This window comes from Podarcis muralis, chromosome 8 (genome assembly GCF_964188315.1).
Source record: "Podarcis muralis chromosome 8, rPodMur119.hap1.1, whole genome shotgun sequence".
NCBI lineage: Eukaryota > Metazoa > Chordata > Lepidosauria > Squamata > Lacertidae > Podarcis > Podarcis muralis.
Window position 1 is genome coordinate 52,197,369 of NC_135662.1, and position 72,089 is coordinate 52,269,457.

Here is a 72,089-nt window from a genome sequence, read left to right on the forward strand (position 1 = left end):
CAGTCACAAGGAGAGATTAAAATAATTACAGTGTAAGTGCTTTTATATTATAATAAATAACCCACCTTGAAAAGGAGTAAAGTAGATTATAACAACTATACGTATAAATTCACTTCAAATTTATAATCTGAGAGTGTAAAAGATGCACCAATATTTCATCCCTAGTCTTTGGCTGATGAAATACTCACACAATCGATAACCCTGTCTTGAAGAGTCTATTCAACAGGAACGGTGAATGAGGAAATAGAGACTATTCTCAATCTTCATGGTGCTAAAAGAGTTTCCTAGGCTTACTAGGTGACGTGTTCTGCCTAGCTTTCCATCTAGCTAGAAGTCACCTCTTTACATTTGTCGATACAAATGTAAGGATCATGGGTACCTAGTACTGTGTTTTTTGCGTATGTTGTTTTATTTATATCTCACTTCATTCCAAAGGCTCAGAGCATCTTACATCAACTTTCTCTAAATGTAAACAGCTCTGTGGTTCACAACCCCAAAATGACGTCCACCAAATTTCCCTAGGATCCACATGTTTTATTTCCATTTTTGCCACTTCTCCAGCATGCATTCCATCTTGGAAGGATCTCTGTGGAATAGCACAAATAAAATTAGCTGAAGAAAGAGCCTTCAAATGTTTAATGGCTTTGTAGTAAGCAGATGACGCTGAAGCTGCCTGCCTGTGCTTGGCCACCTCCACAGAGAGAAGACCAGCAAGGTCAGGATGAGCTACAGGACTCGCATGGCTACCCAAGTGGAGCATGGCTCTCTCCTTCCCACCAAGCTACCTGTGCCCTTCTCTGCTTCTGGGATCAAGCTCTGACCCCACAGGGACCTTTCCAGGAGTCCTAGCAATGTATTTGCTATAAAAAAGGTAAAGGTACCCCTGCCCGTATGGGCCAGTCTTGCCAGACTCTGGGGTTGTGCGCCCATCTCACTCAAGAGGCCGGGGGCCAGCGCTGTCCGGAGACACTTCCGGGTCACGTGGCCAGCGTGACATCGCTGCTCTGGCGAGCCAGAGCCGCACACGGAAACGCCGTTTACCTTCCCACTATAAAGCGGTCCCTATTTATCTACTTGCACCTGGGGGTGCTTTCGAACTGCTAGGTTGGCAGGCGCTGGGACCGAGCAGCGGGAGCGCACCCCGCCGCGGGGATTCGAACCGCCGACCTTTCGATCAGCAAGCCCTAGGCGCTGAGGCTTTTACCCACAGCGCCACCCGCGTCCCATTTATTTGCTATATGACAGCTCAAATGTTGCAACTCCATCAAGCCCTGCTTTCAGAGATGCTGGGCTTCAGTGTCTACAGCAACAGCTAGTTGGTTAATTGGTAGATTTGGTGTTGGATTTAGAGTCCATCTAAAGCAGTGGTTCCTAACCTTTTTTTGGGCCATACCCCACCTAAGCATCTCTAAAATCCTGATGCCCTCCCCATGACATATAATTCTTACTATTCAAAAAATGAACTATTCACGTGGAGGAAGCCTAAAACGCCATTAACTGTTAATAACTCATTCTCAAATTGCCCTCCTTAAAAATCAAATTCCCCCCGTGAAGCGTGTGCCCCACATTGGGAACCATGGATCTAGAGGTAATTTTTTTAAAATGTCATTCCCCCCCCCCCCCCCAGATCTGCAGCCACTTGCTCCACAATAATTCTTCTGCTGGTTGCAAAGCTAGAAATAGCTCATCATTAGAGATGTGAAACACTATTTACCCTGGACTAAAGTGTAGAATCTGGCATTGAGGAGCCAGCAGAATAGACTGTGCTGGGCTTTGGTAAAGTCTGATACTTTTGTGGGTATGTTGCTATTTGTATTCATTAACAGGACACCCAACTGCCTTTGTGGACTTATGTCGTAAATCATAGGTGAACATAACTGAGTCCTCCACTGAGGTGGGATTGTACCATAGTGGAGATTTCATGAGACATTGCAGCACTGGATGTTTTGATCCCATCTTCTTTTGCAATGTTTGAGTTTACTATGGGTTTTATTTTACTGTATTGTGATTTTAAAACAAACAAACACACACACCACCAAAACAAAACAGAGATGGAGAGATGTAAATATATATCACTAGTGACTACAGAAGAATCAGAACCAGAGGCACTTTGAATACACATTTGATGGGTCCCGGGCAATAAATAAGCTTAAACTAGCTGTGATAGCAGTTTGTCCTGTTTTTCATTAGATGAATATCTCAGTGCAGCAAGGCAAATGGCTGACGCTCATATCAGATTGATACTGAGAAGACCTCCTTGTCAAACTTTATTGGTGAGTCAAGTGTACATGTAACCCTCTCATCTCTTCTACTGGATTCCCACCCCCCCACCCACCCACCCAATGGCCATTGCACACAGCTTAAGGTGCCACTTTGTGGTTCAACATTTGCGAGCCACTAATTCAGACTAAAAACAAAAGTTAGTTGTAGCTGAATTTTGATAAGTAGAGTCCACCTACTATAGAGTAATAGCTTTAATGAGTTCATTGTGAAATGTTAGATCATTTCCTGTTAACTTGAAATTGATGGGAAATCATTAATAAGATAAAATGACTTTTCAGGGTTGGTCCAAAACATTTTGCTGTCTGAGGGATGACAGCAGGTGCCCCTGATCCCCCAAATGAATATGCATAGCATCCAAGCCTAGTCAAGGTATTTGGCACTTGAGGCAGGAAATCTCACAAGCATCTCTTCCTGGGAGCAAAAATACAATAAGGATAAATTAAGAAGTAACAGCCAGCTGCTAGAAATGGCTGCCACACAGTGCCTAGTGGTGGGTCTGCCCTGGAAAAGGGAAAACAGAACATGGCAAGAAGAAGAAAAAGCATCTGTGTCTTTCTGAGCCTCCAATGCCTCCTCATTTCACTGGAAACTCTCTATGGGGGGAAGAGGAAGGAATGCTGAAGAGGAAGAACATACTAATCATGCCAGTCTTTTTATTTTGGTTTTTTTATGTTCGTTAACAAATACTTTGACATTTTGGCCTTTTATTCTAATGGGAAGCGTATCACTAATGAATGTGCACTTGAGGCACCAGATGTGAAGGGAACAAACAATTTGTACAGCAATGTTTAAAAGACAGGCGACAGTTCTAATATACAAAGAATTCTTTTGAAATGGGGAAGTACTGATTATTTTAATTTGTAGCGATGCCAGGTCACGCAGCTTTCTAAGGCTTTTGCTTTCCCTTCCTCTCATTTTGATTCTTCACCATGTTGAAAATACTCTGAGGCTTTTACATTTGCAAAAGGAAATTTGGCAGGTGCAGTCTCTTTGATGGCGTAATTTTTAATCTGTTTCTCCAACCTCAGAGAATCTATTAATAAAGAGATTAAAGTCTTGTGGGTTTTTTACTTTTGTTTTACTCTTTGCACTAGAGAGGGCAGTGCTTGACCCTCCTGACTAACTGAGATCTCAGCTTTATTGCATCATACTAGAAGCTAATTAGGCTGGTTAGACTTTTCTCCTCCACAACTTTTATGAGGCGCAAAGAATGGTCACCAACAAAATAGTTTGTGTTATGGAGCTGGAGAAAATCATGACCCAAAAACGCCAAAGAGAAATGAGAAAGAAAGAGCTAAAGGCTCACTAACTGAAATAACTTTTCGGGTTAAAAGTCATTTTGTGCATGTATTACAGTATATGTCCCTTTTCCCATCACTAGAATGGGTGTGTGGTGATTTTGTAACCACTATACATAATATTTAGCTTTCCAAAAACTGCATCACATTTAGGCCTGTAAAGAGCATGCTGATTTTCTAACCCTTGGATGTAAGATGGCTTGTAGGGAAGAAGCGTTAATGACTTATGCTTTCTTTCACCACACATCTACGACATCTTTTTGAAGCCAGGAGGCGCATATGGTATATTGCCCTGGGAAAATTCATGTCCTCCTCATATGTCACATGAAAGAATAGAATAGAATAGAATAGAATAGAATAGATTCTTTATTGTCATTACACAAGTGCAACATTGCACAAGTGCAACGAAATTGGATGCCATCCCTTAAAAACAACAAAAGCAAAACAACAACAACAACCAAACAAACCACATTCCAGCCACACCCACACCAACACCCATCAAACTCCCAGGTCACACTATCGAGTTACAGCATTCAAAAAGGCCACAGCTCTTGGATAGAAACTGTTTTTCAGTCTATTTGTCCTTGACTTGATGTTTCTATATCTCCTGCCAGAAGGCAGTAGTGCAAACAGACTGTGTCCCGGGTGAGATGAATCCTGCAGGATGTTATTTGCTTTCCTAAGACAACGGGAACCGTACAGTTCTTCCAAAGATGGGAGAGGATGACCAATAATCCTTTGGGCTGTGGTTATGACCTTCTGGAGCACCTTCCTCTCCCTAGCTGTACAACTGGAGAACCAAGCACAAATACAGTATGTAAGAATGCTCTCTATGGAGCCTCGGTAGAAGGACACCAGCAGTCTCTCACTCAGATTGTTCTTCTTTAAAAGTCTGAGGAAATAAATTCTCTGCTGGGCCTTCTTCACCAGAGCAGTGGTATTTGCGCTCCAAGTCATGCCCTGATCGATAGTTACTCCCAAAAACCTGAATTCCGCCACCCTCTCCACCCGTTCCCCGTTGATATACAAGGGCTGAATGTCCGCCTTTTTTTTCCTGTAATCCACCACCAATTCCTTGGTCTTAGCCGTATTAAGAGCCAGATTGTTCTCTCCACACCAAACACAGAGCCGCTCCACCTCGTCCCGATAGGCGGACTCATCCCCTCCTGAAATGAGCCCTACCACCGTAGTGTCATCAGCAAACTTGATGATTTTGTTGCTGGAATAGATGGCTGTACAGTCATACGTATAGAGAGCATAGAGCAGGGGACTCAACACACAACCCTGTGGTGAGCCGGTGTTAAGGCTAAGGGCTGTGGACATATGTGACCCTACTCTAACCCTCTGAGAACGTTCTGACAAAAAATCCAAAACCCAGAGACAGGTGGAGTTGGAGAGTCCAATCGCCTCTAGCTTGGACACCAGTCTATGGGGGAGGATAGTGTTAAAAGCAGAGCTAAAATCCACAAACAGCAGCCTCACATAACTCCCCGGCTGCTCAAAGGTTGGAATGTGCAGAGGAAAAACATCAGACAGTCTACTGTTTCATTTCTGTTTTCACATTCCTGGTCCAACAAACCATGGCTGGTAAAGTGCCCATTATTACCCTACTCTTTCCTTTCCCTTCTGTTCCCCTCTGTGTGCCTGATTAATAGAAAACCTCCTTGGCTTTTCAACTATGAAGCTTACTTATTCTAACTAGTAAAACCAACTAGCAGGCTGCTTTGAGCACCCACCACAGACCAGGAAATAGTGGTTTGATCTTGGCTTGTGATCCTGCTTTGTAGGGAGCAAACATACCATATTTCCCAGATTAAATGTCATGCCTAATTTTGCCCCGGCTCTCCCTTTCAAACTGCTCCTGCCATTGGAAGATTTAAAGGCTTCATTGAGGAAATCAGTACAATGTCCCAACATGAGTCTACAGGTCACAAGTTCATAAGGCACTGCAGAGCACCATGATACCTGACTAGGATTAGGTAAAATGCTGACTAGGTAAAATGTTTGCACCAGTTTAGACATCTGCATGTCCTTGAATATGGAGATGATGGGGCCAGCTCCCTGTCAAATTTCTCTCTGTGTGCTAAAGGGAGAACTCCTCGCTGACAGTAGGCAACACCTGAGCCATCTCATCTGAGGGTGATGTTGCCCTTGAGAGATTGGGTGACATGGAGGTGGACCGCTCTCCTGACTCAGCCCTTTGAATGGATCAAAATATCTACTCCCAAGACTGCTAGGAACCCTCCCAGGGTCCTGAATTGCCATATCTCAACATGCTAGGACCTCCCCCCCAGGTCAGACCTTGGCAACAACCTGATCTCCCACTTGTCCTTGTCTTAGGATCACCCTCTCTGCAGTGTCTCCATGGGCTTCATGTTACATTTGACAGTTTGCCAGCTACATCTTTTGCTAGGGAAAATACAAGTAAAATGATCTCAATAACTAAGGAATTGTCTGATACACTTTAGAATGATGTTTATATTGTTTGAGACAGGAAAAACCTGGTTGGAAAGCAAACTTTGATTACATTTGAAGGCCTCTGTGCTAGAATGAACAATGAATATTTTAAATCTTTCTCATAAGCATCCAATGCTTCCTTTTCATATCAATATCAATACATCTGCATTCTTTCAAAGCCACAATTTAGCAGATATTAATGGCACCTCTTTAACAGTGCTACAAATGAATTTATAAAAGTATGTTTTTATATCATTAGTTAGAAGCTATCACTGACAAAGGTCTGTTTTTCCATAAGTGTTGTATAAAGGCTCTTTTAAAAATGTCTTATTTTAAATAAGACCCTGGCACTCTGAAATAATAAAAGACTTGTATGAACATATAGAATGCATCATAATGATATGACATTTAGTTAAGATACATGAATGCCCTCTGCATTTTCTCAAATAAGCCCCCATCATCCCTGATGTCTGGCCATACTTGCTAGGACTGATGGGAGCTGGAGTCCAAAAATGACTAGAATGTCCACTGCTGCTACAGGCAGTCCACTCAGCTGTAGATTTGTAGATGTTTAAAGCTCTGGCAGGATCAGGACCAATGGTTACAAGGAGAACCTAGAGATATGCCCCAGGTAGTATTGTATAGGATGAATGCCAAAGATAAGCCTAATCAGAGGTGTATTTATTATACAGTGGTACCTCGGGTTACAGACGCTTCAGGTTATAGACTCTGCTATTCCAGAAATAGTACCTCGGGTTAAGAACTTTGCTTCAGGATAAGAACAGAAATCGCGCGGTGGTGGCGTGGCAGCAGCGGGAGACCCCATTAGCTAAAGTGGTACCTCAGGTTAAGAAAAGTTTCAGGTTAAGCACAGACCTCTGGAATGAATTAAGTTATTAACCAGAGGTGCCACTGTATTATTATTCATTTCATTTCTATTCTGCTTTATATTTTTAAGGGGGGGACTCAAAGTGGTTTACAGCCTACATTAGGATGTGAGGGTGATCTGGCTGTGACACCTGTCCCCCTATTGATTGCCAGGGTTGATTTGGCTGATCTGCCTGGTTAGCCAAGTTTCCCCTGCCTTCCTCTCTGCTCCATGTACATCCCTCCCAAAGCTGTGCACTCGGTGGAAGAGGACAACCATCCCAGATAAAAGGATGGCTATTCAGTCAAGGATACACAGTAGCTGTGCTCCGCTGCTAGAACCTCCAGACAAGCTCAAGGTCTATTTGTAGGCGCCTACATTAAAACATCGCGGGGACGCGGGTGGCGCTATGGGTAAAAGCCTCAGCGCCTAGGGCTTGCCGATCGAAAGGTCGGCGGTTCGAATCCCCGCGGCGGGGTGCGCTCCCGCTGCTCGGTCCCAGCGCCTGCCAACCTAGCAGTTCGAAAGCACCACCGGGTGCAAGTAGATAAATAGGGACCGCTCTGGCGGGAAGGTAAACGGCGTTCCGTGTGCTGCGCTGGCCCGCCAGATGCAGCTTTGTCACACTGGCCACGTGACCCAGAAGTGTCTGCGGACAGCGCTGGCTCCCGGCCTCTTGAGTGAGATGGGCGCACAACCCCAGAGTCTGTCAAGACTGGCCCGTACGGGCAGGGGTACCTTTACCTTTACCTTTACATTAAAACATCAGATAAAATAGTCCAGAATAAAACATTGCAGAAGAAAGTCAGATATAAACAATACACTCAAAGCAACATAATTAACAGGAAACTAAAATATCATCTTAAAGATTTCAAAATAAAACATTACGAAGGTCAAGGAAAGAATGCTCATTTAACACAGCAAATGCTGACAAAATAAATCAACATTTCAAAAGAAAACATGACTAAAAGAAGTCAGATATGAAATGCACATTTAGAACAGCATTATCAACAAGAGAATAACATATTATCATAAGGATAGAACATATCTGATGCTGTTGCTGCCAATGGTTCTTCATGGCGAGTGGCAGCTGTGTAAGCTCAGGCTTGATGATCTGGGTCTACACTAAGAGACAGCCAACAGGGTTTTTGGCATCTTCAGCAGCCTTGGCTTTTTGTAGCTGGAGTCAGTCAGGGCCCCACCCTCCCAGGCTAGATAGGAAAAAGCCTTCAAAGCAGGGAGCTAGTCCTCCAGGACTCACAGCCAAGATGGTCAGTGTATTATCCAAGGAGTTCCTTACCAAGGAACAAGCAAGGATATGGCAAAGTGATCAAAGGAAGGGAACTCAGGCAGATACAAATAAGGTCAAATGATCAATCGCAAGGAAACCATTCATGCTGATCTAGGCAATATGTGCCCCCTGTTCTCAAATGGTAAAGATGAACTGCATGGTTATGTGTTTACAAACACAGCTTTCCGGTGCGGTATATGACCATGCAATCCACTGTAGGCAGAGATATACACGACTTAGAATGATGTAGCAATCACAGAAATCATTCTGGTGAAGGTAACATATAAACCAGACCTAACTGAACATCCTATCTAAAGGCAATCAAAGAAAAAAACTTGACTTTGGGAGATTCCAGTATGATGTAGAAGAGCTCAAGTGCTTAAAGCAACATGAAATTGTTCTAATTTTAATTAATAATGTTTTGAATAATGGTTGAGTGAGTCCAAAATCCCAGCACATTGTTATACAGAAAGAAGTGATTAACACCCCCCTATAACTATGTATATGGGACGCGGGTGGCACTGTGGGTAAAAGCCTCAGTGCCTAGGGCTTGCCGATCGAAAGGTCGGCGGTTCGAATCCCCGCGGCGGGGTGCGCTCCCGTTGCTCGGTCCCAGCGCCTGCCAACCTAGCAGTTCGAAAGCACCCCCGGGTGCAAGTAGATAAATAGGGACCGCTTACTGGCGGGAAGGTAAACGGCGTTTCCGTGTGCGGCTCTGGCTCGCCAGAGCAGCGATGTCATGCTGGCCACGTGACCCGAAAGTGTCTTCGGACAGCGCTGGCCCCCGGCCTCTTGAGTGAGATGGGCGCACAACCCCAGAGTCTGTCAAGACTGGCCCGTACGGGCAGGGGTACCTTTACCTTTACCTTATAACTATGTATACAAATAAAAAAGTGCATGCAAACAGTCACTAAGAACTACAGGGTCTCTTCTATTATGGCCTTTCACAAGAAAAAATGCTTGCAGAAATGAGAATAAGAGCTTCAAATACCACATTTTAATCATTTGGCTCCTGGGTAAATGCACACTTTGCCCAATTCATTAAGTAAAGCCCCAAAAGTCTGGGATCATTTTATAAACTGGCTAAGAAATCTAAGAAGTAATTATAAAATGATCAATGACATTTCTACTTCATCTGCTGTAGAGTGAGTTAATCAAAGGAAAGACATCTCATCCATTTGGCATGAAGAACTATGGCAATGAAGTCAGGCTAGCATTTGGCAATCTAAGCCTAGCCTTTCAGTTAAAATAGAATGCTGCCTGGGACAAAATTGGAGGATATATTTTTAAAATTATTTAGCAGCCTTGAAACAAGTCCATAGAAATAAGCCCACATTTTAATTTATTTTTAAATAGCCCACCTGTCCACACATGCCTGCATTGGCCATTTGTGGCATAAAACTGAAAAATCAAGATACTAAGCAAACTTAAGGAAGTTCATGGAAGAAATGTTTCTCATTCCCTCTTGCTTCTGCTATGACCTGTGTCTTTCCAAAAGCCACTTTGGGGAACCTCCTGAATAATGTAAGGTGGGGAATGGGAACTGCTGGAGAGGAATCACCCCAAATTGCGTGTGGATCTTCAGATAAGTTAACTTAAGAAAGTTCATGGAATGAATGTTTACCATCCTCTCCTCTCCCTAGCGCAGTGGCAGGCAGCTTGCAACCCTCCAGATGTTGCTAACTACATCCCCCATCACTTGTTTCTATTAGCCATGCTGGAAAAGATGGGGTCCAAAAACATCTGGAGGGCCACAGGATTCCCAGCATGGACAACAGGGCAAGTGGTGCAGACCAAGTCAGTTCGCATTGGTGTTTGCAAGGATCAAAATCCTCCAGCATCTCTATATCTACAGAGCTATAATCTAGTACTGAATTCAAAGTTAAGTTATGCAAAAGATTATTCTGCATGTGGTTGGCATTCATCTGTCTCAAGAGGCAATGGAGTGCACTTCTGGGGGTGAAGTCAAACTGCTAGTGGTGAAGTCAAACCAAAGTGACCTCCCTGGGACGCAAGCCTGGATGACAGGTCCCTGCTCTTGGCCTCACTGATGTGGTCCAAAGAAAAGCAGAGCAATACATGTGGCACCAGCTGGGCTGCAGGAGTTGCCGGAAGGAGGCATACAAGGCGCCATCCAACTGTCTTAGGAATGCCACTCTGGATTTGTGTAGGCTTTATTCCTTATCCTTTCCCCACCCCCAGATGTCCCACAAGGCAGTGGAGGTTTAAGATCAGGGTTTTCTACTCTTAGATGGGTTATCTTCCCAGCTTGACGAGTCCCATCTACAGCTTGTGCAGAAACTGCCTTCTTAGCTATTGGACCCACTATCAGTCTCATTTGCTCAATCCACCGGATCCTGTCTTTGCATGCAGGGGAAGTCCCTAACTCACTGAGGGTTTGAGAACCATTGGCTACCCTCACCTGGTTTTTGCTGGCCAGTTGAAGCCTTTCCTGGGATGTGACTGCTGTCACATGCTGACAGCTTCTGGGAGCCAGAGGTGAGAGCTGAGTGCAGGGTGGGAACCAGGAGTGCCAACTTGGCCCCATGACTGTGGGTGCCTGGGGCCACGGGTGCCATGCAGTGTGCATGGCCCTGGCACTGAAATTTGTGGGTGCCCAGCCCATTCATGGGGAATTTTGTGGGTGCTTGGTTCCCCAGGGACCCAGGGAGTTGGCACCTATGGTGGGAATCAAAGGTGGACAAACTATCCCAGAAGGAGTATTATGTGTCCCCCACCAGAGGTATTACCCCTTCCCCTAACATGCCGTACACCACTATTCTGCATAATATTATATAAATATTTCCCATTATTGCCCCTTCCCACTTCCATTCCATCACCCATCCCTTGCTACAGTTATCTTCTAAAGATGTATCGTTTTTTTTGCCAAGGCTTTCTTTGATCCAAAAGATGGGATCCTGTTTTTGTTTATTAATATAGAATTAATATTAAGATGTTTGTAAATGATTTTAAATAATAAGAGGTTTGAGCATTTGGGAGGCTAACAGAGAATTTTGCAAGTCAGTTTGTCAGTTCCCCTTGCCATAAATGCGAGTGGACTATAAAAATCAAGTAGGGTGCTCTTAAAATAGAATAAGAATAAAGAGAACAGAGAGAAAATATTGATTGGGAGAATGGGATTTTCTATCTACGGGTGAGGAAATATTTTATAGCCAGACGGACATCTCAACGAGGCATATGCTAAGGAAAAAAAGCTAACATCTCATTAATGTAGTTCTGTACTGCGGATATATTGCTCCCAAAGTTAGTACATTTCCACACAAAGGTAATATTTTCTCGAAGAACTGTCACTTCATAATATACATGCCCGTCTTTGTGAACAAAATCCATGCCTAATAAAATGTCCAATTGTAAAAGAAAAAAATGACTCAACAAAAGTACTACGTAGGATCCTTTCGAAGAACATTTCATCCCTATTTTGTGAAAAGCAATCTGGGAAAATAGGAACAGTGAAACATAAAACATTTATACTGCATGAGAGATCTTGATGCCTTACTTTATCTCCTCAACTATAAATCAGGATGGAGCAGTCTTGCCACAGTATTAACCACTGTCCTGTGAGTTAAGAATTTATCAAATATTACTTTTGAGAGGTGAAATATCTTTTTGGTAAATGTAAGTAATGCCTTTGAACATCTAACATAACTGAATATGACTAACTCATAAAGTGTTCATATGTAGCTTCCCGCCCCATCTCTCTGAGCAATTTTTTAAGGCAATAGTGGCACCAAATAGTGGTTTGTTAAGGGTGCTGGAAATTGTAGCTCTGCAAGGGGTTCCCAGCATTCTATGGGGGGATGCTTTGAATGTGTGATGTGTACCACTCTGTTAATGTGCCCCTATTCAGTATTGCAAACCCTAACCTACATACAATTGCAATCCCCTAACCTAAATACAACTGCATTTTTTCAGATAGCACAATATGGCACGGTGGTGGAATTGACATGTCTGCTAAAAGGCCACTTAACAGTCACTGCATGCTTAAAGGGCAATAGCTCAGTAACAGCATCTGCCTAGCAGAACGTCCTGTGTTTAATCCGCAGCATCTCCAGGTATGTCTGGGAAAGGTTGCCTATAGGAAACCCTGGAGAACTGCTAACAGTCTGTGTAACCCCTGTGTTAACCCCTGGATGGTTAAGTCCAGTCAAAGGCAACTATGGGGTGTGGTGCTCATCTTGCTTTGCAGGCCAAGGCAACTGGCATTTGTCCACAGACAGCTTTCTGGGCCATGTGGCCAGCATGACTAAACTGCTACTGGCGCACAGAGAACTGTGACGAGTGCCAGAACACATGGAAACACCATTTACCTTCCTGCCACAATGGTACCTATTTATCTTCTTGCACTGATATGCTTTCGAACTGCTAGGTTGGCAGTCTGTGTAGACAACACTGAGCCTGATGGAGCAATGGTCTGATTCAGTTTAAGGCCTACCTATGCCTTCAGATAGGTATCAATTTACTCCAGCTATATTCTTTCTTTCTTGTGGGCTCATGGTGACCTTGTGGTCTGAGGTCATGCAGACAGTGGTGACGTACAAGTACGGAAAAGCAGTAATGGTGGCCAATTTCAGAAATATGGAATTGCAAGAGTTTGCAAACATTATGAGCCGTGCCAAACTCCCTTTTCTTGGACACTGGCAAAGGATGTGGACTGAATTATCCTAATTTCCCAGCCACTGAAGAACAATACCTGATTCCATGTAGATCACTGGTGCAATCTGCCTAAAATATTCATATGCCTTATTAAACCTATCCCTGCTTCTCTGCTCTTCAAGCAATTATATCATGCACTGCACATAACTTGCCATGTGTTGCAAAAGTGAGCCGTGCTTAAAATATACCAAGGAACCAGAAATCAGTCTTAAAATAAGTAAATTGTGGGTTTTATATTATTAATTCGGTGGAAATCATATGGATGAATAGGATATATTCGTTATAACTGGGACTGCCTTCTTTTCTGGGATTTGACCCAAAGATGGATGGATGCTTATTAACAGAGCAGCCTTTACGTAGACCCCATATTACAGAATCCTTTAATTATGAATAACATAAATAATAGTATATCCACCTTCAGGAATCTGGCTTATCTATAGCTTTAAGTGAATTGGCAATGGGGAGGAAAGAGATTTGCAGGTGCCGGGGTCAGATACTCTCATTATCTGTTCATCTAGAATTGCCGGGTGAAAATCAATTATAAATGTTATGGAGAATATATTTAATCAAAGGCAATCAAAACCAATTGTATGCTAAGTATAATGTGCACAAAAATCTGAGCCAACACCATTACAGATAATTTGAAGAATGTGTGACCACATAAGGCAGCTTAATGTACTACTTAGTAACAATTTTTAATTGCTTTTATCTGCAGGTGTCACCTACACTTCTACAATAAGTAAATTACACATCTAAAACATAGCCTGTAATATCTAAACCTCTTCTGGTGCAATGGAACACTGTGACGGAAACCAGAGTGCACGGAAATGCTGTTTATCTTCTCGCCACAGTGGTACCTATTTATCTACTTGCACTGCCATGCTTTTGAACTGCTAGATAGGCAGGAGCTGGGACAGAGCAACGGGAGCTCACCCTGTCATGGGGATTCGAACCACCAACCTTCTGATCAGCAAGCCCAAGAGGCTCAGTGGTTTAGACCACAGCGCCACCCGTGTCCCTAGCCTGTAATATATGTACCTGTGAGGAGAACCTGAGCTTACAGGGTTAAACAGCTCAGAGTGTACATCCTGCCTACTGTGGGGAGGGGGGAGATTCTGCGTCATATCCAAGAGTCAACCCTTTGTTCTTTCTCTCTACTTTTGCTTTTGAAGAGAGCGGACGCGTTTTTCACGATGTCCGCTGTGATAGATAATGGATAGTTTTCTGCTGTAAATAAACTGCTTTTAGCTGCTAAGATCCTGTCTGGACTTTATTTAAGCACACTGAAGAAAGCACTGGAGTTTTCAGCTTTCTCTTACCGCTGCTGAACTCTGTTTTGCTCAGAGCATTGGAATGCGGAGCTTGGAGAATGCCGAGGCCTGGCAGCAGAGCTGTGCAGAGGAAGCGCGCCGGGCTCCAGGATTTATCTGAGCAATAAATCAAACCAAGAGTACCGTATTACAAAACCAAAAGAAAACCTCTGCAACAGCATTTTTGAACCCACCTGCTGTGGCCTATGTAGCAGTTCCTGTGGATTGCCTATGCTGCTGCTATAGAACTTGTGGCAGGTTGGAAGGCTAGCCATCAAAACAGATTCGAATTGATGATCCCAGCTAAGTGCCCTGTTTAATCCAGTTTCGTCCCGCAGAAAATGAGACAGCTCTGTAAGCCCCTCCGACTGATACTCTGTAGATCAAGGGTACTACAACTCCCATTACACACCCGGACTTCCAAACAGTGCACTGGGAATCAAACCTTGGAAAGTTCATTTTAAAAAAGGAATTAGTTCTAGTTTTTGTTCAACATGTCCAAAATGAATTAATTCATATCTTTGCAAAATGAACTAGTTTGTCTTATGGTCAGTTCACAGAGAAAGTTCATGAAACTGATCAGGGGGGAGGGGGGAGATCAGCATTCAGATGATGTGCTGAAGTATAAAATAAACAAAAGAAAATGAATAAGAAACATCCAGAATGTGAGTTGCTTGATTCTTCCTTCCACAACAATTATGGGTTTTAAGTTTAAAGGCCCATATAGTCTAACGCAGTGGTTCTCAAAAGGTGCGCCACACTGGTGTGGCAGGAGCAGAAAGCAAGCATGGCAAGAAGATTCAAGGACTATCAAAGAAACATTTAAACATTTCAGTGTAATATAGCACTGTATGAAAATACTACTTTCTATTTGTCCCATGTTCATATTATAAAGTACAGTGGTACCACGGGTTAAGAACTTAATTTGTTCTGTAGGTCCGTTCTTAACCTGAAACTGTTCTTAACCTGAGGTACCACTTTAGCTAATGGGGCCTCCCACTGCCACCACGGCCCTGACGCGCAATTTCTGTTCTCATCCTGAAGCAAAGTTCTTAACCTGAAGCACTATTTCTGGGTTAGCGGAGTCTGTAACCTGAAGCGTCTGTAACCTGAAGCGTCTGTAACCTGAGGTACCACTATATAGAATCATAGAATCATAGATTTGGCAGGGACCAATCCCCTGAAATGCAGGAGTCTTTTGCGAAATATGGGGCTCAAACCCACAACTCTGAAATTAAGAGAATCATGCTCTACCAGCTGAGCTACCCCAGGCGCTAGTTGTGTTCTATGTTATTGATCAAGCACTGTTAGGAGTTGTTTCTTTTTGTTTTCCAATGTAATTTCTTATCAATAAAAAATGTTCAGTGTGGCAAATTTGGAGCAAAAATTCAGTGTGGTAAATTCGTAGCAATCTTTTGCTGAATCGGATGCCAGAGCCGAAAATAACTGTCTATCACTAAATTAGATCTAAGGATGAATTATATGCTAACTAAATCAAGATTATGAGTAAAATAATAATTTGTTTGAAACTAATTTAATAATGATGCAAGTGTATGTGGGAGGTGTGGGGGAGTCTTATGTAACAATTGAAAGATGCTAAATGGACAATGTTGATTTGTGTTTATATAATATATGTTTTATGTGAAAAACTTTAATAAATATATATTTAAAAAAAAAAAAAAAATTCGTAGCAATCTTTTATTCTGAAAGTTTGGCCCAGAGAAAAAGTTTGAGAACCACTGGTCTAAAGATTAAAAAACACATGTAAGGGAATAAACTTAAAGATGTGCTAGAAATCATTCATAATTCTATCCCAAATTAATTTAAATCATACTCAGTTCACTCGGCACTACATTCAGGTGTAGTTAGAGGTTTTTGAACTGTTCAGTGAACTTAGTTAAACTGAACTAGTTCATTCCAAGCACTGATGTGATTTAGCACCAGTCAGGCTAAGTCCTACTCAGCGAAAATAATCTGTGGCCCAAACACGGTGCTGTGAATGGAGCTGTTGGAAAATTCACATAACAGAAGCAGAAATTTCTGTCAGTGATTTGCTGTTGTTGCTTTCAGCCTACAAACTATATAATAATTGATGATGGTTCCCACCCTCCTTTGCAGTGTGTTACCTTTGCCCTGAAATGCATTGAAGTGAATTGTGTGGAATAATCTAATAATCATGTAATTAATTACATAATTATTTAAATGATGTGTAATTTCCACACAGTGGACAGCAAGATGAGTAATGTAATTCTGTCAGGAGCCCAACCGCAGTGGAATGTAAACCATGCTACATGTGAAAAAGTAGGTCAAATGGAAATCAATGCTTCCTTTCATTCTTAGCCAGGAATAGGGACAAGGAAACCGCTGCAGCAGCAGCCTTGAAGCCATCTGATTTGGCCTATGTGATAGCATGTAAAACAGATTGCCCGTGCTGTTGCTAGAACACTTCTGGCCAGCTGGAGAAACCAATAGATCAAAACAGTTTCTAATGGATGATCACAGCTAAGTGCCCTCTTTAATCCAATTTAGCCCAGAAGAAAATGAGACACAGTGGAAGCAGAGCTGTGCTTGCAGGATCTGCCCAAAGATGTGCCAGAGAGCAACAATTATTCCAAGCTCATACAGAGGATTCTCAAACCTTCAAGTCACATAAGTCAGTGAGATAAAGGTGGAAGACAACCCAAGCAAATTTATGTTGTGCTCTTGTCTTCCAATTCTGCAGCGACTAGTGATTTAGCCCATCCTAAAGCTTGATAATCAGACACCTCCACCCCTCAGTACCAAGTCATGTTTAGATATGAATTATGTTGATTCATTTATAGTAGTCATTAAATCCACAGACATTTGGAAACCATTATCCTTTCAAGCAAGACAACAACGGCTTCAGAAGCAATTCAATCTCCCTTTTCCTTGGGACACTCACAGTTTCTGTTTTAAGATAGAAGGAATGTCAAGACAGTCGTGCCAAAATCCCAGAGTGGATGGATATAGCAGCCACTTGTCTTGGATTCTCCCTGGCTGAAGGTAGCAGTCACAATCAGTTCCTGTGCTTGGCTTCTCCCAGTGATGCAGCTGTCAGAAGAGTGGGTGGCTGGAACTGCTTGCCTTTGGCTCCACAGAGGCAGATTAAAGAGAAGTCATTTGCAGAGTCCCGCTATGCATTTTATAGTCCAATGGATGCACAATGCAGAAGTTAGTGGCCAAGCAAGTCAAAATTTTGCATTGCTTGTCTTGAAAGCAGTCAAAGGACAAAATGTGAGGGGACCCTAATTTTCCCATGCACCTGTCAGGTTTGCAACTATACTCAGTTCTGGATTCAGCATTGGAAGAGTAACTTCATCAAAAATATCAGGAGGCTCAGTTTAATGGAGCCTTTCTTGTCCTTAGAAGGACTTCATAACTTAGTAAGCCCACTGTTCCCACACACAATGATGACATGGCAACAGTTTGAGTAAAGATATTTAATATCTTTCCCATTAATCCTCATTGGGTTTTAGAAATGTAGAAACTGGAGTTTGTGGTGGCAAATTTCCCCTTGTCCTTTCTTCAGAAACCAACAGGACCCTGCCAAGATAATTGGGCTCCATAGCTGAGGACCAACATAAAATAAGGCCTATTATTATATCCCCTTAGATATGCAGCAAACATTCTAAAAGTTACTCAACTATTGCCATTAGTCAGGTTTCATTCTTCCATCTCTGCAGTTCTGATTTGCATTCTGTTCATGCCTGAAGAGAAATGGATTTGGTGATCTCAGTTCATATCTAGTGGACATTGGTCTACATCAATCTTACTCAACAGAAACCTACAAGTTCTAAATTAAATGAGTTTTTTGATCTCAGTTCAGTCTCCAGTGAACAGCAGTTCTTATCAGGAAAGCACCACACATAAATCATCATAATTCATTGGAAAAAGGCCTGCTAGACTGAAAGAGAAAAGCACTAATTCAATATGGGGGCTTGGTGGATTTCTTTTCTCTTAAATAATAAATAAATAGATAAATGTGTCCAGCTTAACAAATTGAAAGAGTGTGGATTACATTCACGCAAAAACACATATGATAGTTCTGAAAGCAAACAACTCAAATGCATCAAAGCAACACATCTTGAAAGTCACCAAATCAGTTGCTTGCATAACATGTAACATATTTAGCTCTATTCTTATTTTAGTGATGTGTTTCATCCCCTAATAAAGCAGACACTACACTTCACAAATCTATGTTCTCATCCCTCCTTGGAGGGTCACACTTGATGAGGAATTTATATTGTAAAATGCCCTGTGATGTTTGGATGAAGGGCAGTATAGAAATAATAAATAAACATCAGCTCCCAAAGTTCTATATTACCGCTACATTGCATTGATACTAGCTAATAATAGCTAACAGATGAATCTGGACTTAGAATGCTATATAACAGGAAAATGTAAGATTCTAAATATATAATACATGAGACTCTAAATATATAATACTATGAGATCATAGTGATTGCATGAGGATAAATTTCCACAATTTACAAAATAATGCACAGGGTTTTTCTTTCTTTATATCTGATTTACAGAGAGATTTGGTCATCATTCCATACTATTCCAGCCAGGCAAAAACACTCATGGAGGGTGAAATTCTGTTAATTTCAATCAGTCACAAGTTATATGTCCTGACAATAATGTGATGGTGTTTGATTAGCTGTCATGAAACTGGAATTCTGGGGAGAAAACGTCCCTACATGGCGGCATAAACTTTAAAGCAAAATGTTGGGGGGCGGAATTTATAATAGCATTTTATAATAGCTTCAGTAGTTATATACAATGTAACAGAATACTGATGTAAGTTTCAAGTAAGTGTTGCTTGGGGAAATGGAAAGGGAATAGCTATTTGCAGGTTCAGGTTGTTTCATTGAAATGATACATTGCATTATACAGCACATTATGGTGAATTACAGCCCATATACACACAGAGATATCTGTTGAACCAGCCCCTGTAGCTGCAGGAAACTGCAGGAAGTCTCTGTCCAGCATTAAATAGTGTGAAGTCCCTGCTGTTCATGTGGCACTTTTCTCCACATGAAAACTGCGAGATTACAATAGGAACTGCTGAAGGCTAATGAGGTTTTAGTCGATGTTGACATAACATCAAAAGAGAGATTCCCTTTGCAGAAATGAGGAGTGGGAGTTTGCCAGCAAGGCAAAGTTTTTGAATGTAATTACAGAGTGGATGCAGTGGATGGCTAAGAAGCCGTGCTGTGAGTTAGGAGGTTTTACCTCACCTCCACTATGATCTCCTTAAGTGACCTTAGGAAGTCTACTCTCTTCCAAGATCCCTGCAGTTACCACCTACAAGAGGGAACTAATAAAAGTGACCTCCCTCAAAGATGTGCTGAAGGCATAATTTTGATAAAGCACATGAAGTTCTTTGAATGCTAGTGTAAATGTTGATCAAAGTATCCAGTGAACTACTTCCACTGGCACAAGGACTTGGGGCTGTGCAATGGAAATTCCCTCTGTGTGGGCCATACATCCATTCTGAGGGATTCCCCACCACCCTGGAGCAAAAGATTCTGGCGGGTGGGCAGGGTAGAGGCGAGAGAAAGGAGGTTCTATTGTGCAAGTGGAAATCCTTGCACTAGTGGAAGAACTTTATTTCATTCCTTCGTATTACTATTATTTCAGATAAATATGATACCCCACCCAGCAAACGAAAATCCCATACTGCTCTCTTCTTATTTTCTCCACTGATCTACAGTCCTCTTTCTAGAATACTAAACATATTTTCAGCTTCAGATTTTTTATTTCAGGCAATTACTCTCTCCATTTTTTGCTATTTCAATCTTAAGATACAGATATAGGTGTTATGACAGGAATCCTAAATATAACACAGAGAGAATGATTATTATATTAAAAAGCTTTTTATTTTATTTTATTTTCTGTTGGATATTAACATCTGTTCCTTAAGCAGCTCAGATGCTGCAGTCATCAAGGATAGTTCCAAGTCAGCAACTTACTCCAATAATACTTGGGACCTGTCTAAAGCCTTTTGTGCTTTGACCCATGAATAGCCAATGTGGGCCTTCTAGATGTTTTGGTCTCCTCCTCCTATCAGCTTCAGCCAATTGTGATGGATTATGTCCAGTTGTGAAGGATTATGGGAGTTGGAGTCCACAATATCCCCATGTTGACTACCACTGCCTTGAACTGTTTTGAAAGCTGGAAAGGTCTGCAGCCTAGAGGCTTCCACTCCATCAGAGCAAGGCACTAGCCAAGAACAGCCCCTGTGGTAGGACTTGTCCAAGACATTTTGCTGCTTGAACTGGACAAGATGATGCCAGGGGTGAACTTTTATCTTTCAGTGGTGTCCTGTTCAAGGCAAAAATAATGTGGGACACCCCCCACCCTATTCTCTCTCACGTCCATACTGGGCGTGTGCTATGTCATAGTTGTGGTGGCTTGTGGCCTCGGCTCAGCACCTAGTATGGATAACGTCAACCTACCCAGTATTTTTATATGATCTACAGCAGTGTTTCCCAACCTTTTTTGGGCAAAGGCACACTTGTTTCATGAAAAAAATCTCGAGGCACACCACCATTAGAAAATGTTTAAAAAATTAACTCTGTGCCTATATTGACTATATATAAAGTAACTCTCTTTAATAGGAATCAAATAAACACAAAGATAGTATTTTATAATTACAGTGGTGCCTCGCAAGACGAAATTAATTCGTTCCGCAAGTCTCTTCGTCTTGCGAGTTTTTCGTCTTGCGATACACGGTTTCCCATAGGAATGCATTGAAAATCAATTAATGCGTTCCTAGGGAAACCGCCTTCAGACCAGGTCCGGGGACAGTCTGTCCCCCGACCTCTTCTGAAGGCTGGGGGGGGGGGAACAAGGGCTTTTCTTCCCACCCCCAGCATTTTAAAAAATCCCGGGACAGCGGAGGACGTCTCCGCTGTCTGGGGCGATCTTAAAATGCTGACGGGCGGCATTTTAAAATCGCCCGGGACAGCGGAGGACTTCTCCGCTGTCCGGGGCGATTTAAAAGCCCCTGGGAAGGCAGGCAGGGGGGACAAAGACTTTCACCCCCGCCAGCCTTCAGAAGAGGTCCAGGACCTCTTCTGAAGGCCAGCGGGGGGCAAAAGTCTTTGCTCCCCCCTGCCTGCCTTCCCGGGAGAGCGGAGAAACGCAGTGCGTTTCTCCGCTGTCCCGGAGGGCTTTTGAAGGCAGGCGGGGGGGGAGCAAAGACTTTCGCTCCCCCTGCCTGCCTTCAAAAGCTGACCGGCCCAGGCTTCGCGGACCTCTCCGCAAGCAGCGGCAGCACTGCCGCTGCTTGCGGACAGGTGCCAGCATGCCGAAGCCTGGGCGCGCCGAGATCAGCGCGCCCAGGCTTCCCGCCCCGCCGCCCGGGATCGGGGCATCGTCCCGATGGCGGGCGGCGGCAGAGGCGTCCCCCCCCGCCGCCCGGGATCGGGGCATCGTCCCTATGGCGGGCGGCGGGGGGAGGCGTTCCCCCCCCCGCCGCCCGGGATCGGGGCATCGTCCCGATGGCGGGCGGCGGGGGGAGGCGTTCCTGCCCCACCGCCCGGGATCGGGGCATCGTCCCGATGGCGGGCGGCGGCGGAGGCGTTCCCCCCCCCCCCCGCCGCCCGGGATCGGGGCATCGTCCCTATGGCGGGCGGCGGGGGGAGGCGTTCCTGCCCCTCCGCCCGGGATCGGGGCATCGTCCCGATGGCGGGCGGCGGCGGAGGCGTCCCCCCCCCCGCCGCCCGGGATCGGGGCATCGTCCCTATGGCGGGCGGCGGGGGGAGGCGTTCCTGCCCCTCCGCCCGGGATCGGGGCATCGTCCCGATGGCGGGCGGCGGCGGAGGCGTCCCCCCCCCGCCGCCCGGGATCGGGGCATCGTCCCGATGGCGGGCGGCGGGGGGAGGCGTTCCCCCCCGCCGCCCGGGATCGGGGCATCGCGCGCGGAGCCTGGCTCGGGTCGCCAATGCTGCAGGCGGACATGGCGAGCTGGGCGGGACTCGGGCGCGCGCTGGGCGCCTGCTGCCTCCTGGGCCTCTTCTGCGGCGCTGCGCTGCCCTTCTTGCTGCAGGGCGTGAACGAGACAGCGCCCGCCTCCCTCCCACGGCACACCAGGTAACGTCTCGCGGCACACTAGTGTGCCGCGGAACACCGGTTGGGAAACACTGATCTACAGTAGTATCCACCCCGTTTTAAAAATGGCACTGCAGATGTGACCCACAGCCATATTCCACACAACCTGTTTCATCTATATTAGATGGAAGCAGCGCAGAACTGTTTAGTTGCAAGTCTACATTCTAATCTATATGTGTGTGTGTGTGTGTGTGTGTGTGTGTGTGTGTTAAATATTTAAAGAATAATTCATGACAATCTATCTTCACATTGTCTAACTGGCGGAAGTCTTTATAGTGGTTCTTTCTAGTGTAATATAAATAATGTATGTGTTAAAAAATGAACGGTATGCCATGTGAAGGGAAACTCCACTTATCCATCACGAGCTGAAGGGTTATGAGGGCTGTCTAAATTCCGTAGGCTAAATTGTTCTCAGCAGGTCATTCTTAGCCGCTTTCTGATCTGCCAGTCATCTCCGTTCCTTCAAGTTGTCTGCTTTGGTCACAACTGCTGTCTTCACAAAAGTGAAGTGCAGAAAAGATGATGGAATTATTAAGCAGGGGGGGAATGAAGTATGGGAAACAGCATTGAAAGCTGGTGGTTGTAAATGCTCATGGTACATAGATAATGCACCTGGGCTCTCCACCGCAACAGCGGTCATACATAAATAGAGAGAGTGGTCCATATTTCCATCATGCCCTTTATGCAAACAGCTGGTTCAGTTCTTAACAGGTTATTACCGAGCAAATAAAATAAATCACACAATTAACATGCTTTAATGGGATTCTTTCATTGCATATTTTAATTATGGGTGTTTATATGTTAATGTTTTAATGGGATTGTTTTATTGTGCATTTTAATAATGGAGGTTTCTAGTGTAAGGTTTGTGGAGATGGCTTTTATAGTTGTACAAATAAATAAATAAACATGCTCCAGGCATGTTTTCTGAACATCTAAACTTCAGAATTTAATTACAGTTCCTTACAGTGCTAAGGGTAATATATTAACCTGCCATCATCATCATCATCATCATCATCATCATCATCATCATCATTATTTTCTGCTTTATTAATGTGCCCTAGAGCAGACTTGCATTAAGTAGTCTGCGTGATCTCTCCCCAATTATTCACTTAGTGGAGACAGTACAGTGTAGTATAGTGACTAGACTAGGCTACAGTAATAGGGCCACGGAGACTCAGGTTCATATCACTCAACCACAAAATGGATTGGGAGGCCCTTGGACCACTCATCATCTCTCATTCTAACGTAACTCATACTAGTGTTGAGGAGACAAAATGGATAGGAGGTGAATCATGCATGCCACTCTGAGTTCCCTAGAGCAGGCACGTCCAACTTCCAAGAGACTGCAATCTACTCCAACTATAAATAAACTGGCAGTGATCTACCCATTGGATTGACCAGAGTTGTTGAGCTTTTTGGGGGGAGGATGAGTTGTTGGGCTTTTTTCCGGGGGGTGTTCAATCGGGATCCTGCGATCGACCATGATCGACCACAGACACCCTGCGATCGACCGGCAAATCACAGTTGACCAGTTGGACATGCCTGCCCTAGGGGAAGGATGAGCTATAATAAATGAATGAAAATGAAAAGTTGGGTCCAAGGGCAGAAATTAGAAGGGCGTAATTGGCCACAGAAGTATTGATCAGAAAACTATTTTTTTTAAAAAAAACCCTCAACAATATTTGCACATTTTGTCAACAAATGGAGTATACAGCAGCACTTGTATGCACAGCTACCAAATAAGATTTATATGCAGGTAACTCTGTGATGTGTAGGATGTGGGTGGCGCTGTGGGTAAAAGCCTCAGTGCCTAGGGCTTGCCGATCGAAAGGTTGGTGGTTCGAATCCCCACGGCGGGGTGCGCTCGCATCGTTCGGTCCCAGCGCCTGCCAACCTAGCAGTTCGAAAGCACTCCCGGGTGCAAGTAGATAAATAGGGACCGCTTACTAGCGGGAAGGTAAATGGCGTTTCCGTGTGCGGCTCTGGCTTGCCAGAGCAGTGATGTCATGCTGGCCACCTGACCCGGAAGTGTCTCCAGACAGCGCTGGCCCCCGGCCTCTTGAGTGAGATGGGCGCACAACCCTAGAGTCTGTCAAGACTGGCCTGTACGGGCAGGGGTACCTTTACCTTTACCTTTAACTCTGTGATGTGCTCAGTTTTTATTCCCCCCCCCCCCTTGAAAGTACAGGAAGTTACAGTCTGTCCAGATATACATAATGGTGTTTATAGCCAAGGTTATCAAACTTCATATAACAGAGTGGTTGCATTCAGCTTGCAACAATGCACTTTCTATTTTATTTTAAATGATCACTTTTCAACATATTGAAACATCCATGCAAGAGAAGGTTTATTGTTCTGAGGATAAATTATTTTCAGCTACAGATTACTGTGTTTTCCTCATTTGAATCCAGCCTTTCAATTCCAGCTCTCTTGCCTGCTTCGAAATACCTATTTGCCATAATTGTTGTAGGAGGTCTGAAATCTAATATATATGTTGATCCATTATCCGAGCTATCCCTTAGGCAACTCCTTATTTACTTTGTTAGAAGTAGTTGTTTGATAAATTGCAATTCAATCTTTTTGACATTCCTTTGAATTCAAGCAAAATGTATGTCCAGAACAGATTTGTCAGGCAATTTTCGGTGCATTTGGATTTCTCTAAAGATTCAACATTTAAGTGCTGCCTGAACAGAAGCTTTGGGTGACTGCAATTTCACAATGCACACAACGTTCAATTACACAACGGGTGACAGGAAGTGGACCAAATGTAGATATAAATGTTCTCAAAATAAGCTTGCCAGCCATAACCATTGTTCTGCAGAGATAATTAAACACTGGGTTTGTATACATTTGAGCATTATTTAGCTGTTGATCCACTTTTCTCCCATTTGAATCAGATTGGAGTGGTCCACACTCATACATATCTGAATTTGTATAGAAGGAGAAATTTTGGTCTTTCTCGTTCATTCCCTTTTGTGTTTGTTCCAGCCTTCTAATTTATTGATTCTATTAAGTCAATTAAGTACTGTCAGGGAATGTGAGCAGATAGCTGAACGTGCACCCGGCTTTTTTAAATTGAAAAATGCACAAAAGTGCACAAAAACTCACAGTCAGGCAATTGTAAATTTGCAGCACACACTTTTGCAGTTTTCTGGTTTTGTGCAAACCTGAGGGATCAAATTATAAGTGTGTGTGTGAGAGGGAGGGAGGGAGAGGGAGAGGGAGAGAGAGTCTATACATCTCCACTCAAGAGCATACCAGAAATAGTTACAAGCATTGCTGGAAAAGAAATAAAAGCAATTGTAGCAATTGTAAATTCTCAGCAATCTTTTGAATTGCTGTGCAATAGCTGGTGTAGATTTTTATTTTTATTTTTATTTAATTTGATTGGCTTATGCAGTTTTCTGGCTATGTCAAAACCTGAGGGATCAAACGCGGATATATATATTTATAAGGCTGCTGCACACCAGAAATAGTTACTAGCACAAGCAGAAAAGAAATGAAAGCATTGAGGAAGTAGTGGGCATGGAAAGGGGAGTAGCAGAAAGTGATGATTGATCCATCCACTACCCAAAGACACTGTGACTCCAAGTAGAATGTGTGGGAGACAAATTTTCTCTAATTTAACAGATTATCCCCAATTCAGGTGAACTCAAATTTACATGAGGAAAGCATCAATACTGGCTATGTTTAAGGGCAATGCCATGTGGACTATGCAAATTAAATGGGAATAAGAACAACATCCAGTTAAGCCTGATATTAAACCAATCCAGATAAAAAGATTCACATGCCTAAACAAGTTTGTGTAAACACCCACCTTGCTGTACTTGGAACTGCTGGTGGATATCTGGTGTGCTTCCAAACTGGCATCGGAATATGAATCCTAGTTTGGATGCCATCTATCTGAACTGCATTAAATTGCTATCAATATTGAAAATGAATCACATTCCCATGCATATTTCTTTTTAGAGTTACATTCCTATTCTTGATTGATTGTATTTCTATGCCACCTTTCATCCAAATGAATCCCAAAGCAGCTTACATACAATAAATAACAATAACATACAGTGGTACCCTGGTTCTCAAACAGCTTAATTGTCGAACAAATCAGCTCCCAAATGCCACAAACCCGGAAGTAAGTGTTCCTGTTTGCAAACGTGTTTCGGAAGCTGAACAACCAACGTGGCTTCTGCTTGAGTACAGGAAGCTCCTGCAGCCAATCGGAAGCTGTGCCTTGGTTTTTGAACGGTTTCAAGAGTCAAACGGACTCCCGGAATGGATTAAGTTTGAGAACCCAGGTACCACTGTAGTAGAATATCACAAGTTCAGCATAAACTAGATTTGCAAAAAGGTTTCATAAGGGGTGTTTAGGGATGGATCTGTGCTTTAAAAATAATAATAATATTTAAATATCTAAACAGAAGCAAAACACTTTGGGATAGACTCTAAAACCAACCTGAGAAAATATCTCATTCATTCAACTTCAGAAGAGATGGGAACCTCAGGTCCTTAGGCCTTTCTCTCAAGCTCTTTGCATTATCTCCACACCTTTCTCCCCTGTCACCAGCCCTGCTTCATGGCTCCCTGTAGTGTGTGCTTGAATGGGGATAATGCCTCCGGCTTGCCTACAGGGAGAATGGAGAGATGGGTGTGTGTGGAAACCTCTGGGTTCTGTGTGGCTAAAGTGTAGCCTCCTGTACAAATGAAAGAGGTGCACCTGTTCCTCTGCCCACCACTAACATGCAAGCGCTGGGAGGTTGCTCGTGACTGGACTGAGAAAATTTTCCCTCTCCTGAACTATGCTATACACCATTGGTGAATTCATCCCTCCCCCCCCCCCCCGAACCTACCAGTAATTTGTATTAGTAGGAGCAAGCCATCGCTACTAATTAGTTTGGGCAGATTTCCAAACATGAGGCTGCAGACCTGAGTTTATTTGAAATCCATGGAACACTTCTTTGTAAATATACTTAGGATTTAGCTGTAAAGCTGCATAAAGAGAAACACACAGTTGCGATCCTAAATAGTTTGCTCACGAACAGCCTATTCATGTATTATCATTTTATTCTATTATCATTTTATTCTGTCCTTCCTACAGGAAACCGTTCACACAACAACCCAACCCTGGGAGGTTCACCCTAGCCCAAACAGTTGTTTAGACTCGTTGAACCTTTCAGTGTATGTATAGCAATCTTCACTGCTTTCCAAATTGGAAACACGTTGTAGAAAGGAAATGTGGCTAGCGTCAGAGGACTTTACAAAACATGATCTTCCTTGTGGAGTGGAATCTATATGTGAGCACATACATAAAGCCCCCGTATCAGGTTTATGGTGATGTCACCATCTGGATGATCCATGCGGGTTCCATCTAGGCCTGCAATCCTGTATCTGTGAGGTTAGAATCTGTAAATGAAACCAGCTGAACCAGTTAAACCAGTTTATTAGCACTCAGTTAAGTACCCATCACCAGCATCTTAAAGAGTGAGCTCTGTTGCCTTAGAGACAAATGGGTGGGTCAATCACCAATCTGAATGCCAAGTCTGGAGGCACATAGGTTTGTCTTCCTCTGTGCTGGATCCAAAGCTATGGCTTTGGATCTCCCAGGGAACCTAATGGTGAGGCAAGATCTGTGGAGTGTTAATGCTGTGAGCCGCTCTGTCCTATGCCTAGGTTGTGCATGTGTGTGCGTAAAACCATATATCCTGAAGAAATCACTTTTTCCATTCATTTCGAGGAAGTAGAACCCTGGGCAAGCACTGGAACTCCCAGAGTCTGTCACCACTCAAAGACCAGGGGGTGCGCACCGATGCAAAGGACAAAAGAATGCAGGTGTTCCAACCCTACTTTCACCCTGCCATTGCGAGCCTGGCAGAGCATTGACTAGCACAGGTCAAACATTTTTGGTCTCCCTTTCTCCCATCACTTTTAGGATTGCACCATGAAAGTGATGTTCCACTTAACTGCTGGCAAGTTATATATAACTTGGTATTACTTTGCTGCTTATGAGAGGAGAGTTGGCATTAGGGTTTAAAATAAAATTAATCAGTCCTTAATCAGATAATTAATTATGTTTATGTGGTGGCGTTTACCAAAGAAAATGAGTCAAAAACAAGCTAATTTGCAGAAATAAAGATCTATAGTTTTTTAATGATCTGTAGCTTAATTTGTTTAATTAGCATCCTAAATCTGAAGAGGCAAAAAATAAAAATAAAATCATGTTCCAATAGAACTAATATTAGATACAAAGGGCACAGATACAACTAAGTACTGGTTGTACACTTTGTTGGAGAAGCACGTTGCAAAATCAGAGAAGTGTGAATTCTGACAGATGGTTGTGTTTCGGTTCACATATACGGTAGTTTCAGGAAGTTCAAAGGAGGTAGGTTTACCTGAGCTGAATCAGATTTCTCTCCTATCCTGACAAAATTGTTGAAACCCTGCAGGAGCTGGAAGCCACCTACTTTACTCAGAATGCTTTGGGTCAGAATCAGCAAACCAAGGAAAGAGCTGGACATCTTTAGCCCATCCCTTCTTTATTCTTAGTCACCCATCTATCTAGGAGCAACTTACAGCCTAGGCACATGTGTAACATGTAGTTTGTGTAACCATGTGTAACATGTAGTTTGGATCTGAAGCTGCAATCACACAGTTACTTCCTAGTTTCCATAGTGCTTACAATAAGCATACAAGCATGAAATTTGCATTGCACATCCATCTGGATCATTTATGCTAAAGTTGGTCAGCACTTAGATCCCAGCCCCTTCTTTCAGTAGGACTTACCTATGAGTATCTTTTACTGGATCATGTTCATTGTGTAAGGTCAGGTAAAGGACTCCTGGACAGTTAAGTCCAGTCAAATTCGACTATGAGGTGTGATGCTCATCTCCACTTTCAGGCCAAGGGAGCCAGCATTTGTCCTCAGACAGCTTTCCAGGTTATGTGCCCAGCATAACTAAATTGCTTCTGGTGCACGAAACACCGTGATGAGTGCCAGAGCACACAGAAATGCCGTTTACTTTCCCACTGCAGTGGTACCTATTTATCTACTCATGCTGGTATGCTTACGGACTGCTAGGTTGGCAGGAGCTGGGACAAAACAACAGAAGTTCACCCCATCGGGCAGATTCAAACTGTCAACCTTACGATCAGCATGCCCAAGAGGCTCAGTGGTTTAGACCACAGCACCACCTACTTCCCCATGCCCAGTATGTGGGGTGGGATGGAGTGGCAGAAAGGGTTGGTTAACCTGGTGCTGTGAACTATGTTTTTCAAAAGAAAAAGAAAAAAGTACTATGACTTAATGTCACAATATTAATATCTGCTATTAACTGAACTTCAACTCAGGTTTATTAACACAAATAGGGAATTTGAGTTTCTTACAATAGATTAAACTGGACAGACTAAAGAGCAGACGATGTGTGCATCTAAGACAGAGTTCATCAACCTGGCGCCCTCCAGATATTTTCAGACTGCAACGACCAGCAGCCCCCAACCAGTATGGAATTTGTAGCCTAAAACATCCGAAGGATACCTTGTTGGCAAAGGTTGGTGTAGGTGGCGATGACAACTATAATCTTTTTTTAAAAAAAGAATTATCAAATTCTGGCACACCAGAAACTAGAAGAAGGCTTTAGAGCAGAGACAACCAACCATGATGCCATCTGAATGTTGGACTACAACTCCCATCAGCCCCAACCAATATAGCCAATGGTCAGGTTGATGAGAGCTGTAGTTGAACAACATCTGAGGCCACCACATTGGCTGCCCCATCCGACTTTCAGTATTGGGTATGGTAAAGTTGGTCAAAATAATCCTTGGCCATGCATAATAAATCAAATATTTAGTAATATGATTCAGAAAAAGTGGAATGTAAATAATCCCCAGTTATCAAAGACACTGCATGCCTGAGAAGAATCCCATGAGCAATATTGGCAATATTAAAATGAAGCACCCAATAACTCTGTTAGAGAACAAACATCTGTTCACATTCAGATTAATTAGAGGAGAAAGCAGACTTTATAGAACCCTTCAGGCTGATGAGAGGAAGCAGAGAATTTTTCTGCAGTTGACAAAACAAGCAGGCATTAAGCCAGTTCTAAACAAACTGGATTATAAATTAATTTTGCAGTTTATGAAAGTGATTTGTTTTTTAAAGGAGGGGGGAAATTATCTGTATCCTGGTGGGGAGTCATACTATGCAGCTTTTACAAACCTGACTTGTGTCTTATAGTATCAAGCCTTAATTATTTTTAAAAGATAAAAATTATGCACATATTCAATTATGTGAGAGGGAACACTTTTAATTCCTTCAAATACTCTTAAAACCCAACTGAAGCCAAATAGCATATAACTTGTTCTTGGTCAGTGATTGTCAGTTCAGATCCCATGAGCGTATATGTGAAATTAGGAATTATTTAGTCCCAATGTGCAGCAATCATTTACACTTCCTTGCATTGAATTGCCTTTGTCATTTTACTGCTTTACAGGAAACGTACGTGGATGGGCTTGCAAAAATAGTTCTCAATGCCTGTCAGGAAATAGTAGCCAGAACGCTTGGTGGGAACACAGGCAGTTATTAGGCTGGAAGGATACAGAAATATCTTATTGCACAGCTCAAAATTAAAAACACCCCCTCAAGGTCTCATTCAGTCTTGCTTTCCTCCCGTGACTTATTCTTAGGGGCTAGTGTTTTATTGCATTCTGGAATTGGATGGTGATTTCTTGTCATATTTTAGAGCTGTTGTGTCTATGTAGCTCAGCTGGCACGACTTTCTCTTTTGGATGAATGAGCTTCCACTCTCTGGATAAAATGTGTTTATTGACAGCATTTTATGAAGCGTGCTCTATGCTATCTCTTCTGTTCTGCTTCTAAGCCTATTTTGTAACTTTCAAAACAAATTTGCTTTCTGCTCTGACTACCAGAATACATGGCTGCCAAATATTGTGGTGGCCTTCACTCCACCCGCAATTCAACATAGAGTGCTCTGAGACAGTTCTCTGCATTGCGTAACTGTATTTACATCTCAGTATGTCGCCTTTTGTTCCCTGACTTTTTGGATCATTTGCCAGCTGCTCCATCCAAATGCAGTTTTGAAAACTGGTGTCAATATATCCTCAGGACAAAAACATTCACAAACTGTCTCTGCTTTCCCAGTTGCTTTTTGTCCTGCAAGGCTACCTTCCTTTATATTTCTCCTGCTTTATGGGGGAAATCACATTTAAATGATTTTATTATATCTTGACATTCGCATACAGCTGGAAGTAAATTGAAAAATCCCAAACCCCCGAAATGCTATTGCAATGAATCATTCTTTCGGTTGCAGCATCCATCTTGGCTCAGTTGCAAGCTTTCTCTTACTTTCTGCGTGACCCAAAGTAAGGGGGTGGGAAACTGACTGGGACAAGCTGCAGAACAGCTTCTTCTTGAAAAGAAAGGAGCCCAATAAAGTAAATCCCAGATGACTGCAACACATATGGATACACTGTTAAGTATATTGGGGAGCAGTGGTGATGTGTGAGGATGGGTGGAGGTGGGAATGGCAGGACAGAGACAAGGCAGGGTAAAGCAATGAGGTTGGGGGAGCTGTGTGGCAGCAGTCCCTGAGGTGCCCCCACACCTGTGGGGCTGCCGCTACCAACCCAGAGTGCCCTCAACCTCACCACTGCCTCACCCTTTCTCCACCTCTGGAATGTCAGCTGCCCTGCATCAACCATGCCCACATCAGTATCATCATCCAAAGAAACATCAGATCCAAAGCCCATCCATTGAGAAAGTGTCTGGTAACCAGGGCCCTAAACCAGATTCTCTTGTGCCAGGAAGTCCAGTGGCTGAAACCCAAAAGCCATACCTGAGAGATGAACCATTATCCTCTTGAGAGCCAGTGTGGTGTAGTGTTTAAGAGCGGTAGACTCATAATCTGGGGAACCGGGTTCGCATCTCCGCTCCTCCACATGCAGCTGCTGGGTGACCTTACGCTAGTCACACTTCCTTGAAGTCTCTCAGCCCCACTCACCTCACAGCGTGTTTGTTGTGGGGGAGGAAGGGAAAGGAGAATGTTAGCCACTTTGAGACTCCTTCGGGGGAGTGATAAAACGGGATATCAAATCCAAACTCTTCTTCTTCGTGTCAAACCAGCTTACCGCCACAGGCAGTGTGCCCAGCAGGAGATAACAGAAAAGCAAGAAAGTGCCAAGCTTCTTCCCAGAATGCTGCTCTTTTAAGTATCTCAGTTCTCTGGCAAGAGTCTGGTGCCTCTGAGAAGCAATTGGGATCAGAAACTACCCATATAATATCCTTAGCTATTGTTTAGGGTTTTTTTCTGGCACAAGGGCTAACTGGATGTCACTTGGGAGGGAATTCCAAAAGCAAGGTACTGCCACAGAGAATGCTGTGTCTCATGTCACTATTCTACTGACCACTCCAACAGGACATTCCCAGCACCTCTTGGAATAAGTCATCTCTTCCCTGGACCAAAGATCCAGCAGCACCTGTCTATGTTCCCTTTTTCTTCTTAACCCTGTCACTTGTTATTCTGCCTTTCAGTCTCCTGCTTGAGCTAACTGTCTGTATAGTGTGGGCTCATCCTTGCTGTTGTTGTTTAGTCATTTAGTTGTGTCTGACTCTTAGTGACCCCATGGACCAGAGCACGCCTGGCACTCCTGTCTTCCACTGCCTCCCGCAGTTTAGTCAAACTCATGCTGGTAGCTTCGAGAACACTGTCCAACCATCTTGTACTCTGTCGTCCCCTTCTCCTTGTTCTTTCCCAACATCAGGGTCTTTTCCAGGGAGTCTTCTCTTCTCATGAGGTGGCCAAAGTATTGGAGCCTCAGCTTCACGATCTGTCCTTCCAGTGAGCACTCAGGGCTGATTTCCTTCAGAATGGTTAGGTTTGATCTTCTTGCAGTTCATGGGACTCTCAAGAGTCTCCTCCAGCACCACAATTCAAAAGCATCAATTCTTTGGTGATCAGCCTTCTTTATGGTCCAGCTTTCACTTCCATACATCACTACTGGGAAGACCATAGCTTTAACTTATATGGACCTTTGTTGGCAAGGTGATGTCTCTACTTTTTAAGATGCTGTCTAGGTTTGCCATTGCTTTTCTCCCAAGAAGCAGGCGACTTTTAATTTCATGGCTGCTGTCACCATCTGCAGTGATCATGGAGCCCAAGAAAGTAAAATCTCTCACTGCCTCCATTTCTGCCCCTTCTATTTGCCAGGAGGTGATGGGACCAGTGGCCATGATCTTCGTTCTTTTGATGTTGAGCTTCAAACCATATTTTGCGCTCTCCTCTTTTACCCTCAATAAAAGGTTCTTTAATTCCTCCTCACTTTCTGCCATCAAGGTTATGTCATCTGCATATCTGAGTCATCCTTGCTAGGACTGGACAATTCCATGAAAATGGCATCTAAAACAATGGTTGGAAACCTGTGGCTCTCTAAATGTTGTTGGATTCCTACTTTTCAGCCCCAGCCAGATGACCAATGATCAGGATAATGGGATTCTGCATTACAGTTCTAAACCATGCAGGCCTGGTGAAGGTATCCTGGTGGTTGCTGTTGCGGTTCTGTGGCTGACTCTGAGTCACAGCTGAGGCATGCTGGAGATGAAGGGGGTGTGAGATAACACTGACAGCATCCCACAGAAGATTAAAGGGCACCATCAGAAACATTTACTCTTAGTCTCAGTGGGAAGCAGGAGGGGGCAAGCAGAGTGAAGGAAGTGAGATGCGGGGAGATGAAGGAAGAGGTATAGGGGAACAGGGCAGATGGGAAGTAGGATTTCCACAAAGAGCATATTGGAATAGGGGAAAGGGGAGAGATGAAGAAAGGGGATCTAGGCCTCCTAATCCTAGTGGCAAGTCAATAAGAGAGGAAGGACAGAGAGAAGTCGATGGTGTTTATACAGGGAGAGAGAGGGAGAGAGGGAGAGAGAGAGAGAGAGAGAGAGAGAGAGAGAGAGAGAGAGAGAGAGACTGGGAGAGAGAGAGACAGAGAGAACTGGCTGGAAAAACCAAATGAAAACCCACCAAAAAGAGTGGTGTCAAGTGATAAAAAGGGGTAACCAAAATCATGGAGTAAGGTCTCAGCCAGGTGGGTCTGTGAGGAGAAGAGACCACCTTGGGGTTCAGAGTGCTCCTGATTAGGCTTTTTCTTTCATTAAGCACAACATATTGACCTGCATCCAGATCATAGCTGTCAACCTTCCCTTTTTTTTGCAGGAAATTCCCTTATTCCAGCACCGTTTCCTGCTGCTTCCCGCTGCTATCCCGGATTGTTAGATATCCCGTAGACTGTCCCCAGGACAGGTGAGGCTGCTGATCCCTTATTTTCGAGGCTGCTAATCCCTTATTTTCAAATCTGAAAGTTGACAGCTATGACCCAGATGCAGAGGAAAAAACCAATGCAACTCCGGGAGATGTTCACTGTTTTTCAGTGCTTTTCCAACAGCACAACCAACTAAAGCTCTCATTCTTTCATAGCAAATCCATGGGGGCTGAAACATGATACAATGAGCTGGATATTACAGAATTATGGGCACAAATTTTACACAAAGCATTGTTTGGAAAGTTATAAATATTTAAGTATTAAATAAAAGTATGCCTTATATTATCCATATCCTGGATTGCAATTACATACTTTATTCTTGTGCACTGTCATAGAACTCAGATGTATTAATACTAACTGTGCTAAATTGTATGGCAAAGTTCAGCTGTTAGCAGGAATATACTTTGTGATGTCTCTCAGTATTAAAGAAAAAGATCTCTTTTGGAAAAAGATGTGAAAATATTTAATTTCTACATCACATGTTCAACATGGGGTAGGTTTCTATGCACAGCAGCATGTTACACACCACTGTCTCCATCTGAGCTTGGAAGCTATGTGCACAGAAGCACCATGAAGAACTACATGCACAAATGTGGGCAGGTGGGTGCTGTTGTGTTTCCTGAGTCAGCTGCCATCTTTTATGAAAAACAGTAGCTAGATGCTGAAAGAAGCATAAGACATGAACAAATTAATTTGTTTATGGAAATGTTATGGCTGCTGTTAAGCCAACTGTTTCCCATGTCCCAGCCAGTCAGGAATCACATATTAGACATAACAACATCTCACTGCTTTGGAGCTAAGCATATGTTTCTATGTGCTGACATAACTACAGACAAATGAAGCCCATTTGAGTTAGAACTAAGCTTCCGGTGTCAGTCATATGGGCATTTGAAGCCAATCAGAAAAATGGATAGTTTCTCAATGGTTTCTTCTGAAACTAAATCTTCAACAGTGTGATTCTGATGAAGATTGTGTTTGCCAAAGTGCCCACACGTTTTGGCTCAACGTGGATTGTGTGATTGTTGAGTATTATTATAGCTGGTGCTTCAATAAGTCATTATTAGATCACCTTCCTGTAGATATTCAGCAAAAGCTTACTGAGGGTGCTCAAAAACCTTATTGTGTATAAATATGATTGGTAAGGTAAAGGACCCCTGGATGGTTAAATCCAGTCAAAGGCGATTATGGGGTTGCGGTGCTCATCTCGCTTTCAGGCCGAGGGAGCCAGCGTTTATCCACAGACAGCCTGCCAGGTCATGTGGCCAGTACAGACACACTGTTTACCTTCCCATGTAAATATGATAGTCCCAATGCGGAAATTCTCATAGCAAACAGTACGTTGTACTCACATGTATCTTCCATGCTAGCTGATGATTAATTCATATGTCAGTTTTGATCTGCACTAATAACCTTTGAATTTCGGGAACTACTGAAAATATCTACTTTTGCATACAACCCTTTTTTAAATGATGATGATGATGATGATGATGGTGATGAGGATGATAAAGTTAAATGGCTCCCCCAAATTCTCCATCATGTTTATGGACAACTCATCCTCCTGACAGCTCTGCAGCTGTCATTTACGAGCATGGGGTAAGGCAGGATAGCAGCAAGGGTGGAGCTGTGCAGGCACACTAATGGAGCCAATCCAGTGCTTCTGCTGTTGCAGCCCCCCCCATCCCCAGTTGCCACACTGCACCCACACCATCCCATCAAACAGCTGCAACAGCCCTGTCGTGAAGGTGGTGGCACAACACAGATAATACCATTCACTTCTGCCTGTTGGAATATAATAAATGTGGGTTGTTCAGAAATAAGAAATGTAAGATAGAATAATGTTAAAGCAACATCTTTCCTGGTGATTTGAATAACAAATAAAGAAAACCATGCAATGAAGCTGATGTAGTCATGTTGAAAGGGAAATATCTTAAGCAATTCTCTGAGGAAGGTTTCAGACATTAAAACACACAGTAAAAAACAACAACCACCATGCCATGCTTGGGCTTAATTAACTAGGATAACATCTCTTTCAAAAGTAATCTTAATATGCAGAGGAGCTGAGCTTGTGGAAGATATTCAGGTAGAATTTATAGGTCAACTTGTACAACAATTAAGCTGCAGTTCATAATTACTCTCAAAATTTCCTGGGAAATCTCTGGGAGAAAAAAACTTTTTCTAGCACTTCAGATTAAGCTGGCCTAAATAAAAGCTAAATAAAATTCACAACCACTGGGAGGATAGACAACCCTATTACTGGTAGTTTACCACCCAGAGAAGCAATTTGGCATATATAAATTTGATCATATTTGTAAACAATTTGCAATTTGTTCCTATGGCTCTGATGATCGAGCAATGACAATCTAAGCAGTAGGTTCCGGAAGGCAAATGCCAAACTCTGACTATGATATACAACTGGCACACTCTCTTTTGTACCTTTAATAGCCCATCAGGACAGATTTATCTTTGAATCTGATGCCCTTGAAATGTCTTAAATACAGTCAAAAGTTATTCCAAGTCATTACTGCTTGGCATTGTTAAATTGCCTCCTGAGAAAGGGTGAAATGCTCCTTTTTGTTCTTACTATAAAGCTCACAAAAGTTCATTCTTGGTGTAATAGTGCATATTTTTAGTGCTGTTTGGGAACTACAAACCATTCGCTGGAACAGACAATTCTCTCAAAAATGTGTTTGTTGCAAAATGGTTGCTTTTTCCTTGCATTCTTGGAGCTCTGTTTTTGAGAGTTCATTTTGTACAGAACCCCATGTTCTCTTTCAACAACTCATATTTCCTGTATTTTCTGTGAGAGGAATGCACCATAATTATAGGTGTGGAAAGGAGCTGGTATTGAGATCTCTAGAGTTGAAACCACTATCAACTCTGGCTTCACCTCCTGGCAAACATTACTTCACTAAATGAAAGAGCAGCCAGTATTATGGTATGGGTGAGTATTACTTGCAGTACGTGACAATGTGAAATGTGCTTATATCAATGGGTCACATAAACATCCATGAACCCACAATTGTGTGATGAATTAATGTGTAATTCAAATCTGGATAAATTCAAATATACTTATAGAATTGGAAGAAGTAGTGAATTTGGAAGCTGCACTGTGCCGCTAATTGTTTAGAATTTGCCTTTCCTTGCACATAGTTTCTCATGCATTAAGCCTAAGTATTCTTATGTAAGTTTCCCATACTGTAAATATTAGCTGCCCCAAAGGATTTAATTTTCAAATGCTCCAGGCTTTCAGAAATGTGTGTGTATGTGTGCATGTCTCTGTGTGCAGGAATGTGATGGAATGTGCTTTTCCTTCTTTGCCCAGTGAAATGTTTCTCTATTTATAGAGTTAGCTGTATGTAGCAAACATAAATCTTATACAGTGCTACCTTGGTTCTCAAAGGCCTTGGAACTCAAACAACTTGGAACCCAAACACTGCAAACCCGGAAGTAAGTGTTCCGGTTTGCAAACTTTTTTTTGGAAGCCAAACCTGCTCCATTTTGAGTGTTACACTTTCTATTTGAGTGCCACACTTCCATTTTGAGTGTTATGCTGACGACTTGAGCGCCATACTTCCGTTTTGAGTGTTACACTGAGGTCTGTCTGTTTTTGCTATTTATTTTGTGTGTGGTTTTTTTGCGGCTCTTTTTTGTTTTGTTTTTGTGACTGTGTGGAACCCAGTTCAGCTACTGATTGACTGATTGATTGTGTGACTGCAGTACATTGTTCATTGCTTTCATTTTATGGATCAATGGTCTTGTTAGATAGTAAAATTCATGTTCAATTGCTGTTTTAGGGGTTGTTTTTAAAAGTTTGGAATGGATTAATCCATTTTGCATTACAGTGGTACCTCGGGTTACAAACGCTTCGGGTTACAAACGCTTCAGGTTACAGACTCCGCTAACCCGGAGGTAGTACCTCTGGTTAAGAATTTTACTTCGGGATGAGAACAGAAATTGTGTGGCAGCGGCACGACGGCAGCGGGAGGCCCCATTAGCTAAAGTGGTGCTTCAGGTTAAGAACAGTTGCAGGTTAAGAACGAATTAAGTTCTTAACCAGAGGTACCACTGTACTTTCTATGGGAAAGTGCGCCTTGGTTTTGGAAGACTTTGGTTTTGGAATGGACTTCCAGAACGGATTAAGTTTGAGAACCAAGGTACCACTGTACTTGTATTAGCATAAATACTAGTTGTTGCCTATCATCTAGCAGACTGAAGTCTTGTTGCAAACCTCTAGCCATTGCTGAGATGTTATGGAATGTTCACAAACATTCCAGGTCCGTGGTAGCTAGTGCTGTGACTTCCAGAGGTGCTTGGACCACAACTGCCATCATTCTGTCTCTAGGGACACAGGTTCCTCAACCCTGATATAGAACCTGTCCTTCATGTGATTTACTGGGCATACTCACTGAAACTCTGAGTCATTCACAGATCACTGTTTTTTGAGACAAGTAAAGGAGTTCTAAGTAGGAGCAAGGGAATTGCCAACTAGTTCCTCTACAGATTTTCTCATGGAAAAAAAATCTAATAAAATAACAGCATTAGTAACTATTAGTTTTACCATTGCAAGCACAATAATTAGGCTTTGTTCTTTTCTCTTCCTGAGCTTTGCTCTTGATAGTTAGAGTTCCCACTAATAAGTTCAAAAACATAATGATGCCATTATAGATAATTAGTTTGTGCCATTTACAATGCTAATCTGCTTAATTAGAGCAAATGATAGGTGCTTCAGCTAATGCAACTCACAGAATAAAGTGGTCCAGGTATCAGGAGTCCTGGAAACAAAAAATGACAGCTTTCAGGTAATCAGCAAAAAGCCAGTGTTTTTTGCATTAACCTCATAGGTAAAAAGGTTGCATTTCAAATAAGCAGACTAAATTGTTCCAGAGACTTTCTGCCCTCAGAAAAAAAAAAGTGTGGTCTAAGTACTGCTTCAGTTTCAAATAATGGAAAACACTGCTGAGGAACCTGGTCAAAATCCATTCACCAATGGATATGGATATGGAAACAAATTTGTAATGAGTTGATAGCAGCCAAAAGAATCTCGGTACATCTCCCATTTCCCACCTGTTGCTTCAAAATACAAAACAGTTGATAAAACTCAGCAAAGCCTTAAAAGCGCTGCCAGCTCTTTTCACGTGCTATGCCTTTAAGTTCCAGGATAAAATGTCTGAAAATCTGAAAATTTATCATGTATTGTTCAAGTCTTCTTTCAGATGAATGTGTTTTATTTAAATTATAATCAAGCCTGGGCTCTGAACATTTTTAAAGAAAGAGCAGAAGCCTATCATAAAAAGAAAATATATGCTTCCATTTAGAGGGAAAGGGTCGTAGCTCAGCAGCAGAGCATCTCTCCTGCATGCAGAATGTCCCAGGTTCAATATCTTGCATATCCAGGTAGAGCTGGGAATGTCCCCTGCCTGAAACCCTTGTGAGTCATTGATGGTCAGTGTAGGCAATGCTGAGCAAAATGAAACAATATTCTGACTCAGTATACAGAAGTTTCCTTAAAAAAGAAGTAATGGGTTTTTATGATGTCAGTTGCATGTTTAGACCTGTTAACCTAAATAAATTCAGACAAGACTCAAATTTTGGTTTGGTTTTTGGCAGAATTTAGGCCACAACTTTATTGATTACATCAAGTGAGTGGTTGCGTAGTCTCTGGTTCGATTAGCTCCCTGCACTGTAGCAGGTAGCGTTGACCCAGGGCACCAGCATAGGCCAGCCTAGGGTGAACACCTGGAACAGCGGAAAGCCAGGGTCAGGCTAGTCCACCACCCAGATGTCCCCCTGGACTCAGGCACGGGCACAACCCCTCTCAGGGTTGACCAAATCATTGAGTCCCTGGATTTGTTTAACAGAATACCCTTCTCATAGGGATGGCAGGAGTGTTCCCCCATCCCTATCACCTGAACCAGAGCCTATCCACAACCTTACAAGTTGTGACGATTTGCTACGCAGCAGGTGAAACCCAAATGGCAACAGCCAAGTGGAGAAAATTCATGCTGTGCCCCTGTCCCAACGACAGACAACACACAACGGCATAGCAAGGTAAAGCGCAAAATGCCCTAAAAGTAGGGAGAGGTGGGTGGGTGTTCTGATGCACTGGCCCAAAGAGGAAGCTCAGGGTCATGTGGAGGGGGTAAATACAGGTCCCTCAATCCGTTTGGCTAGCGTCCCATTGGCCTGATTAAACCCAGCATCGAGGGACCTACCAGTAGGGTGTTGTGGCTATCCAATTGTACCAACCCACAACACAGGGTTTGGTTGTCAGGTTGTACCACAACACGTGCCCTCTTTGAGGGAGGACACAATTAATTAAAACAGCACAAGGCAAAGAGTAAAATCAGTTTTCTGAGACAAGGCTTTGTCTCCTTTGTGGTACTTGGCAGACTGTCTATCATCCAAAATTGTATGCCAATAGAAAACATGAATGTATAACTTTTTTGCTGAAGAGGACTTTAGAAACACTGTTCCCTAACTGTTTCTTAAAAACAAATCACACCACAATGGGATTTCCTCAAGAGGTGTGTAGTGTGAAAGGACAGCCACCACTCGCCTTTTCACAGCAGCAGAAAAATGGTCAGTTAAATGAAATCTTGTTCGGTATCAAACCCCATAAAAAACCTGTTTGTTGACTCCATATTCTTTTGAAGAAAAAAAAACAAGATATAGAATTGTTATCAATAATAGAAGGCAGCTGGTTTTTAAATATTTAAATTAGCTGGATGAACAGTGGCATTGAATATATTACCGGTATTTTACAAATCAAAAGGTTGCTCTATACTTGATTAAACAAGACCATGTGGGGCAAATGCCCCTTTCAACTACTTTGCAGTAGATCCACTATAATCTGAAAACAATGGAGATAGTGAGAATTGAGAGTTAGGTTAGTAGTCTAGTTTTACACTGAATCTTTTTAGGATTAAAAATTCATTTCAGGGCTTGCTGCTCATTCTGAGAAACTTACCCTACTGAATAGTCACACAAACCACGTCACATCAACTGTTTCACCATCAATTCTAACAACATCTGTCTCTTGCAAGCATATTCCAGAACCTGACCGTGAGCCTGTCACTAACTATATGGTCTTCCTTGGACCCTTTGGACCTTGTTTGCCTATGTCAGAATTGGGTTTCAGTTCTTTGCTTGTGTTGGAACTTGATTGAGGCCTGAGAGTACCTCTCTTCCAAACTGATGTGCATAGGATCCCAGCCTTACATATCTTGACGTGTTCCCCCTATAATGGGAAAATACATCTCAGGATGTTCAATTACTTGCCTTATTGGGAATGGAAGGGGAGAGCAGCATTCAATTTGGTGAGACACCTGTCAGCAGAATGACACACTGTGAGTATGATATATTTGATATATATTGCTCGACTCTCTGAACCTTCCTTTCCCCTGACTCGAGGGACTGGACATTAGTGGGCAAGAAATGGGCAAGAATGGGCAAGACAAATTAACAGGGATGAAATTTATGAGTATATTCTGATATCAAACATAGCCAGGTTTTTCATGACAGGTAAAGCTACAGTTCCCAGGATTCTTTGGGGGAAGTCATGTATGCTCAATTATGGTATGGATGTGACACCATGTGGCTGAGGAGACAGAGACACCTCTTGCACTGTCTCTGGACTCAGAGCTGGGTCTACCTCACCTTTCTTTCATCAGCAAGATGAGGTGGCATGAATAAATTCATGCAGTTTGACCTGCTTCAGAACTCCTGTTGTAAAGCTAATAAAACCGTGGCTCTAGTTAATAGAATACCAAGTGTTTCTCCTCTTGAGAGCCAGTGTGGTGTAGTGGTTAAGAGCGGTAGTCACGTAATCTGGGGAACTGGGTTCGTGTCTCCACTCCTCCACATGCAGCTGCTGGGTAACCTTGGGCCAGTAACACTTCTTTGAAGTCTCTCAGCCCCACTCACCTCACAGGGTGTTTGTTGTGGGGGAGGAAGGGAAAGGAGATTGTTAGCCGCTTTGAGACTCCTGAAGGGGAGTGAAAGACGGGATATCAAATCCAAACTCTTCTTCTCTTCTTCTTCTTTCTTTCTTTGTTTCTTTCTTTTCCTGTGTGGATGTAATCATTGATCCTCTATTGCAGTCTTTCTTTTTAGTAATAATATTATTTTTACAGCTTGGGACCAAGATACCTGGAAGATCACCCTCAAATATGAGAGGGACTGGGCCACCTATAAAGAATTGTTAATTGATGCAGATGGCCAACTAAAATTGAGGAAATAAGAGAAATGTTAACAGATTGGTTGCAGTATCACCAATTAAATGAGGTATTTAAAGTAGATAAAAAAGAGGGTTTGAAACAGAAAGATCGAGATTTGAAATGGATCTGTTGGAAAATAAGGTGAAAATATTGTCAAAAATGTATAAATTACTCTTGGAATGGTATACAAAGGATGAAGAAGTTAAGGCACTGATGATACACTGGGCTAGAGATTTTGGGTACAATATCCAACTTTCATCATGGGAAAAGTTAGGGAAAGAAGGAATAAAATTTACAGCATGCTGTGTGTTGAAAGAAACTTATATGAAAATGATGTATCGTTGGTATCTAACACCAAGTAAGATTGCAAAAATGTATAAAACTAAATCAAATATGTGTTGGAAATGTAAAGAGAAAGAAGGTACTTTTTTCCATATGTGGTGGTCATGTTGTAAGTTAAAAGACTTCTAGGAAATGATTTATAAAGAATTAAAGAAAATTGTTTAAAAATACATTTGTTAAAAAACCCAGAAACCTTTCTTTTAGGTTTAATAAGGGAAGTAGTGCCAAGAGAAGATAAAAGAATTTTTATGTATGCAACAGCAGTGGCAAGATGGTTACTAGCTCAAAGATGGAAAGAAGAAGTATTACCAACAAAGGAAGAATGGCAGACAAGATTGATGGACTATGCAGAAATGGTGAAACTGACGGAGAAGATCAGAAACCAAGAAGACCAAGTATTTGCTAGAGAGTGGAGTAAATTTGTAGTTTATTTTAAAAAAACCACTGTAAAAAGTTAAAATCATTGGTAACGTTGTAATGACATTTGTAATGTGAAATTGATTATGATACATTAGGGATACATAATAGTTGGAAAAAGTACAAGATGCAAAAAAATATATATATTTATTTATTTTTTAATTTAAGAACCCATGGGAGGGGAGAGAGGAAGTTAGAAGGTTCAGATAACTTTGTAATTGGAAATATGTGTGAGAGATAATATGCATGAAAATGTGGAAACTAATAAAAAGTTGTTGTTGTTATAAAAAGAAAGATCACCCTAGCCCTTATACAGTGGTACCTCAGGTTAAGAACTTAATTCATTCTGGAGGTCCATTCTTAACCTGAAACTGTTCTTAACCTGAGGTACCACTTTAGCTAATGGGGCCTCCCGCTGCCACCGTGCCACCAGTGTGCGATTTCTGTTCTCATCCTGGGGCACAGTTCTTAATCCGAGGTATTATTTCTGAGTTAGCAGAGTCTGTAACCTGAAGCATCTGTAACCTGAAGTGTCTGTAACCCGAGGTACCACTGTATATCCAGTAAATCGCTGTGTTCTGCAAGTTAGGGCCTTCTGCAGATACCACCTTACCAGGAGGTTCATTCCGCACAAGGTAAGAATCAGGCCATGAGAGCTGTACCATCTACCCTCTGGAATTCCTCCCCATTAAATAGGTGCTGTCTCTGTTGCCATTTTGATACCTATTAAAGACCATGGTCTTTCAACATGCTTTTTAAGTACAGGTCTTTCCCATTCTGCATCTCTATTGGAATTGTTTTTAAGTTGCCTGTTTTCATTGTCGTGCTGCTCCTTGTTTCCCAGCCAGGGCTCCTTTTGTGGGGAGGAGGGGCATATATTTAATAGATAATAATAATTCAACATTTTTGAAGGATGTTTGTGTTTTGGATTGATTCTCATTTTGTTTTAGAACTCGCAAACTTGGAAGGTTCACCTTCAAATGTGGACTGAATTGAATTTCTCCACCATCCCTACTCACTTTACACATTTTTCTCCAGCATCACATTTCAGACACCTCTGGTTTTCTTTCTTACCTTTTATGCCAGAACTGCATTTCATATGTAAGTTTCTTCAACTCCCCCACACACTTGTACCGTCAACAAGTGTATCTTATTATAGTGTGTCTGATCTTCCATTCTATTCTGCTTTTAACTTTTCCTCTGCAACGTCTCTCTTTCCAGATACCTGGCTACTGCATCCTAGATATTTGAGGCTGCAATCCTAACCCCTTTCTTGGATTTTAGGCTGAATTCAGAGGGTCTTCTGAGTAATCATGATTAGGGTTGCAGCCTCAATCGTTGCTCCTAATCAGTTTAAATTTTTATATAGTATATTACATTCACTGAAACGAGAGAGGGGGTGCTCACATGTTACTAACATTTGTGTTTTATTCTCATTTATATTTGGCCATATTTCTGAATTTGCTGTATTTAATATTTTTGGCAATTTTACTTCTTTATATGCCATCCTTGCTAAATCACAAGCTAAGTATAGCCAATTCCTGATTCCCATTTACTTCAGTGCCTGAGGCTAAGGCTACTACTTTATTATTACCATCATTGTCATTAATTGCATTCTCTCTAAATGTGTGAAGCCATTCAGAGGACAATAAACACAGTTGATGGATCCTTTTACTAAATAATGTTGGCTCTTCATTCAAATCATATACTCTAATTATAGATTACTAGGTTTTGTTTGAATTATACATTCCCGTATTATAGTCTTGGTTTCTGCGGTAGAATGAACATTTTATTCCAGCCAAGGCTGTCAAAGGCTTTTTCTAGGTTCATAAATGCTGTATTAATGTCCGTCCCTCTACCAATATTTGGCTTGCAATAATGGCTTCCTTCCTTCCTCTGTTGCCTGGAACCAAATAGATCCTCACTTAATTACTCTTTAATTTTATTGCAAGTCTTTCTAAAATTCCCTGAGTATTTTTGAAGCACTGCCTACTGTGCTTACAGTTCTGTGTGGGCTCTCTCTCATCTCAAGAGTTTTAAAAATCTTCTTTGTTTCAGAAAATCAATTATACCCTCTGTTATCCATGCTTTCCTCAGTCCTTCCTTCTCCTCTACATTTATCTGCTGCTTTAATCAATATTTCTCTCAAGTTGCTCTATTTTAACATTTATATAGTCCCCCTCTCTTATTCACCCTTGTGTATTCTGATCTATTTAATTTTTGTACACTTCTACCTCTACACATCACTGAAAGGCTTATATTTTTTCCTTTTAACTTCTGGATTTCTTCTTAAATCTTAAGTTTAGTTCATTATAACCAAATTATGATTGCCATATGTTCCTTGGTAACCTATACTTGGTTTGTAATTGACCTCTGGTTACTATGGGCTGTAGCCAACTAAGTTAGATTTAGAATAGTCCATTAATTTCAATGGCTCTACTCCAAGCACGACTAATGTTGCTTACAACCCTGTGAAACCCATTTGATATCTTCTAGTGAATGCTGGTCTATCTGAAGTATAACATTCTCTCAGGTACACCAAATGTACCCCATTTGGAGGTGATCTCCAAGAGGTCTCTCCTCTGCTGCAGGAGAAGCTACTGCCCCAAAAGTGGTGAATTAGGTACAAACAGAATGAACATAAACATATATTTCTTACTGATGTAATTTTTGTACTGAATTTCGATTGAATGAAATAGACTGCATTTGACCCAATTTTTGATTTGCTAAAAATACGTGTAATTCTTTATACATTCTTTAATCTGAAACTTAGCATGTGCTAGTGGTGAAATCAGAATATGAAGAAGCAGATCCTTTATCAGATTCCTGTTTCTTTTACTTTTTCCATGCTCTCTCTTAAAAAATGAAACATTGTTCACAGCAAATCTACATAAGAAAACTTGCAAAGAAAACTGATGCCTGTCAGAATGTCTTGATAAACCTGGATCCAGAATAAGCATAGCATCATGGGTTGTCTATGCAGAAGACAGTGCAGAAGCTTGGGAAAGCCCATGGCATTGAGGGGGTCTTTCTGGAGCTGTGATCAATTCTAGTAAGACTTCCCAAATTCCTCTCTAAATCAATTGACACCCTAAATTAATTGGCAGATTATGGATAGTACTGCAATATGGTGATGAGCCTACAAGGACCACTTTCCTTACAAGTCCAGGTTTGAGTTTAGCCTTGGGCTATAGTCTTAAACAGTCACTCATTGAGAAGTAAGCTCTGCTGAGCGCAGTGATGCTTCCAAGTAAGCTTACATAGGATTGCTCTGTTAATCTGTGAAAGCAAAAAGGCCAAGCCAAAGCTGATGAACTGAGCAGCTGGTTCTTTGAGGGAGCAGAAATAAATTTGGACTGATTTTAGGAACTTGAATGATGCCTAACTGATGACAGTCATCAGACCCCTATTGTTTCTTTTCCTGGAAGTAGCCTTCTGCAGCTGTAAAATGGAGCCTTCCTGAATAGCAACGAAGCAGCATATTGGCCATTAATGAGCTCTGAGTTGCCACTACCAATTGACTCGCTTTAAGTCAAGGATGAAAGGAAGGGCTTGGCTCTGATTGCTTCCTAACAACCCTTTCCAGAACAATGCTGCTCTAAGCAGAGGGTTGGGGAAATGCAACCAAGTGTTCCTCAAATGAAACTGTACAGAAGCATTTTCAAGATGGGGAGAGGAGTCTAGTGAAGTTCTATAACCATAAAGATGAACTATATACAGGTCTCTCTTTGTTTGGAGATCTTATGCCACCTCCACCTCTCGTGGAGGGTGGGGAGTGAATTTGACACATACCCAAGGGCGTCTTACCCATAGAGGCTAGTGGTGCGGGGCGCCGGGGCGCCAAGTTCTGGAGGGTGCCAGGGAAGAGGCAGAAGCTGGACGTGGCGCCTCCCGGCATCAGCTCGCCACCCTCGCCCGCCTCCGCCATGCCGCACCGAAGCAGCACCATGCCCAGAGCCTCCGCCTGCCGTAACCACTGCAGCACAAAGCGACCAGCTGAGCCGGGAGGCACCGCATCCAGCCTCCGCCTCTTCCCCGCCAGAGGAGCCGCCCTCCAGCCGCTGCCTGCCTCCTCCAGCCCCGCTGGCAGCACTGTCCTCTCTAAAAAAACTATGGGAAATGGGGGGGGGGGAGTTGCCGCCAGAGGGAGCTTTGCACCACGGTGCCAGATATGCTGAAGACTGCCCTGCACATACCCAGAGACCCCTGCCTTGGGAGAAGATGAGAGTTGGTTTCTCCCAAGAGGAGTGGGTCTGAGCTAATTGCCCAATGAGAGGGTGAGGTAATGACTATCTAAGCCTGCTCCGCCCTTTCTCCTCCCTCCCCTCCCCTCCCTCTTTTCATTGCAGTACCAGCCCATCCTCCCACTACATTGTAGGTTTCTTGCTAGTCACCCTTTCTGGAGGCCAAGTAGGAGTTTGGGGAGGGGTAGTCCATGATTGGTCGTGGGGAGTCCTTTTTTTCACCTACTCCACACTCCATATAAATTGCAGACGAAATACTTGGTACCTGCCCCACTAACCCTGGGGGACGGGACTTTAAATAGTTATAGGGATGTTGCTTTCCTCTGAAGAGCATCCCACAAAGAGAAAATACCGTATTTACTCGAATCTAATGCTCACCTTTTTTGGCCAAATTTTGTTGCGAAAATTAAGGAGAACATTAGATTCAATGGCACATTAGACTCAAGTACGGTAAATATGATAGCTGTTTAGATTGAGGGCAATGGAAGCAATGCTTAATCTGGGTCTGGATCTTGTAGCAGTGCTGCCCCTTTCCAGTAAATGTGTAAGAACAATGGCTTGGAAACTGAAAGTAACAGCATTCTTACTATTATGGATAGCCAAATCATCTGATTAGAAAGATTCAGCAAAAAACCATAAAAAGCTAAGACCATTAATCTTCTCAAGTAATGAAAATCCAAAAGTAATTTCACCTGCAAAGAGAAAAAAGTTCAGTTCCTAATGCACAATATATTGAAGAAAAACAGGGCTATTTAGATAGCTTGTCAGATAACGAGACTCCCAGAAAAGTAAAACAAAGCAAGCACATTTGAAGTTTCAAAGCAATTCAGATCTAATTTGAATTGGTTGCTGAGTCTTTTCAATTTTATCTCCATGTGTATTTTAACACAGAGGGATTCCCTTGAGAATTGTTCTAATATGCATAAGCACATTAAATGCTCTCCAAAATCTTTCATATGTCACACTGCAAATGCTTCAGATCCAGGTTTTATTTTATTTTATTCATGGCACAATTATTAAAGGTAATGAAGAAAGCTAAAAGTAATGAAGAAAGGTAATGAATAAAGGGGAGAAAGTTGAAGGGCAATTAGGGGAGGATGAAAAAACAAAAGAATCCCCCTAACCTAAATGAAAGTACTCTGAGAATTAATTGATGATGGGCAAATGCGCTGTGGGAGATGAAGATTGCTTTCTTCGAAAGAATATGAATTAGCAAATTTCTCTAGACAGATGACATGTTTCTTCAAAATTCTATTGTCTTAATAAAGAAGGAACCTAATTAAAGTATGATTAGATTTTTTAAAAAATTACTACAATATACCTAGGAGCATTTTTTTATGGTTATTGTATGCTTAGATAACAATTTGGATGAGACTATCTCAAACTAATCTCTAGGCATTAAGTAATTCAATCACATGCTATGCCAGGCTTTCGCCCTGCACTTTTAAATAATAGCTGAAACAGTGTCCAGCTATTTCATCTGGCCTACGGCAAACACATGCATCATACACTAACACAAGAAGCTGTCTTATCCTGAGTCAGACCAGTGGGTCCATCTAGCTCATTATTATCTCTATACTGACCACCAGCAGCTTTCCTACCTGTAGATGCCAGGAATTTAAACTGGAACTTTCTGCATGCAAAGGATGTGCACTGGGCCATGGCACTGCTTGCATTTAGTTTCATGACAACAGAAGTTATGGCTTATTATCTTGAAGGTGTAAAAACAAGCTACATCATGGAATCAGGAAGCTGTTCTGCACAACGTAATTGCTCTTCACTTACCACAGCCATGCAATTCAACATCAGATGGGAATCTCTTCCAATGAGGGGAGGTAAAAACCAACCTAGACAGCATCTTAAAAAGCAGAGACATCACCTTGCCAACAAAGGCCTGTATAGTTAAAGCTATAGTTTTCCCAGTAGTGATGTATGGAAGTGAGAGCTGGACCATAAAGAAGGCTGACCGCCAAAGAATAGATGCTTTTGAATTATGGTGCTGGAGGAGACTCTTGAGAGTCCCATGGACTGCAAGAAGATCAAAGCTATCGGTTCTTAAGGAAATCAGCCCTGAGTGCTCACTGGAAGGACAGATTGTGAAGCTGAGGCTCCAATACTTTGGCCACATCGTGAGAAGAGAAGACTCCCTGGAAAAGACCCTGATGTTGGGAAAGATGGAGGGCACAAGGAGAAGGGGACGACAGAGGACGAGATGGTTGGACAGTGTTCTCGAAGCTACAAACATGAGTCTGACCAAACTGTGGGAGGCAGTGGAAGACAGGAGTGCCTGGCGTGCTCTGGTCCATGGGGTCACGAAGAGTTGGATACGACTAAACGACTAAACAACAACAAAAACCAACCCTGGTGCATGTTTTATCACTGAATTTACTCTGAAAGTAGCCCTTGGAAGATTTTGTTAACTGCATGGCAGTAAGCAACAGAGGCAAAACCAAGCTACCGGTATTTTTTCACTGGTGTCAAAGACCCAGTTTGGCACACACATCTCACATGTACTGGTTGGAATCCTGCTGCCCGCCACTGCCACCAGGTATACTTGTCAGGGCTCATGGACAAGAGGAGGAGCCCACCAGAGGGATCAAACATGCATCAAATGTGGATCCAGCTCTGGTATGAATGACAGCTTAGGATGCAGCTGCGAGAAGCTAAGCAAGAACACTTCATGGGTTATAAGTCAGAAGAGAATATAGCCAGAACAGCCCAGGCAGAATGATAAGTTATTTAACTAAACAATGTGTTGTTTTAATAGTGCCTAAAGGAAAATGAGTCACTGAACAAATAATAAAAAGGTTGGGGTTGGGGGGGAGAGATGTCCCTGTCTGTGGATTTACAATGTAATTTTTAAGAAGATACAAAAGAAAGGGAGAAGATGAAAGAAGAGGGGGGAGAATTATGACTCCCATTTAAAAACAAGTGAACCCTATGTGCCAAAACACTAAAGTAAGGAAAGAATACTCTTGGGCAGGGGTAGTTAACTTTTGGTTTGGTGCCTGATCCAGCCCTCAGTGTATTTTTTTCTTCCCCAAGCCCCCATTGATTTTGATAGTGGTAGCAAAAATAAAACAAAAATGAAAGTAGACATCATACTGGGGTGACTTTCCCAGCAAAGCAGCGTGATAAAGATGCACATTTCTGCCACCGTGATCATCAGGTTGATCATGTGATGGGCGGAGAGAGGACAAGAACTCCCATCATGTGCACAGATCAGCTGAAGAGGGAAGGGCTGTGTGTGTCCTCCTGTGTGCACACCAGATTGAAGGGTGGTCACACCTGCTGTTGGTATGCAACTCAGCCAAAGTGAAGGTGGCTCTCTGTTTAAAAGATATCAACACCACCAGCTGTTAATCTGAGGCATGCAAACCAGAGGCTACGGTTTCCACTTTTAGACAAATCCCTTTATGGCTGAGGGAAAATGGTCTCTCAAAATTCCCCACACTAATTATGGGTAACAAAGTGACTGGGGGAGTTGATTTTGCAGAGCATGTGAAAATCCCCAACAGCATTTCCCCGAAGAAGATAGTTCTGAGAAATTTTGGCTCACTTTGGGCTCATCCATGCTTATCTTTTGCCCCGTGCTTTCTAGGTCCTTTTCCAGGAGTTTTGGTTGTTGTTGTTGCCCCACCACTTTCCCCAGGAAAACCCACTCTTTAATTATGAATTGGAACAAATGACAATTCGAGTTTTCCACAGGTTGTCATTTGTTCCGATTCAGCAGTAAAGAGTGGGGTTTTTTTTGGTGGGGGGGGGGGTGTTTTTTTGTGGGGAAAGGACAAGGGCTAAAAAAAAAGTGCTTGGACAGGGAACTTTAAAGCATGGATATGTGCCTAGAAATGTGGAGCAAAGCAAAGGTAAGTGTGGATGAACCGTAAATATTAAATAGAAGTCCATTGTTACATAATATTAGTGAATGAAGGAAGAAATAGATTGAGAGCAGAACCAGAAGGAGTAGGGTCAAGTTCACTGTGTCCTTCAGTGATATTGAAATGACATTAAACAACATTGAATTTGCTGTATTTGATGTTTATGGTCTGTAGCCCAATTAAACTGAACTGAATTTTGGAAATAACATTAAAAATGGATGCACAGTTGCAGCTAAAATTGATGGATGGAGAAACTGGGCAGGCCTTGTCTCCAAATATTCTCCAGAGGAAGACTGAAATACTGATATTTTAGCTTAGCCCTACTTTAAACTGTGAGGGGGGATTGTCCCTCTGAAGTTAGAAGTATGTAGGGGAGAGGGGCTGTTGTCTGATATTGAAGTGAGTTTGGTTCAGTGTTCGTATCACTAGGGTGCATATCCAGCCCATGTGTGCATTCCATTGAAAGCAAGGTCACACTGGAGATGCATTTAGATGCACAGCCACACACGAAGAAGGAAACAACTAAGGGCAAGTGAATCATTAATTTATTCAACATCTCCCTAAAGTGGTTAGCTTTAAAGAAAAGCTCAATTATCAATTTCCATGTTTTTTTTAAATAGTTGCTGTTCCAAGTTACTCATAGGCATCCTGAGATGGAAGCTGTAAGCCTTCACAGCATGCTGAGAAATTTAATATGGGTCCCATGCATCGCCTGGGCAAAAAAACTGAAATTGAGACTCTCGACTTCTTGGTCAATAAGGCCTTGAGATGCTCCTTGCAGGCCCTTTTTCAAAATTACTAGAAAAAACAAACTCACCACCTTGGATCTAGGAAGACAAATAAAGCTTTTCATCTCAGAATGCCCTGAACTAGCCCTGGTTCCCCTATGACAAAGGCATTCAGCATTTTAGATTGACTTTTCAGTGTGAAAACAGCAATGAATGAAAGAGCTCGACATTTCTAGAAAAGGCATTTCCTGCTAATAGAAAAGAAAGGAGTGCTGATTTCCCCTGATATGTAGAGGGAGAAGATAGACTCATTGTCTGACAATAAACAGAACTAGCAGATTTCCACACACACCCCAGTCCCACGTGTCATAGAATTGTCTAGCAAGGGGTATCTCAGTTACTCACATTACTGTTTAAAGCCCTAAACACATAAAGCCCAAATATCTGAAAGACTACTTCCTTCCCTATTGGCCCTTTCGGGTGTTCAGATTGGTAGAGGTAGCCCTCTGGGCAATTCTACCACCCTCAGAAATTTGGAGGAAATGACTCAGGAAAGTGCATTAACTCTGGAATCTCCTGTGCTGTGGAATTCCCTCCCCACAAAAGTGTATATGGCTCATTTATTTTGTCATATGCTAAAGATGGACCTCCTCACCCTGGCCTTTGATACCTCATACGTATGTTTTAGGACACACACTTTTCTAATTGTAATATTCTCAGTTGTTGTAACCCGCCCTGAGACATCGTGGTGGTGTTGGGGTGTTTGTTTCTGTGTGTAGTTTATAACAAACAATTTAAAAACAAAGAAGAGAAAACTATTGTTCATGAATAATTTAATGTCCTTGATCTCATTTACATACCCTCCAACATTTCTCTGATGAAAATAGGAACGTTCCATTCCATAATGATTATTTCACTATTTATACCCCACACATCTTACTGATTGCCCCAGCAGCTTCCAACATATATAAAAATATAACAAAACACACACACACACACACACACACACACACACACACACATATAAACACTTTCATATACAGGATTGCCTTCAGACAGCTCGGGAGTTGAATAACTCCACACCCTCCAACATTTCTCCAATGAAAATAGGGGTGCCCTAAGGAAAAGTGGGACATTCCGGGATCAAAACAGAAACCAAGATGGCTTCTCTAAATCAGGGACGTCCCTGAAAAATAGGGACACTTGGGGTGGGTCTGTATTTAGGCATGGTGGTTGACATGGTGGGGTTAGGGCTAATGGACTGGTGGCAGAAGCAGTGGCAGACATACTGAAGACAGCCAGGTGGACAGCACTAGTGGCAGCAGTAGTGGTAACTGGGCCAGTGACTCTGTGTGTGGATGGGTTCAATCTGAAATTCTACCTGAGTTCAGTGGCTCACCCTTGCTCCACAGTAGGGTCTGTTCAGGTTATTTGCAAGCAGCCGTTCAACATACTTTTAAAACAACCAATATTAGCTGAATTGAAATTATAATTAAGCTTAATGAGTTTTAAATTGATTATAATTAGAATTCCATGATTTTCGATGTGAAGGTTAGTTAGCAAACATACTTGATTTAATGTCAAAATAATTGGCTTGGTGCACATCTCCAAATGTCACTAGAGAAAATAATCAAGTTGACAACAATTTCACAGGTGTATTGTGACTTGTTTTAACATATACTTATCCGACAAAGTATCTCTTGACTTTTGTTTATGTAGGCCTATGTTCTATTATGCAGAAGTAAAAAGGTTTCTGAAGAGCACTTTTAATTGAAACATTATGGAGATTACTTCTGAAACTGCCACAAAACCTTGAAAAAGGTGTGCCATGATTGGGTCTGTTATGAAAGGAAAACTTGCATATTCAATGTGTGTATTAATCCCTTTCATGCATTATTTCTATCACCACTAAAGTGAGTTCAGCCAGTTACATTCTATTCTGCACATTAGTTCAGGAGGTATGGTTCATTCTTCTTCAATTCTGATAAGAAGGAATAGAGGAAGGGAGAAACAGGACTATCAACAACAGGATGAGATCCAAGTGGGATGGTCAAACTACCAAGCCATGGTAGGAAGTCCCACTTTGCAGGGATGAAATGAATGGAGGGGGGATAACATGGGGAAATAGGATGTGAAATTAGACCCTCCATGGGAACTGAGAGGGAGAAGAATTATGGGCAAGAATTGTGCCAAAAGGAGCACACTCCCAAAATAACAGTTCAAGAGTCAAAAAGCTTGGAAATAAAATTATTGGAGAGCAAATAGTGTAGAGATGTCCATGCTACCTTCTGGAAAGAGTGAGATATTGATTATGTGTGTTTTGTGCTATATAGACAGTCAGAAAAGAACACAGGGCTCTTAGAATTGTCCGTGAATGTGTGGCAGGATGTTATCAGGGTGAATGGGAAGTTGGCTTCTGTGAGTTCCACAGCCCAAGGAACTTGATGTTAGGGTGCTCCTTTTTCCATATCTGTTGAGAGTGGCAGTGAACATCTGGTGACCAGGCATCTTTATTCTTAGTTACTAGACTGGCCCAGCTTAGAGAAGATAAACCAACAGGATGGAAGCCAAGAGACGAACAACAATTATTTGAACAATAGCACATAAATTGGTTTAGATTGAAGCAGAAGAAACGATGGCTGCTGCATTGGTTCAGGAGACAGGAGTGAGCTCCTTTGCACCAATTCAGTAGACACGACTGCACAGACATAGTTTGAATTTTGCCAAAGAGCAATTCAGGATGGAGAGGAGGAACAGAATTCATTTCCCGCCCTTGTGCACACTATCAGGCTCAGTGCATTTAGAATCATGTTAGCAAACCTGGTTGTGTGTGTACATAAATGAACAGAGTAATCATCAGTATCTGGCAAAGTAAACCTAAACTGACCTGGGTCCTGTAACAGTTAAATTATCCACACACTTTAATAGTAGAGGAACTTGGAATTATTTGATGTGTACAACATTTACTCAAATATAAATTGTCCCCCCCCCCACTTTTTCTTTTGCCGTTAGTAAGTCCACACTGTATGGCTGACATTAAAAATAATAATTCCTTATTATTTTTCTTCCAAGGGTGGGGTGGAGGGAGAGACAAACTGTGCAATTGCCAAAAATACTGCAAGCAATGTAGGCTTTTGAGAGGAGATCAATACGTGTCAATTAATAGGCATTTGCTTCAAAGTCTTTTGCCATTGATCATATTAGCAGAAATAAAGACCTCCCATTTATCATCATAACATACTATCTGTTCTCCTGCAAGCCAGTGCATTATACCTCCAAACCATGACAGTGGTAACAAAACCTCAATGCAATCAAGAAGATATATGGAGGGAAATGGTGGACAGTGCCTTAGACATTTATCATGATTGTACAAATAGCTGCTGAATCAGAGTGGTAAATAGCTAAAGTTCCTCTGTATCTAATATTGTCAGCGCATTCCACTGCAGCACCAGTTTTTTATACTTAACTGGTGCTCATCTCTAACACTAGATTCTTCTACCACAGACATAAGTTCAGAATTCAGCACAACTTTTAACTTTACTTCTTTCTAAAAAGTATTTGTAAAGTTTAAACGAGTATTTCTCTGCAGATCACAGAAACAAGTGGACAATGGAGGGATGTGGGAAGAGGGGTCCCTCAAGGATCTGTGTACTGGTGCACTGTAACTATTTTTTAAAGAACCTAGAGTTAGGGGTGACCACTGGATTGGCCAGGTTTGTTGGCGACACCAAATTATTCAGTATGTTAAAAACAAAAGCAGATTGCAGTAACCTCTAAAAGTTACCTTTCCCGGAACTGGGTGAATGGTTAATAAAATGGCACACATGGTTCAGTTCTAAGTAACTGCCCATAAACAGTGATAGGTCAAATCTGGGATACAGAATTCCAAATTGATCTTAACTGATCCTGCAAAATTTTACAAATTCTTATATGAGCCTCAAACATCCTATCCAACAAATTATTTAAATGCACTGGACAATGCTAAACACCGCTGGGAATTTTCCAAAGCCCACTTTAATGCACTATTAGAAGACAGATACCATGATACCAGTCAAACAGAGATTATGTCCATGGAATTCTGATGAGACTGAATCCATTGGGCAAGTTGTCCTATACTGCCCGCTATATTGTGATACCCGAAGGGAGCTAATTCAATTGTTATTAAGGAAACTACCGGTACCTGGAAACTATCAAAGGAAACTTGCGGTATGTTAAATACTTTCTTGCTGACAAAGATCTGAATATCACCAGGCCTGTTGTGAAATTCTTTTTTATGCCAATGACTGCTCCCCGCTTAAAACGGGGGGCGCCCTTTGTGTGGACGCGTGCAGCCCTAGATCTGGAGCGGCCCCATCAGCATAGGCTTGGCCTTGCCTTCCCTCAGGTGGGATACCTGGAGGTCTCCGCCTACCTCAGTCAGTTGTCCAATCCCACCTGGGGGAAGTGTTGCCAAGGAGACCAGGCCAGGTAGAGGAGGGATTACCTGCCCACACAATAGAGGGAGGATCTTACCTGGGAATCCTCACTTGGCTCCAGAGCTTCTCCCACCCTACCCTCCCTCAGTTAATGTCTTCTTTTGCAGGTTAACTTTTCTTCATAGGTTTTGCAGGTTAACTTTTTTTCACAGGTATGCGGGCACTGCTACATTAAGGTCGCTGTTAAAGGGCCGGAAAGGAATTTCCCTGCATTGGTAGGTTTCGTCTTTCCCATAGCAAAACGTCACAACTTTGGCGGTATCAGGCCTTGGGCGGAATCCTTTAGTCCATCTTCCTCTTTGCGGCGGCGATACCAGGGTTCCCCGTTAAAGGGGTTTCTGAAGGGAGGCTTTGACTGTACGCCGAAAGGTCGTCATTGCTCTCCCCTGTGGCGGTGGCGTAACGGGGGTGGCTATCTCTGCTTGAACATATGTTCTCCAGAGCCGGCCCATCCCCCCCCACACACACACTGGATAACCCTGAAGCTCCCTAGGTTCCCGGCTGGGGACTGGGGAGGGAGAATGCCCAATGCCTGAGCCAAGGTCTACCCACATTTGAAATTTAATAAAGTTGTGGCCAATTTAATCCCATAGCACGTTGTCTTGAGTCGTTATTCCACATGACGGGGGGGACCGCTCGGGATCTGGGGACTCCGCCTGTCCACACAATGAGGACAAGACAGGCTGCAGTGACAGGGATGCTCAGTGAATGAATACTAATTTTAAATTCTGGATCATAGATTTCAGTTGAAGGAGTGTTGCTTTTAATGTAAATAAGTACATAGGGAATTTTCAGTTTTGTCTACCACATCTGCCTCTTGGTGCTGATGTAGCACATGTTGTTGATGTTATTTCTGTTGTCTGGTTTTTGACCCCAATAAAGATTTATTGATTGACAGTGATAGGTCTAAACAGGAAGTGATTGACCAGAAGAAGGACCTGGGGGTTATATTGGATTGCCAAATGAAATATCAGCCTGGTATTTAGCAGACTTTATGTAATAAGTAAATTCCATGTCAGGGCTCTTTACAAAATGAATTGAAAATACAAACTACAACATTGTAATTTGCCTTTGGACAAATCTATGGTGCAACTATACTTGAAATACCATTTACAGTTTGGACACTGCATTTCAAAAGGGATATTAAAGAGTTGGAGCAACACATTTATAAAGGAAGAACTTTGGGGTGTTTTTTTTTAGTTTAGGGGAAAGGCAGCCACCAGAGGTTTATAGAGTTATGCATGGTGTTGAGAAAGTATCCACAGATATCCGCAGATATTTTCTCTCTCCTCTGTTTGTCATAATACTAGAACCCAGGGTCATCCAATTAAGCTGAATAGTAGGAGATTCAAGACAGACAAAAGGAAGTATATATTCACACATCCCACACAGTTAAAATGGAATTTGCTACAACAGGATTGGACAAATTCATGGAGGATAAGGCTCTCAATGGCTACTGGTCGTGATAGCTACAGCTACCAGCTGGACCAGTTCCTGGGGAACAGCAGCTGCCTACTCCTTACCTTCAAGTCCTCCTTGTAGGATTCCCACTGGCATCTAGTCTGTCATTGTGGGAATCAGGATGCTGATCTGATTCAGCACAGCTCTTACATTAAATGAGACACTTCATTTTGATATTTTTCCTGAAGCTTCTGAAACTGGATATTAATTGATCTATGCTAGCATTTTCTGTTAAAGAAAGATACTTCCCCCCCCCCCATTTTAGTTGCAGAGAAAATAAACCAAGGTAATTTTCAGAGCTGACAGGTTCTTAAGGGTTATTTCTAAGGCTCTGTTTTTAGCTTATTTATTCATTTTGAAGTGATACTAAGTAACAAAGTCTCTTTCTAAAAATTGTCCCTATTTATTATGAGAATGCCACAAGCATGATATATGTACACCCTCTGTCCTCTTCATGTCACACAGTTTTTATCACGCATGCTTATATTATATAAGACAAAAGCTGCCATTACTTTGTCCATTTGACTTAAATCAATTACTCTAGATGTTTTACGCAGTGTGCAGCAGAACAGAAGTTATAGTAAACCAGAATTTGTATAATCCTTTTGTACAATAAAGATCATCACTTGCTATACAAAGAAGAGAGGGGGGGAGAGTCAGTCTCAGGCATGACCCTCACATGAAATTGACATTTAGATAAATGTCAATATTCTACTCATGGAATATTCTAGTCATGGAACTTAAGCTGTGTCAATTAAAAAACCCTAATAGGTTGAATTCAAAAAAATACTCAAAGCAAAAAAGCACTTCTATTCATCCAAGGTGCTTCTCAAATTTGACCTATTTCATCCATTCAGCTACAGCCCACACCAGTCCCCTGACACTCAAGAGCAGATCTGGATAAGCACAGAGGTTTTAGTTTGGAAGGTGGGGTTGGAAAGGCCAGCTGTTTGAACAAAACACCACCCATGCGTCTCTGAATGCAACTCAACGAATCCACCTTTCCAATCCACCTCCACTTCTTCCAGTTCTCCATGCATGTTATCTGAAGATGTTTCAGCCAAGTACCTTATCCCTCAGTGAATCATCACAAAGGTCCCATGCTATCCAGTATGCAACAGTATCTTTATATTCAATAAATCATATATTATAGAAAAGTACCAAAATTGAAATGCACCCTCTGTCCAGTCTTCATCATATATGTATGCATTTTCAAAATGATAGTTGCTGTTACTTTTCCCCAGCCTACTCTTTCCTGCTACAGAATAATGTTTTAATAAACTGAGGTATATGTTACACTTCCTCTGTTCTCAGAAGTTGTAATATATGTCATTTATGAATTTCTGGAGCAACAGAAACCCAATGGACAGAAATTATGTTCTAGTGTAGCTGCCAAAGCAATAGAAGCCATCAATACAACATCATCTCATGTGCTTCTAATCTCCAGAGAAGAGTGTTTCCAATTTTGTAGTGTAAATTGCAGCGCCCTTACACAAGAGGGTGGTATCGGCAGATTCAGAGGAACTCTGAGGTTTCCAAAAGTACAAATAATATTCATATTCATGCATGGTGGGGGGAACCCTGAGGGGGAAATCCCCAAAGCAGCTGAATGAGAGCTAAACATGCTCTATGAACTTTGAAAACTGAATTCATCTACCCAGTCGTGCTCGTGGAATCCAGGACAAGAACTCCTGCTAGCACAATAGGATTTCTACACCATGCACAGCCTTTCATCTCCTCCAGATCTGGAAGTCTGGGAGCAGTGACAGATTTAGGGTGGTGCAGTTGGTTCCCCTACACAGGGCACCAAATTGAAGGGATGCAAATTAACAATGAAATATACTCAGAGTCGCAACGTGATTTCATGCTCTTTATTCAGCTCATAGTGGTGAGGAGGAATGAATGGAAGTCCCCTCAAAGTATCTGCTTTATATACATTATTTACACAATGGGCTGCACATGATTGGCTAATTCTGGAATTCTACTGTAAGCCAATCAGGTTGTGGATTCACTTATATCTGGAGCATGATTGGGTGGTTCCTGCCAACCAATCATACTGCTGCATTGTTCTAGGACCAATCAGACTGCTGCAGTTTGGATCCTATTCAACTCAGTACATAACAAACAACAACTACTATATTTATACAGTGGTACCTCGGGTTACAAACACTTTGGGTTACAGACTCCGCTAACCCGGAAGTAGTAGCTCGGGTTAAGAACTTTGCCACGCTGGTGGTGCAGCGGCAGTGGGAGGCCCCATCAGCTAAAGTAGTACCTCAGGTTAAGAACAGTTTCAGGTCAAGAACGGACCTCTGGAAGAAATTAAGTTTGTAACCAGAGTTACCACTGTATGGGTACCTATTGAGATCCATAAAAAAGCAATGGTACCAAAAGGAATTATTGTGAAAATAAGAAATATTATCGGGGTGTCAAATTTTGTCCTCGCTCAGGGTGTCATAATACCAAAGTTCATCCCTGCTGGTAAAACCCACAGAACAGCACACGGGAGAAGATAGCGGAGATTTCATCCTTCATCTAACGGGGCGCCATTGCCAAGCAACATTAATTACCAGAAGACTTCCCAAGCCAAATATGATAGTTGCCTTCCTTAGAAACAGTAGATGTTTTACGCCACAGAGGGAGCAATGTGGTTTAAAAAATCTAGTTAATGAAAAGTTATTTTTAAAATACCCCCTCCAAGCCAGAACTGAGGAAGTGATAAGAGACCAGCTTTTCATTATGCTAGGGAACAAATTGTTCTTTTGTGCTTAATGAATAGATTTGAATATCCATGTCAGGAACCTGTTGGTACTACTTGAAAGAGACGTCAATTAATATTGCCAGTGCACAACCCAGATATATTTTTCCTCTTAAATTTACCTCATTAAAACCAATGACAGATATTGAGAAACATGTTAAATATTCTAAAAGGTAACCTTGACTGACACAATCTGACAATCTGGAGATGACTCCTATTAGTGTAGCACTCCTTGCTCGTTCCTACTGTCTGCTGTATCCTGGATTATGAGTTCAATGTATCAGGGAGATGATAATTCATGGAAGATATTGCTGTAAGACTATGGACTGAACTTGATGAACTTCTGCCATAGTTATGTTGCTGAAGTTCATAAATTTTTGATTCAGACTATGAATTTCCGCAAGGCATAATACAAAGTCAGTATTATGAACACCTATCTCTGGTTTGAATTTGAATTTTAGCCAAAGAAGAATTGTCTTCCTATAACTCTCATTCACACATTCATCTGAAGCAACTGCTATGATAGCATTAGGAGTGCCAATCTGTTTGGTTTTTTTTTCAAAAAAAAAATTGTTTTATAACACAAATAAAAAACACAAACAGAAAAGACAAACAATGCGAACAAATTCTTGTCATATCCTTATTTTTCTAAACATTGTTAAGTGGGCTTCCCCAAGTCCCACCTATCTGATTTTCATTTTACTTCATCTTTAGCAGTTTACATATATCATAATGTCTAACCCTCTTTTTTTAAAATCACACTTAAAATAACTTCACATTTTATCACTTACAAATACTGTAATACTATTTTAAAATACCCTATCTTCTACTTCAAAGGGACGTGGGTGGCGCTGTGGGTTAAACCACAGAGCCTAGGGCTTGCCAATCAGAAGGTCGGCGGTTCGAATCCCTGCGACGGGGTGAGCTCCCATTGCTTGGTCCCTGCTCCTGCCAACCTAGCAGTTCGAAAGCACATCAAAGTGCAAGTAGATAAATAGGTACTGCTCCGGCAGGAAGGTAAACGGCGTTTCCGTGCACTGCTCTGGTTCGCCAGAAGCGGCTTAGTCATGCTGGCCACATGACCCAGAAGCTGTACGCCAGCTCCCTCGGCCAATAAAGCAAGATGAGTGTCGCAACCCGAGTCGGCCACAACTGGACCTAATTGTCAGGGGTCCCTTTACCATTTACCTTATCTTCTACTTCTAACCCTACAGGCTATATCCACTTCCAAAGCTATTCTAAGGTTTAAATATTAACATATTTTTTCAAATATTCCTTAAACTTCTTCCAGTCTTCTTCCGCCGTCTCTTCTCTCTGGTCTCGGAGTCTCCTGGTCAGTTCGGCAAGTTCCATATAGTCCATCATCTTCCTCTGCCATTCTTCAATAGTTGGTAAATCTTGTTTCTTCCAATTCTTCGCTAACAATATTCTCGCAGCTATTGTGGCATACAGAAAAAAAGTAACATCCTTTTGGGGGATTTCACCCCGCACTATACCAAGTAAAAAGGCTTCTGGTATTTTAATAAATGTGTTTTTCAACACTTTTTTCAATTCATTATAAATCCTTTCCCAGAGGTCTTTTACCTTGGGGCACATCCACCACATGTGGTAAATAGGGGTGCCAATCTGAATAAAATATTGGGGGACCCAGGTAAGCCCCACCCCGCATAATCAATCACATGATGCGACACAAACACACCATTTGAATGGCAATGCCCATTAACTTTGGGGGCCCAGCCCAGAATATATTCTATTAAGGGAGGGGGTGAAGGGACCTTGATTCCAAGGAGTTGGCTCCTAGGGTAGGATGTACTGTCATCAGAGAGGGAGGTCTTCTCTGCTCTACCCTTGGGGTCCTCTTTCTCTCTCTCACTCCTGCCCTCAACTGCACCCCACCTCTCCCTGTGACTGAAACACTGCTATGGCAACATCATGCTATGGCAACATCCAGGAGCCCATGGACACAATAATGCTACTATGAGTTGGTATGTTATACTGCTTCAAGATTTTATACAAAAAGAGAAGAAAGCTCTAATTACTATATAAAGGAAGGAAAACATGAGTGAAATAAGAATATGAAATGGCCAATTGCTCACTCCATACTACATCTTTGTTTCTATAAGGATATAGTTTGAGAATCATATATTACTCTTGGGGTAAGTGTGATTACAGGAAGAGAAGGTGCATTTTGGACAAACACAAAATATTCTTAAGAGGATTTTTTATAATGATACCAAAACAATAATAGGTATATAAAATATTCCAGGCAGCATCGTCAGAATTACAGCTAAGAGACAGATGTATACAGCAAAGCAACCTTTAAGTTTCCACTGGTAGCATTTATAACTATAACAGCTAAAAAAAGCTAAGGACCTAATCCAACTAAAGCTAGCTGGAGGATTTGTAAACATACTGTTGAAACCAGCAGAAGCGGATAGCTGGGTTAAGTTAAGTCCTGAAATGCTTGCTGGAAATGGGAGCAAGGTTATGTTTTGTTTTGATGTGGCACGGGGAGGCAGGAATTGGTGCATTATTTCTGAAGGAGACTGTGCCCTGTAGCAGCAGGTTCCAGCAAAGATGAGACACAGCCTGGGACCCACACACCTGGTAACTGAATATGTATGATGCCATTTCTATTTTCCCATAATGTCTCCAAGCAATGAAGGATGCTAAGTCTTTCTCTCTAGGAGCACAGGAAGTTGTGATATACTGAGTCCATCTAGCTCAGTATTGTCTACACTGATTGGCAATGTCCCTCTGGTGTTTTAAGACAGAGGTCTTTTCCCACTTTTGCCTGGAGATGCTAAAGACTAAAACTTGATTTTTTTCCTTCTTTTTTTAATATATATTTTTATTAAAGATTTCTTGGTTTACAAAAGTATATGCAATGTCTCTTTTTTCAAGTTACATTTTCTACAGATCAGTTTCGTTTGTTGAGACATTAGTGTTACATTAGGAAGAGGGAAAGAGGGAGGAAGAGGTCATGGGGGGAGTGGTGAGTGGGGTGGGGTCAGGTGGCAATACTTCTATTCTACTTAGTGTATGTGTGGGGTTTTGTGTCAGCGTCACTTGTGTGGGTTCTCTTTACTATTCGCTTGTATTCCTTTGGTGGTGAGAAAGGTTGGAGTTGGTGAAACTGACATGGTGACAAATAGAAGACAATGCCTGCACCCCAATATGGTTATCCTTTGTCACATACGCAGCCCAACAAGACAACAAGAACCCGCCAACAGCATTCAAATCAGTCTGGCTAACCTGGTCCAAAAACACACACACAGGGGAAAAAAGCTCACCACAGCCAATCAAAGAAAACTTGATATTTTTGAAAACAAGGCCAATGCTCTCCCCTGAGCTGTACATTCTTTCCACACTCTGTGGCACTTGAGGAAATTTTAAAAAGATGGCTCATAAGTACTCACCACAGATATGAGGTAAGCCAATGTCATAAAAAGAGACCCACTTCAAACCCAGAGCCAGCTCGTTTGCAAGCAACATTGAGGTTCCTGCTGGAAACAGCAATATAATAATAATAATAATAATAATAATAATAATAATAATAATAATAATAATAATATTACTTTTATTTTTACCCCATCCATCTGGCTGGGTTACCCCAACCACTCTGTAACATCACTGACACTTGCCTCATGTTTTCCTATTTATAAAGGTTGTGGGTGTGTATCCCTGTCTCCACTAGCAGCAGACAACTATTCTTATTTATTTATATTAAATAAAAACAGTTGACTGCTTCTAGTGGAGACAGGGATACATACAGAGAAAGAATGTGCAACAGCGGCAGGGAGTCATGCAAAACCGTGACATCACAATGGGAGTAAGTGATACCATATGTTTTGGGAAAGGAGAAGTTGTGGGAGGTGTCATTTTTCTCCCCTGTAGCTTCATCTTACTCATAGCGTATGCTTTTTTCCTAAAAATGGCAGGTGCTGTTCACACAGAAAAGAGAATTGAAATCTGCCCATTACAGTTCACCCTATAAGGTTTGTTTAGATGTAAATCCCACTGTGTTGAACAGGGGTCCAAACTCATGTTACGTGTCCATCAGATTGCATCCTTGGTTTGGTTTAAAGAAGATTAGCAAAAGGAGTAATTTGGAACAGGATATGAAAAGAATGAGGGAGGGTTGTAGCTTGGCAGCCAGAGTGGCATAATGGTTGGAGTGTTGGATTAGGACCTGGAAGAGCAGGGTTCGAATCCCCACTAAGCCATGAAGCTCACTAGGTGACCCTGGGCCAGTCACCATTTCTTAGCCTAACCTTCCTTGTATGGCTGTTGGGAGGCTGAAATGGGGAGGAGAACAAAGTACACCACCTCGAGATCCCTGTAAGATAAAGGTGGTATATAAATTTAAAATAAATAAATAAATAATAGCAGGACACTTGATTTGCATACAGAAGGTCTGAGTTTCAAGCCCAGCGTTTCCAGGTAGGGGTGAAAAAAGCTTCACCTAGAGCAGGTGTGGTCCTTCAAATGCTGCAGTTCCCACAGCCAGAGATTGTGGGAACTGTAGTTCAGCAAAGCGGGTTCTCCCTGAAATGAGAGCACGTGTTGCGGTGGGGTCCGCTGAGTCACCCCTCTGGTGCCAGGCAGGGTGGTTAAGCTGACCCCTGGCAATTGATTGGTTGGCTGGGTTGCTGGGGAAATTTTATTGTTGCAGTTTGGTGGGAGGGATCGAACCTTTTAAATTCCGGAAACGCAGCTTGGTGCTTTCTCTTTTGCTGCATGAACCGGATCACCCGCCCACCCGCCCTGAGTTTCGAGGGTTTTGTGTTGACCTTGCTATGCCTGTTACGGGGTCGTCTGCCATTGGGGCAGGGCCCTGGTAGGAATTTTGTCCATCTGGCTGATTGGCTGGGCCATTTGGTTTTTGCCTACTGCGTAGCAAATCGTCACAACTTGTAAGGTTGCGGTTAGGCATTGGTTATCAAATTGGTTGGAGGAGGGGTAAGGATTGGCTGGGCCTGCCCCTCCAATGCTGCTGCAGAAGGGAATTCCGTTAAAGGAATCCAGGGGCTTGCCATGTTTTCGTCCGAATCCCTGGATGGGGCTAGGGCCAGCAAGCCCTGGGAAGCATGCGGGTGAGTGCTGAGGGCCTGTGACTCAGCTCCATTGCTCCCCAATATTGTTTTCCCTTACTGGCTTCTGAGGGAGTTCGGAGGTCAGTTCTGTCCCCAGGCGGGGGGGGGGGGGGACAGATATTCTTAACCAATGCCTAAACAACCACTCACCGGTATGTATTTTAATAAAGTTGTGGCCAAAATTATGCTAAAAACCTTAAACAAAAATTATGTGTGGGTTATTTGAGGGGTGTCTTGGGGACCTCGACACGCAACATCTGGAAGGTCACAAATTCCCCACATCTGCACTAAAGAGTTGCTACCAGTTAGTGTACAGAATACAGAACCAGATAGGCCAATGGTCTGACTTGCTATGTTTCCCTGCAATTATTTATCATCCACTGGATGGGGGGAAACAATCTGCATTTTAAAATATTTGGTTTAGTAAAACTTTAAATTAAGATGTATTAGATGTGATGGCAAACGGTAGATCTTGAAACAGAAGAGAGAAGTGCTTTGTTGGTCTCAGATGCACCAGCTCTCCTAATTCATATCCTGCAGCTGGAAGAAAGCTACATTGTTGTTACCAGACAATTCTCAGGAGAGAAGAGTGAAGGAAGACATGCACTATGTTAGCATCCTTTAAATGTCATTTCATTCTAGTCTCTTGTGCTGCCGCTATCAATTTAAGTTTTTGTTTCTTGGCTCCCATGCCGATATCTGAAAGTATTCTTTTATACAGTTTTAGCAGATAGGAGTGTGGCTGTTGATGCTAAAATAACACATATAATCAAGGGCATAAGCATCAAACAGGGAAAACTAAGTTTTTTAACAAAGTTGCCGTAGAACAGGGGAAGGAGGGAATAAATTGGTCCTTAGGGGTATAAAAGAATATTGTGCCTATAAACGCACATTGAACATTGGTTGCTTCTGTGAACCTAGACACATTGTCTGACTAAACAGAGAGTCTGGAAAGCAAAGGGTGATTCATTCAGCTGTGAGTATTATAATGTTTAATGGCTCCTGGTTTCATTTATTTACTTTTCTTGAAGAGATAAGAAGCCACCCTCAATGTAAGTTTGGTATCTGGGTTCCAGTGTCTGTTTCAGGTATTTATGAAAAGTTGTAAAGAGACTGCAGTTCTTAACTGTGATGTCAGCAAGTCTTGTAACTGGGAGAGGCACAAATATCAAACTCAACTGCCAGTTTGAAGCTGAGCCCAAAGATATGCTCAACTTTGGCCCAACTCATAATGGGATCAACTTGGAGTTAGACTCACCTGAAAGCTAGTCCTTTCCTTTTCCAAACCTGGCTCTGTCGTTATGGGAAATGGAGAGGGTCTAGAGAAACAGACACCTCTATGTGAAAGTGTACATTACTGTCAGGAACCCTGGGGAACTGTAAGGTCAATGGATTGAGTCAGTTTTTACTCTTGTTTTTAGCACTTGTTTCTGTAAATCACTTTGAGTCACTTCTTTGAAAAGGCAATAAATAAATAAATAATGGAAAATGACAGGTCACAGATTCCCAGCAACAATGCCACTTTCAGCATCCCCATGAGCTCCCTTGTTTCCAGAAATCCTGGGGAGCTGGTTGCAATAAGGATGCTTGCTCATGTTTGATATTTTTTTTAAAAGGTCCTAATAAGACAGGCATAGGCAAACTCGGCCCTCCAGTTGTTTTGGGAATACAACTCCCATCATCCCTAGCTAACAGGACCAGTGGTCAGGGATGATGAGAGTTGTAGTCCCAAAACAGCTGAAGGGCCGAGTTTGCCTATGCCTGCAATAAGACATAGGGGAGAAGCTGGTCTCTTAGGTAAGTCAATTCAATCTGCTATAGATTCAGTGCACTGTGCAACAATTGCCAAGTCAGCACTTACCTCTTCTCAGTATGAATAACAGACAAGTTCCAGTGCATATGCATATAGTTGGAAGGGAAAGTCTGTAAGAGCAAAACTGAAGGGAGCACAAGCCATAATTCAGTGGAAATTTAGGAACTGCATCTCTGTTGTAAGATGTGACAAGCTCCTTGATGACCAAGAGCTATCCCCATTATCCAGTAGTATTGCTAGTAGTGAAATGGAAGTCCAGAGTCTTCCAGATATGACACACAGTCTATCAATTGCTACTTTAGATGCTAGATAAATGTCATTTCTATCACAAAAATGGCAAAACAGTAATCAGGAGGGGAACAGCTGTTTTTCCTCTATATTGTGATAAACAGATGGCATTAAAAATGTTACTGTCGTGTATTAATTTATTCTAAATGATTTTATTGATTCTAAAGGCAAAAACTGAACCATAAAGGAAAATGCATCCATAGAGAAAACATATTTTATACTGTCCAGAGCTGCCATGCATGAACTGTGCATTGCAATGCAGTTTCCTCAGCCTCTGGACTGGCCCCATCCACCCACACTAGTCAATGGATGGACTCAAATGGCTATAAGATGGTTTCCAGTTCCAGTTGAGCCTTTCTGAGGCAACAAGGTCTACCTGAGCTCTGGCACACTGGTCATCCTTGCTCCTAAGTCCTGCCTCCTAGATTGTTCTTCAGTCCTAGCTTGCTCTTTCAGCCTGATTTCTAGCTTTGGTCTGGCTCAGCCTTTGAGTCTTTGTCTGCTTTACCCCACCTCAGAGGTACTTAAGCCTCCAGCTTTTCTGAAGTTGTGAGCCAAAGGGTGAGAGCATAAGGGCTTTCAGCCTGAGGCTCTCAGCTGTGAGCCAGAAACTGCTGTGAAAGCCATTAACCAGTTGGGAATAGTACATTCTCATCAATGTGGTATTACTCAGAGAGGGAAACAGCTGCATACCACCAGTAAGATATGTTGTCCCACACAGCTCCTAGGTCATCTCAAGGCGAATCTCAGATTGCAGTTCATGGCCCAGCACTGAGTTATATCAGAATCAGAATGCATTTCTCATATTTGCGACCTCTAATTCAACAATATATAACTAGCACCTGCAGTTAACTAGTGCTAACAAAAATAAACAATAAACCACTAGACACAAATTCATGAAACACACATTCTGTTGTTTGAATACTTGTGGAAGTCAATACTGAGTTTCTTCAGGGAAAGCTATTCTTATTCACCTCAGTAGTTGAAAGAATTTCAGAACCTTGTGAGCCACGATGCACATTTTTTTTCCAAGCAAGAAATCCTGCCAGCTGTCATTTAACTGTGGCTGAAAAGAAACATGGCATGTTTGGAACAGTGAGGGGTTGTTTTGGAAATTCCTTAGCTATTGCAATCAAGCCTATTCCCATTCCTTTCCGGGGTCAGGTGCTTAAAAAGCAAAAACAAAACCCAGATCTTTGAGTTAAATCTGAAGCCACTTGAGCTTGGCATTTATTGGCTGGCTTTTCTGTAATGTCATTTCTTAGGATCTCCACCCTGAGCTTTCCTTGAAAATATTTCACACTTTTTAAAGTAGGCATAGGCAAACTCGGCCCTCCAGATGTTTTGGGACTACAACTCCCATCATCCCTGACCACTGGTCCTGTTAGCTAGGGATGATGGGAGTTGTAGTCCCAAAACATCTAGAGGGCCGAGTTTGCCTGTGCCTGTTTTAAAGGTTTCATTTTGAATTGAATGGGTGATAAACGAATGGATAATTCCATAAGCAAAACAAAACAAAAATAGGTGGGCAATTCTATTGCATTGGGACATTCAAAGCCAAGAGAAAACTAGGCTATGCTCCTCAAACTGCATCTTGTAATCTTGTGTATAAATTGTCACATCCAGGCTCTCTACCGCATTTCAGGTTAGCATAAGAAGGAGAAGTGAGGCCTGCAATATCTGCATCTATGTTTAAAGACAATCTGATCTTTGTAGATTACAGAAGGGCATTGTTGGCATAAATCACATTGGAAGATGGGTAGGAGATGAATGCTTGTGAGGTGCACCATTGTGTACTTCCTGTGCCATACTTGCCTGAGCACACAACTGAAGTAAATCTTTAGGAGTCAAGGCGCTAATGGATGTCCTTAAGGCACCAGTGAGGTGAAATATCTTCAGAACATATGGCTAAATACTTTGCACAAATATATTGTGAACTATTGGTAAGTTTAACCTGGGAAAATAACAACAACAACAACAACAACAACAACAACAACAACAATACCCTGCCCATCTGGCTGGGTTTCCCCAGCCACTCTGGGCGGCTCCCGACAGAGGACTAAAAACAGAATAAAACTTCAAACATTTAAAACTTCCCTAAACAGGGCTGCCTTCAGATGTCTTCTAAAAGTCGGATAGTTGTTTATTTCCTTGACATCTAATGGGAGGACATTCCACAGGGAGGGTGCCACTACCAAGAAGGCCCCTTTGCCTCAAATTTGACTTTGAGAAACAAATGAAACCATGAAAAGAGAAAATCAATAGATGATCATGCCAGTCTGGAGCACTGAATAATTTTTTTTTTTTTTTTTGCAGAAAACTGTTCCAAATAGACCTGTCTTATTTGTCACAATATAACTGCTTTTCCAAAAGTAGTTCCATTTAACGATGTCATTGTGAGATGAATCATTTTGAAAGCTAAAAGAATGGGAGCAAGAGAACAGTTGCATCAATATAGGCTTCACCAAATATGAGATTTTTGCTTTAAAGGTGTTGGCACAACAGAAGGGCAAAGCTGGGCTTTCTTGAATGCGTTTCATGGATGTATTTTGGCAGCTCTCAAAATAAAATATACGACAGAAGAAGGAAAATATATGATAGAAAAGCAGTCTACGAAGTATCATAATTTTCTTTCTAGACCGATATATTAATCACATTATTGGGTCAAGAATAGATCTTAGATAATGGGGAGAATTTCAAATTTGTTTGAAGGCTGAGAATTTAGTAGAGAGATTGGCCAAAGTTTCATGACAATGGAACTGCATGAAAACCCTTTGCAGAGGTGACTTCAGGGTTGCTGCAAGAATTTCATATTCCACCAAAGTTTAAGTACAAGCTCTTCAGAGAAATAGGATAGGATATTATGATTTAAAAAAAAAAAAAATCAAGTTTGACAAACCAGCTCTTCCTAACCAATTGAGACACTTGAAACAACTTTCCTTACTATACATTTATGAGCGTTAGGAGTGTTACATTTGTATGGCAGAACACTCTGCCTATTTTACACACTATCCCATGATAAACATGTTCCTATAAATTGGCTTCCAAGTGACCATGAAATTCCTATTGTGATTATTCTAGCCAAGGATCACAGCCAAGTGTGCTGCTAAAATTAAAAATTGAGTAGCAGTTTTTGAAGCTGGTGAAGCAGCAGATATTATTGAGCCAAGTTATAACAATAATCTGAATAATAGCAGGAAGAATACACACACACACACACACACACACACACACACACACGAATTGCAGTGAATATAAAATAATACAAAGTGTTTTCTAAGAATACACACAGAGAAAGGGAGTAAACTCACTAATCACCCAAGGAAGGAAGTTCCATAGGGTGGCTGTTATCTATGGCATGTCATCGTGACAAGCCTTCCATCAGCAGGATGTCTTCAGGTCTTCAGGTCTTCAGAATCAGCTTCTTCTGTACTGCCGAAAGTAACCTGCTCCCAAATTGTTTGGGGCTTTAAATGTTTGTAACAAAACCTTTAATTCGGCCTGGTGCTAAATATATTAGGATTACAGTAATATCAAAAACTACAGTTAACACAGGAGATAATAAAAACAGTGAAACAAATGAACAAATAAGCCAAAAGAAAAACCCATAAACAATAAAGCTGGAAAACTCTGTGAGTAGGCATGTCACTGGAAGAAAATAGAGGGAGAAACCTCTCCCTCCAGTCAGCAAGATATAATGTGTAACAAATCAATAAAGCATTAATC